Below are 72,089 nucleotides of genomic sequence, written 5' to 3' on the forward strand. Positions count from 1 at the left end.
ACAATATAATCAAAATTCTTAGTTATTTTGTGCCTATTTTCTCCAGAAAACTGAGATAGACTCAGAGGTTTGGAAAAGCAAATTCAAGCTGTGACAGTCCCTCCTTGGAAGAAGCCATATAGTGGCATTATTTGGGCTTTGATTGGACAAGACAAAAACGTACAAGTGCTATTTTATGGATAAGGACTCCAGACACTTGTCTGGACCAAAATGGGCAGTGGAGTCTATATGATGGACCCTATGCTTGTCCATCTTTCCCCCCAGTACTTAGTAAACATATTGTACCTGCAATGATCCTTTCCTCACCATTTTCTTAGATGTGATGTATGAGTGATATATGTTCCTCAACTGTGTATGTCAGCACTTCCACTTCATAAATATGTATGGTTTGCTTTGGAAATATTGTAAATGTGAATAGATGACTATGGTAATTTTGACTGTACTCTGTATAAAACCACAACCCTCATTAACCTTTGAAGCTTGCCACTGGACTACCCAATTCCAGACCAATAGCTTTCCGGACCAATAGCTTTTCTTTTTCTATACAGGGTTTCCCACCAATTATTTGATAATATTCATGTTAGGACAGAAAGTAGTGGAACATCTTGTTGAGTGTATACCTTATTATACCCAAGGACAGAGGTTCAAGTCCCCAGCCCCCACCTGCAGTAGAGAAGCTTCACAAATGGTGAAGCAGCACTGCAGATGACTCTTTTTCTCTCCCTCACTAAGTCTTCTTCCTATCTACATTTATCTCTGCATTGTTAAATAAAATAAATGAATTTTAAAAGAATAATCAATAATCATATTGATAATGCTTTTGTTAACTCAACAAATTGTCAAGAAATACTCTTTAGAACATAACCTTTAAATGCAGGTTAAAGAACACACGAAAACTGCTATTGCTTTATAATTATATACTGTTTGCCTCCTGAAACCTTGCTCTATTTTATTTTAGTTTATCCTTAGCTCTTCTATAACTAATATTTCCATATAGATATTCTGAGAATTACAATATTCTTTGTCCTTTCTGCACATAATTTATGTGTCTGTGTTACTTAAATTGAGGTCATAGAAGATGAGAGTAATGAATTAAGCTTCATAAATTCTAACCAGAAATAAAAAATATCACTTGTACTAAAAAATGCATGGTGTTTCTAAACAATAGTCATGGCTTTTTTGAAAAATGAAGAAAATCATCAGAAGCATATGCACTTTTCTTCCATTAGTTCATGATGTGACAAGGTTTTCTCTCTCCCCTCTTTTGCTTTTTCTAGCTCAGCTATTTTCTTACCCTGTTCTGATATTATACTAGCTTGTTTAGCTAGTTGTCTCTTAGCTCAGCTATTTTCATCTCTATAATTACCTCAATATAGTTAATGCTTTCTTTCAGAAACTCATTTGTTGTTTCTACATTTTTTATGACAATTCTTTCAAACTCTTTCCTCACTCCTGTGACTAACTCCTTAAATAGCATTTTGGTTGTTGATCTCATTCTTCTGTGTTTCTACCATTGGGGGACTTTTAGCTGGGCTTTTGTCCTGGTTCATTTGTCCAATGTTTCTCCTTGGTTTAACCATTATTATAGTGTGTTATGAGATCCCTCTCTCAGTACTTTTCAAATTACTGATCACTCTTTCCTGGATTGACTTGTGTCTAAGTAAGGTACTCAAAGAGTTCACATCTGTGGAAATTAACAGTTGTTCCAACATTATCTCAGTCCCTGAGTTGAAGCACAGTGGCTGTTAAAGCCTCTTTTGTTCTTTTTCTTCCCTGTAGGCTATGGTAGCCTGAGGGATTTCAAGAAATAGTGCAGAGTGGGTGAGAAATAGCACAGTGGTTATGCAAAGAGACTCCCACACCCCAAGGATCCAAAGCTCCAGGCCAATTCTACTTCTCTGCCAAGCCAGGCAGCACTTCTGGGCCCTGTGAGTTTCTAAACAAGTCTCATTTATAGTCTGTAGGTTTCAAGGTAATTATTCACCATGTTCTCATCAGGAAAGCAATGTGGAAAGACTCCCACTATCAGCCCCACCACTAGACCACCAGGGTATAGATCTTTTCCTGCTGCTCTAGCCTCTGAGAGCAGTTGCAAATCTATTCTCACAGTTGCATTTGGTGAGTCTTATGGGAATCCTCTCCTCCCTTTGGCAGTCTTTTCATTGGTAAAATAGACCGAAAGTGGCTCCTCAACTGGCAAACTGCCAGACTGTTACCAGCCACTTCGGAGTAGATATGGGCTTTAGCACCAGGAATCTGGTGAGTTGGTGGGTTCCCAAATTATTTCCAGTCAGGTGATCTTTTATATTCCTTGTTCTTTAGAGAAGTTTCTCAACTGGGTTGAGCTGGAAGTCTGGGCAGAGTTGTGGTCTCTGGATGCTCTGATGATTTGGTGGGTTCCCAAAGTAGTTCTAGTCCTGTCTTGTTGCAGTCCCAGATATTTTTCTTTCATCAGTGTATATGGCTTACATGAACTACAGTAAGCCTGAAAAATATTGTGTGAGAAAGAATAAATTCCATCAGCACATCAGCATTTTTCATTATCTGGTTCCAGTAGAGTGAGTGGTGAAAAATGATAAATACCAAATGAATCTTTCCCATAATAAGTAATTAAAGTTGAAATATTTAATTTCTGAGTCACAGACATGTCACATTTTTCTTAACAATTCACAGATTGATAGAGATGTTTTCTGATACAAAACCTTAACTTTAGACATACATAAATGTAAGAATAGATAAAATGAAATTCAACTTCACTTTACATCTACTAAGAAGAGTTTATGGCCTAGTATAATGAAGGTGTGGTATAAGATGGAGGGAAGATTACTTCTTGAAAGGGGAATATCTTTCCAATAAAATGACAGATACTTGTACTAGAATTCTTACTCTTTTCTGTTTCTTAATGCCACTAAACCTTGCTGGAGATTCAAATTTAGGGAGCTTTACTAGACACATCTCCAGAGAAACTTGTTTTTGCCTACATTTAAAAACATTTCTGAAGTCAAATATTACTGTATGATTAAGAAAGTTTACATTTTGGATTGCTAGAGATTTATCAGGGAGATCATTTTCAAGAAAATTTTATAATTCAGCCTATTTAGAATGCATTTTTTCTAGCAGTGGAATAGGGGGTCCTCTCTTATTTTTTCCTCACCTATAGAAACTTCCTCTGCTACTATCTACTACTACTTCCTTTGAAGTTTATGCAGCTCCTCAGTGCTGAGCTCTTCTCTGTGCTCCTCTATGTGTTCTTTGATGCCTTTATCACTGACCTCCAGACCCATAAACTTACCCAGAGACAAAATGTCCTACACTATCCTTCAAAGTCTCTTGGAGTTACAGTTTCTGGTCACAATTTCCTCCAGGCACAGTAGTTCATAGTCTTGTAAGAAACCACACTCATGGCCTTACCTATCAAAGTGGAGGATATTGAAATAGTCCTTCCAGAACTCTGTGTAAACTCAGTATCTGAGATCGTCTGAAAGCCCCTCCGTAAGAGATCATTGGTTTAAAGTTTTGTAAAGTCTGGGATGACCTGATGGTCCATAGGCTGGAACAGAAGAAGAGTTGTATTGGAGAACAAAAGCTTCACAGTTAAAAAAATCAAACTCTTACAACAATGTGTCTTCCAAGCCTAAAGGGTAAGCAGGAGCATTGTAATTACTACATGATCTGAATGTAGTGGTTCTTTTTCATTCATATATAAATACATAATCCCCAAGGTTAAACAATTCATTTGTTCATTCATTGAATATTAATTACCTGGTTATTCAAAATTTGCTACTGGCCCTCCATATTAAGCTGGACTCAACTTTTAACATGTTTTATATCTTGATAACTTGAGTGTTTCACTGAAGTAGACTACTAGCTGTTTAAGTTTTAAATACACACTAGCATTTTCATACATAAACACAGCCTGCCCATCAGTTTGTGACCTGGCAGTGTCTTCTCTTCTTGAGAGATGTAGGCTCCATCAGGAATTTTCTTTCAAACTAGTCCAGTCTTTCTTGTTTGGGCTAATAAGACCCTCCATTTCTACACAGTCCTTAAACTTACTAAGGAAGTTTTCAGCAGCTTCTTTGTTGTCACTAGCTGCATGTCCATGCCTAACTACACTATGGGTACTAGTTTTCTTCTTAATAATTTTTATATAGAGACAGATAAGATATATAAGAGACCACAGCACCAAAGCTTCCTTCAATGCACTGGGGTCCAGGTTTGAACCTAGATTGCACTCATAGCAAAGCAGCACACTATCTAAGTAAGCTACTTGTCAGTTCCTTTTCTTTTTAAATTTATCAAACAATTCATAACTGACTTTAAACAGTTCACTGCTTTCACAACCTGCTCCACGATTGTCTTTTAATAGATCAGTATGCAGGTGTTTTTGCTTTCTCAAAAAGTATTGCCTAAAATATTATTACCTGCTGCTTTTCATTAATTCAAATGGACAACAATTTCTCCACTTCTGATATTTGTGGCTTTTGCTTAGTCACAACCTGTGCACCATTAATTGTTTCTTATTTTTCACCATCAAAGTTATATGTGTTCTAGGTATTTTGTACTCATTAATGAGATAAGACACATAGCTAACATGCTCATACTTAGCTATTATCTGATTTTCTTTTCTGTTATTATTCTCTCTGATTTTCTTTTTTTTTTGCAGCATGGCATTACTAATCTTCTTCAAACTTATGATGACTTGTAAGAACAAAAAAATTTGAAATGAAAAAAATAAGACAATAAATTACATGGTTGGGTTCTGCACTGAATGTGAGCTACTGCAAGACTAACTTATCAGTCTTTGGTTCATCTGGTGAGATGGTATGCAGAGCTGTGTCTTGACTCATAGATTTTAGCAAGTGTTATTGAGTTCTGAGCACAAGTCAAGTGCTATGTACTTATTCCCATTTAAATGTGTTAATACTGAATTCAATGAGTTTAAAATTCAATGAGTGCTTAAATATGACTGTGTTTGTGTTTTTTTTTTTAATTTATAAAATGGAATCATTGACAAGACCATAGGATAAGAGGGGTACATTTCCACACATTTCCCACCCCGCCCAGAGCACCATATCCAATCCCTTCCCTTGATAGCTTCCCTATTTTTTATCCCTCTGGGAGTATGGACCAAGGATCAGTGTGGGGTGAAAAGGTGGAAGGACTGGCTTCTGTAACTGCTTTTCCGCTGAACATGGCCATTGACAGGTCGATTCATACTCCCAGCCTCTCTTTCCCTAGTGGGGCAGAGATCTGGGGGAAACGGGGTTCCAGGACACATGGTGGGGTCCTCTGTCCAGGGAAGTCAGATTGCCATCATGGTTATGATCCGGAACCCAGTGGCTGAAAAAGAGTTAAGATATAATGCAGAACAAATTGTTGATTAATCATAAACTTAAAGGCATAAATATTGCAGGGGAAAATTGGGGTCTCCGCTTTGGAAAAAGCTAGTAGGTCTGTTTTTGATATATTCCAGAGGGCCCATGACTTTACTAGTTTTTGCCTAAGCCTAATATCTAATATGCAGGAGGACCTAGGTTATTGTCTGGGGAGATATCATAGTTGGAAAAAGGGACTAGAAAGCTGGATCAAGGAAGAGAATAGTTCCCTAATATGGGGAAAGTACATAAATATTGTCAACTGCAAACCCCACTGGTTGGGTCTGGGTCCCATATTCATCACAGGAGCTTATGTAACCTCTGCACTATGTAGATATGAGTTTGCATTCTATGGTCACGGCTAGGAACATTCCAGGCTGCACTAATTTCAGGACTGATCTTCCTCTGGTAATAGGTAGAGTATGTTGTCCAACCTCCCTTTGGTGAATGGAACATTCTTTACCATTGTTGATCCACACTGAGGGCAAGGTCTTATGGGGGCCCACAAAAGGGGTCCATTATGTTCTTCCTGATGGAAATGACCAGTGACCGTGGCGAGAGGGATCTATTAGAGGTCTAGGCCCATCATGTCTGTGTGGAAACCCCAGGGCTTCCTGACTAGGGCCCCAGGTGATGGGGTGGCCTGGTTGTGACCTAAGAGTCATCATTAATTAATGCCAGTCTCTTGCCCCTATTCAGCTTTTGTAGCCCTTACTTTGTCTGACATGGTTAGTTTTGTGTTTGTGTTTCTTTTACCCCTAATTTTCATGATCCTATAGACTTGAACAGCAATAAAACAACCTATATATTATGTTATACTTTGCATTGTGAAGCTTGCCATACTACCATCCAAAGCTGCAGACTTTTCAGGTAATCTCTGGAATATCCTTCATTGTTTCACTTAATGAGCTTGGTATCATGTGATTTGTTTTATATTCAGGTCTTCCTATTCAAGTCAAATTTATTATTGATCAAGTAAAATTAACAACATATAAAGTGTTGGCTTTACATCTTCACTTCCAGTCTGTACCCTTTTAATTCCTTTCTCTTGCCTACTTGATATGGAAAGGACTTGAAGGCATCATCCTAAGTGAGATAATCCAAAAAGAGAAGGACAAATATCAAATTATTTCACTTGTAGGTGTAACTTAAGAAATAAGTATGGAGTAGGGAAATGCAGAGAGAAACTTGAACTGCCTGGAGTGTACTGCACTAAAGCAAAGATCTCTGGAGAAGGATGGAGAAGGGCGGGATGATGATAACATTGGGGACCTGATACATGATGATGGAAAAGGGCCTAAGTTGTGGGCCCTTTGAGAGTGTTCTGAAGTGAACTTTCATGGAGGAGATGAGAGATTGTACTCACGCGTCATCAACAGCACTGTAAATAATTAGCCACCCCCATAAAAAAAAGCAACATGCACACAAATAAACAGAAGAAGAGGCATATGTTGTATATATTGCATCAAGCATAGACCTACTACCCATTCCCAGAGAAAGATAAATCATTACATTGGTTTCCGAGAAAATGGTAAAAAGCTTTATTGCTATGTCACCTTGTGATTAGAGGCTAGAATATACTAAGCAAATTAATCTGCACACCTTCTAAATATTGTACTTACACAGCTTGCAACTTGGGGTGGACTAGAAAGCTAGGATATAAATTTGGGGGTCATCAGGGAAGAGTCCAAGGCCTTCAAATCTTTCCACCTCCTAGACCATACGTCATCAAATTCATTTCTATTATCATACCTGTAATTGGTCTTAACTATCCTTTATTATTGAAAAAGGGCAAGGTGAGTAGAATGGTGTGGAGTTGTAAGAACTTGATGTCCTTTGATCTTTTCCAAATTTAGTTTTAGCGTAATAACTTTTGTCAGAATACTAATAGTTAAGTTTAAGTGAATTTATCAATCTCAGTGTATCTCTCACCCACCCCCAGATCAATATCAGACAGCCTAGTTCTTCTGGGTCCTTGGTTTCCTGTTGGGAATATGTGGTGCCTATTAAAGCCAATAAAGAAAGAGGAAGGTGAGGCAACATGAATAGATATTTTAGCATTTTCATATGACATAACAATGAAGGATGAGAAAACTGTAATAACACAAATTCTAAAAACTATTTAATAGGATTGCTGCTAAAGCAGAATCATCTTTTGGAATCCAAGTGCTTGGGAAGTTGATTGCTGGAGAATGGATGATTAAAGATTTATGACAAAAGCTGACTCACACCACATGGCTGACGTTAGACCTCTCTTTCTTTTACTTATTCTCAGTGTAATATCATTTTATTTATTGGGCCTAAGACATGAACATCAAGCCAGGACCATAACTTCTAGGAACCTAATAAAACTACCATTTTTACTGTTCAAACCACTGCTTATCTAGGCAAAATTTTTGTTTTACACTGTTTATCACCAGCAAATTTGTTTCATTTGGTAATAGTAATTTAAATTTATATTTATTCATATGTGCTGAAAATGTACATAAATTTATTAGAAATGTCAGATAAGATATAATATGGGAAATGTAGAATAATGACAACCCCAAACACAGTAGACATTCAATATAGTCAATACTGAACTAATTCTCATGTCTTTAAATTAGTAATTAATCATGGTTCTGCGATATATGCACATACTGCCTCAATCTTTATATTTTCACCATGTCTTTATGCATTTTACATTAGAGAGAATAATTATTTTCAATCACTTTCACAAATAAATATCTTCATAAGAAAGAGATTTGTTGTTATTTTCTGGGGGAAATTGATGTTTTTATCATATCCTGCCAGCAATATCATAGTTACTGAAGAAATGTTTAAGAAAAGATATAGAATTTCTATTAGACTAAAACCATCTGTAAAAACTTTACCTAGAAATACAATTTGATCATAACTGGAACTTCATCACTACAGGTTAACTTTTTTTTTTTTTCAGATAGACAGAGACAGACCTAGAGAGACAGAAAGAAAGACATTAAAATAACAAAGCTTCCCTCAGTATGGTGGGAACCAGGCTCAAACATGAATAGTCCCCGTGACAAAGCAAGTCCATTATCCAAATGAGCTAACTTGTCGCCCCACAGGTATATAAAATGAAAAAGTGAGAGGCTGGGTGGTAGCGCAGCAGATTAAGCACACATGGTCTAAAGTGCAAGGACCAGCTTAAGGATCCGGGTTCGAGCCCCTGGCTCCCCACCTGCAGGGAGGTCGCTTCACAAGCAGTGAAGCAGGTCTGCGGGTGTCTTTCTCTATCCCTTTCTGTCTTCCCATCCTCTCTCGATTTCTCTCTGTCCTATCCAACAACGATAAACAACAAGGGCAACAAAAGGGAAAAAATAGCCTCCAGAAGCAGTGGATTCGTAGTGCAGGCACCAAGCCCTAGCAATAACCCTGGAGACAAAAAGAAAAAAAGAAAAAAGAAGTGCCTTCAATTTCATAGAGAACCAGGCCTACGTTATTTTCACACTTTGCTTCTACTAGCAGACCCTGATAACTTCAATTATCATGGAAGAAGACATTAATTTCTGTTGTTCCCAAAGTTAAATTAAATAACTATGAACTGGTCAGTAGTTTACCTGTAAGAGTGCAAACATTTCTATGTGCAAGGACCTGGGTTCAAGCCCCCAATACCCACATGCAAGGGGAAAGCTTCATGAAATATAGCATTGCAGGTATATTACAGGTATCTTACTTTATATCTTTCTCTATATACCCTTCCCTCTCAATTTCTCTCTGTGTCTATAAAAATGAAAGAGAGAGAGAGAGAGAGAGAGAGAGAGATCACAAGGATCAGTGAATTCATTGTGTAGGCACTGAGCCCCGGCAGTAACCCTGATGGCAAGAAATTTTAAAAAATATATAAAGAAACACTTAGACAAAGTTATAATTGAGTGGAAGAGAGTGTTTGTTTTAATTTTACTTTTAACCAAGCACTGATGAACCACTCTCCCTGCTCATGAGGCGGGAGCGGATCACAGAGCTGCCATGGCGGGACAGTTGGTCACGAAACTCTGAGGCCATGAAATAATATATAATTGGATCCAAAAGGCAACAGAGACTTGCAAGGCATAGAGAAAAAGGATGGAAATACTGTGTGCTTTGGACAATTGGACAACTCTTAATGATCTTTTCCTTTACCATGGTATAAAAAATAAAGTTAATATGATAGGGAGTGAAGCAGATAAAGAAGACAGCAGCACACATAAAAACCATCCGCAATGCTTTCTGCCTCTCACTGATTCCTTGGAAAGCCATTGGTGGATGCTTCAAGGACATTGTAGTTTTCCAGGTACACCATGCAATGATGAATACTGGGATCACAAATCCTGCCAGCTCAGCAAATGTAATCATTACAGCTAAAGTCACTACATTCATTTCTTTGTAATCAAGATCAGCAAAGCAGGACTCAGTTTTGTTATTTATATGACTTCTCATGATAGGAAATGGCAAACAGGCAGTACCCACGATGATCCAGATAGCAGCACTGATGCCCACATCATATCTACGCTTCCAATCTCTGGCCTTGAAGGGTTTGAGGAGGAAGAAATACCTCTGAAGACTGATGCAAGTCAGGAAGCAAATGCTGGCATACATGTTGAGATACTTCAGGTAGAAGCACAGTAGGCAAAGGGCCTTCTGGAAAGGCCAATGATGACTGATGTAGTAATATATCCGGAGTGGTAGGGACAGCACATGAGCAAGATCAGCCACAGAAAGGTTGATCATAAAAATGATGGCTTTATTTTTCTTGTTGATAAAGCGGAATAGAATCCACAAAGCTGCACTGTTGGCTAGAAGACCAGGAATGAATATGAGCATGTAGGTAGCTGCATAGAGGGAATACTGAAAAGTCACATCAGTAATATTGCAGTTAATCTCAGCATTGCTAGTACCGTTGCTACCCATCTTGAATTTTTCTGTATAGTCATCAAGGTAAGCCGAGGAATTAGGATCTCTGACCAACACAAAGAAAAAAAAAAGTATAGTGGTTAGTTAAAGAGTCTTTTAATCCACACTCAAATATATCTTATATTCTTACAAAGATTTGGAATATTGGAGTGAAAAAGGAATTGCCTAAATATGAAGAAAAGACTCAGTCAAAATTTCTAACTGAATCATTTAGGGAAGCATAAAATTGTCCTCCCAGATTGTCTAAGATATTTAATACAGTGTGTTGGTCTCAACACAACATTTGAGTCTCTTTTTATCCCCAAATTTTACTTGTCTCAAGTCTTGACATGTAGTGGATACTGCTTATTTCCAATTGCAATGATAGAAATTCAACCTCACCTTTCAAAGTTCTCTTACTTTTCCTCTGTCTGTAACCTTGCCTTGTCTTCTTACCTTTGAATGTCAACACTTGGAAATAGTCTTGCCTCACTAAACCTTCATTGTCTATGTACTGGATGATTTTTAGGACAAGAAATATTTCCTCATTATTCTGTGATAACAGCAGATTATTTTCCTATACTTTTTCTTTCCTTGTTGGCTTGAGTCTTTTTGCTAATTTATGTGAAATTTAATATACAATTTAGAAGATGAACAAGACTATTTCCCCTTTTATCATCTTGTAAAAAGAAGCCAATTCTCCCTCAAAAGGAAATTCTGTATGACAACATGAACATAGCAAATTATCCAAAAATCACAGTGAATATTAATGTTATTTACATAAATCATGGTAAGGTCTTGTATGGAACCTTTGGGGCTTTGCTCATTTTCTTCATGCTTCTTTTGATCCATACCATTTGATACTACCTTTGTTGATCTCAACCACATCAATGCAACCAGTGCCAACTCGACATTTTATACTTCAGACTATGTCCAGAGACACCGGGCCTGGATGTCAACCTTCCAGCTCTATTACTCTACCACGAAGTAGTAAATGCTACCATGGCAACATTTTATTTTAAATTTCTTTATTGAGGGATTGATGTTCTACAGTCGACATTAAATACAATAGTTTGTACATGCATAACATTTATTTCCATATTTTTGTTTTTGCCTCCAGGGTTATCGCTGGGGCTCAGTACCTGCACTACAAATCTACTGCTCCTGGAGACCATTTTTGTTGCCCTTATTATTGCTGTTATTGTTGTTGGATATGACAGAGAGAAATTGAGAGAGGAGGGGAAGACAAAGGGGGGAGAGAAAGATAGACACATGCAGATCTGCTTCATCACTTGCGAAGCAACCTCCCTGCAGGTGGGGAGCCGGAGGCTCAAACTGGAAACCTGAGGTGGTTCTTGAGCTTCACGCCATGTGAGCTTAACCAGCTGCACTACCACCCAACTTCCATTTCTGTATTTTTGAAATTAATACCCAGATGTGGAATAATTTCATGTACAGAATTTCTATTTTTAGGTTTTCTTTTTTTGTCCTCGGGGATCACCATGCTACTTTCCATAATGACTACATAAATTTACTTTCAGTGTATGTAGATTCATTTCTTTCCACATTCTCTCCATCATTTATTGCTTTTTGTCTTGTGAATAATGACCAATTTTACAGATATAAGATGAAATTTTATTTTTATTAATTTTGTTTCCCTATTATTAAGAAATAATGAGTATCTTTCATGTTCATTGGCCATTCCTTGTCTTCTTTTGAGAAGTATCTATAAAGGTTCATTGCCAAGTTTTTAACTGAGTTGTGTTTGTTGTTGTTATTTATTGGACTTATAATTTACAATACATACTCCCATATAGTAACATGACTTTTATAAATGTGCTAGCATTTCCTGGACGGGTGGCCATGGAGTAACAGGGAACAGAAATGATCACTGCCCCAAAACAACAAATAACTACAACTATCGCCCCTAACAAAGTCAACCAAATACAGGTAAAACATTCACAGTCTCAGTTGGGTGGTAGGACTGAAGCAAAACACAAGAATTTATCACTTTTGGCAGCATAGCATAGGGCCATTTGCCTCTATATACAGCAATCTGTGAAGGCAGCACACAGTGCTGGCAGTGAGACAAGGGAGTTTATGACCTTTCAATCTTTGACTCAGGAGTTTTAGCCTTCTGAATTTCAGGCAAGGACACACCAAAATAGCAGGGAGCATTCACTACCATAGGTAATTCATCCTGTTGCCCAAACATAAACCTAATTAATAGCAGCTGGTGGCAACTAACCAGCTAAACAGGAGTTTGTCCTGTTTCTATAAAGGCAGCTGCAGCACAGCAGTAAACCACTGAAGTTTGATTACAGACTGAATAAATATATACATGAGCCATAAGTAGCACAGAATATTAAAAAATAATAATGATTAAAAGGCCCATCCACAGCCCCCAACCCCTGCATCACAAAACAAATAAATGAACAGAAGCCTAGAGATCACAACGATAGCACCACCTTCTGGCCAGCAATAACCAGCAAAATAAATGTGTAAACAGACAAATAGAAGGACTAAACAATAAAGCATGCCATATCAGTCAGATAAAAACAAGGTAGAGGGACTCGTAGAAATTACAGGTGTAGAGAGACTATCAGAGAGAGACTACAGACTGCGTTTGAGCCCCCAGTTCCCACGTGCATGGGGAAAGATTTGTGAGTGGTGAAGCAGGGCTGCAGGTGTGTTTCTCTCGCCTTCTCTATCAACCCTTTCTTCTCGATTTTTGTCTGTCTCTATCCAATAACTAAATGAAGATAAAAAATATTTTTAGTGGTCCGGGAGGTGGCACAGTGGATAAAGTGCTTGACTCTCAAACATGAGGTCCTGAGTTCAAGCCCCGGCAGCACATGGACCAGAGTGATGTCTGGTTCTCTCTCTCCTCCTATCTTTCTCATCAATAAATGAATAAAATCTTTAAAAAAAAATTTTTTTTAAAGAGATAAAACTCATTATGAGGACTCTTCAAGGATCTAACCAGAGTAAAGAGAAACATATTCAAGAGTTGAAGAAATATTTCAACTAGGGATTAAGAAACACAAAAGGGCTCAAAACATAGTTCTTTAAGAAGAAAGAAGGCATGAAAAAAGAACTTCAATCAGAGTACACTAAGCAGTTAGAAAGCATGAAAGGAAGACTTCAAACAGAACTGCAGGGACTGAAAAGCACTGAGTGCAGTTCAAGCTCAGTTAGAAGGCTTAGGAAGTAGACTCACTCATGCAGAAGAGAACTTCCAATATAGAAGATATGGCTAGTCCACTCTCAATTTGAAGATCAGGAAAAGGAAAGGCTTACAAAGGATGAAGTGACTATATGAAATCTCAGATTCCATCAAAAAGTCAAATGTAAGAGTTGTAAGAAAATCTGAGGAGGACGATAGGGTCAAAGGACCATGCACTGGAAAAATTTTCAGGGAAATTTGAGCTGTAAAGTTTCCACTTAGGCAATTCTCAGAACATACATATTCAAAATGCAGAACCATGCCCAGGTACATGAATGCAAAACAAACACCAAGGTAAATTATTGTAAAACTATCAAAAGTCAATGAGATTGAAAAAAAAATTGCAGGCTTCTAGGTAAAGTGAAATAGTAGCATACAAAGATAGATTTATCAGGCTTTTGTCAGACTTCACAAACCCTAAGGCAAGGAGAATGTTGAATAATACATTCAAAGTGCTAAAAGAGAGGGAATTCCAGCTTTAAGTTCTGTATCCTGAAAAATTATCCTTCAGATAAATAAATGTCTTCTCAAATATACAAAAACTAAAGAAATTTGCTATAATTAACTAAACCTTACAAGAATTACTAAATAGAGGCCCACAAGAAGAGAGGAAGCAAAGGAATACATATTCTAAGCAACGTGAACAGCAGTAGACTAAGAACACAACAAAAATAGGAAATAACAACGAAACAGGAAAGGGGGGAGTTAAATGACAAAGAACTTATATCAAGGAAGTCAGGCTGTAGTGCAGCGGGTTAAGCGCAGGTGGCACAAAGCACAATGACCAGCATAAGAATCCCGGTTCGAGCCCTGGCTCCCCACCCGCAGGGGAGCCACTTCACAGGCGGTGAAGCAGGTCTGCAGGTGTCTATCTTTCTCTCCCTTTCTCTGTCTTCCCCTCCTCTCTCCATTTCTCTCTGTCCTATTCAACGGTGATGACAACAATAATAACTACAACAATAAAACAACAAGGGCAACAAAAGGGAATAAATAAATATTAAAAATAAAGAAAGAAAGAAGTTATATCAAACATTAGATAATCAAGATCAACTTAAATAAGACCTTTTCTAGATACACAATTTTATTTATTACACTTATTGTAACCACAATTCAAAACAAGGATCAGAGATTTATAGAAAGTACAAGAGAAATCAGTGAGGAACTCCTCACAAAAACTCATCCACACAAAGGGTGATAGAAACAAATGGGCAAATAATCAACAATTTAAAACAAATGCAAAGAAAAATCAGAAAGAACCTAAATAAACCAAATATATTAATAAACATCCTAAATGTGAATGGCCTAAATCAACCTGTCAAAAGATTCAGAGTAGCTAAATGGACTAAAGAACAGGATCCATTCATTAAATGTCTTCAGGAAACACACATCGAAAGAAAAGACAAATGGAAACTTAATGTAAGAGGCTGGAGCAAGATATTCCAAGCCTATAATTCAAGAAAAGATGGGGGGGCAGGGATAGCTTTTTTGTTCTCTAATAAAGTAGACTTTCAGGTAAAGAGAACAAGCAGAGACAAAGAGGGACATTACATAGTGGTCAAAGGACTAATCCAACAAAAAGATATAACCACTATAAATATATACATCCAAACTCAGATACTACCAAATATATATATATATATATATATATATAAAATGTCTCCCTTAAGTTTAGTATATATATACTAAACTTAAGGGAGACATTAACAGCAACACAGTAATAGTAGGATTTTTAAAATGCCACTTACAGCAAGAGATAATCTGGACAAAAAAATCAATAGAGAAATAATGATCTTAAATGTAACCATAGATAATATACATAGGGGAGTCCGGCGGTGGTGCAGCAGGTTAAGCGCACATGGTGCAAAGTGTAAGGACTGGTGGAAGGATCCATGTTTGAGCCCCTGGGAGGCAAACTCCTTGCAGGGGAGTCACTTCACAAGCAGTGAAGTAGATCTACAGGTGTCTGTCTTCTCTCTGTCTTCCCCTCCTCTCTCCATTTCTCTCTGTCCTATCCAACAACAATAACATCAATAACCACAACAATGTTAAACAACAAAGGCAACAAAAGGAAAAATAAATAAATATTTAAAAAATAAATAATAATAAATTTTAAAACTTTGAAAAAAGATAATATACATAGATAACATACATTCTCTATATAATAGCTATACACAGAAATTTCAATCCCAGAAGAAATGAATACACATTCTTCTCAAGTACACATGGAATAATCATAAAGATTGATTATATGTTGGGTAACGAAGACAACCTAAAAAATTGTAAAATTTAAAATTATAAAATTTATCTTCTCAAATCATTATGGCATAAAACAAGGAATGATCAAAAAAAAAAAAAGAAAGAAAGAAAATGCCCCAAAGTTTGGAGACTAAACAACACTTCTGAACAGTACATTGGTCATTGAAGAGATCAAAAAATAAATTAAGATTTATATCTTTATACCAAGGAAAATGAAGAAACCAGCTATAAGACCCTATGGGATGCAGCAAAAGCAGTCCTGAGAGGAAAGTTCATAGCAATGTAGGACCACATTAATAAAGTGGAGATAGCACTGGTAAACTATCTAACAACCCAACTAAAACAACTAGAAGTGGAGCAACAAAGAGACTCAACAGTCAGCAGAAGACAGGAAATGGTTAAGATCAAAGCATAAATCATTGAAATAGAAAACAAAAAGACCACTAGAGCTGGTTCTTTGAAAAGATAAATAAAATAGATAAACCACTAGCTACACTTACAAAGATAAAAAGATAGAGCTATGATAAAATCACTCAAAAACAGTAGAGGATACATTACAACTAACCATGTAGAGATGCAGAGGATCATACAAGACTATTACGGACATCTGTATGGAACTAAATTTGACAACTTAGAACTGCATACATTCTTAGAGTCATAACAACTGCCAACTGCCAACCCTGACACAAGAGGAAGTAGATAAACTTAATAGGCCAGTCATTAGTGCAGAAATTGAAACAGTAATCAAAAGCCTCCCCAACAACAAAAGGCCATGTCCAATGGCTATACTAATGAAGTTTATAAAACATTCAAAGAATTAACACCCATCCTCCTCAAACTCTTCCAGAAAATAGAGGAAGAGGGAACACTCTCAAACACATTCTAATAGGATAACACCTCCTTGATGCCCAAACCATGAAAAGACATTACCAAAAATGAAACTATAATCCTATATTTCTAATGAACATTGATGCAAAAATACTGAACAAATTTTGGCTAATCAAAATCTACAATATATTAAGGGAATAATCCACCAAGACCAAGAGTGATTTATCTTTGGGAAACAAGGATGGTTCAACATCCACAAGCCCTTTGACCATTATGTAGTGTCCCTCTTTGTCTCTGCTGTTCTCTTTACCTGAAAGTCTACTTTATTAGAGAACAAAAAAAGCTATCCCTGCCCCCCCCCCATCTTTTCTTGAATTATAGGCTTGGAATATCTTGCTCCAGCCTCTTACATTAAGTTTCCATTTGTCTTTTCTTTGGATGTGTGTTTCCTGAAGACATTTAATGAATGGATCCTGTTCTTTAGTCCATTTAGCTACTCTGAATCTTTTGACAGGTTGATTTAGCCCATTTGCACTTAGGGTGTTTACTGATATATATGGTTTACTTATGTCCTTTCTGATTTTTGTAAAAAATTACATGATTTTATCAACTGATGCAAAAAAACATTCAAGGACCAACACCAATATATGATAAAGGCCCTCAAGAAATTGAGACTCAAAAGAAAATCCCTCAACATAATAAAGTTATATATGATAAACCCATACCTTACATCAAACTCAAAGGGGAAAAATTAAAATGTTTCCCCTAAAATCAGGAACTAGACAAAGATGTTCACTCTCACCACTTTTATTCAACATAATCCTAGAAATTCTCATGATCACAATCAGGCAAGAAAGAGATATCAAAGGAATCTAAATCAGAAAATATGTAGTTAAGCTATCATTATTTGCAGATTATATGTTGACATATCCAAAGGACCCCAGAAACTCTGCCAATAAACTACTGGAAAGCATCAACAAATTCAATAAAGTAGCAGGTTACAAAATCAATACCCACAAATTCATGGCAATTCTCTACAAACAAAAAATGGGCCAGAGTTAATGAAAGTGAAGGAAGCAATTCTATTTGCAATCGAATCCAAAAAGATAAGATATCTATGAATAAATCTAACAAAGAATATGAAGGACCTTGTCAAGAAAAACTATAAGACACAGTGGAATACTACACACCCATTAAAAATTGCAATTTCACCGCTTTCAGCACATCTTGGATGGAGCTTGAAGAAATCATGTTAAGTGAAATAAGTAAGAAACAGAAGGATGAATATGGGATGATCTCATTCTCAGGCATAAGTTGAAAAACAAGATCAGAAAAGAAAACACAAGTAGAACCTAAACTGGAATTGGTGTATTGCACCAAAGTAAAAAACTCTGGGGTGGGTGAGTGGGGGAAAGAATACAGGTCCTGCAAAAGGATGACAGAGGACCTAGTGGAGGTTGTTTAGTTATGTGGAAAACTGAGAAATGTTATGCATGTACAGACTATTGTATTTACTGTTGAATGTAAAACATTAATTCCCCAATAAAGAAAAAAGAAAAAGAAATGGAGGGGGGATAGGGGGATGTGAATAGATTCACACAGAACAGAGGGAGAATACGAATGTAAGTCAATGGACAAAGTATGAGATGCCATTATTGGACACTAGCAGCCACAATACACTTGTTATCTGACTAAAAAACAAAGCAACAACAAAAAGAAATAGTGGATGACACAAAGTAATGGAAGGACATCCCCTATTCATGGATTGGACTAATAAACATCATTTAAAAGGCAATTCTGCCAAAAGCAAGCTATAGATTCAGTGAAATGGCTATTAAATGGCAATGATAGATTCAAGAAAACTGAACAACTTATTAAAAAGCTAACGTGGAGTTTAAAAAATTATTAATACAAAAAAAGTACTCCTGAGCTAAAAAATAAAAAATGAAGGAATTACAATAACTGACTTCAGGTTATACTACAAAGCAGTAGTAGTTAAAACAGTGTGGTATTTGAGCAAAAGTGGAAATATGGACCAATGAAATAGGATAGAAAGCCTTGAAAACCCATGTATATTTAGGCACCTCATATATGACAAAGGCGCCACATCTGCCCAATGAGGAAAATTTGGTTAACAAGTAGTGTTGGGAGAACTGGACAGCCATATGTAGAAAAACAAAAAATGAAACTAGACCACCAATTAACACCATCCACCAAAATTAACTCAAAATGGATAAAAGTTTTATCAATATGTCCTACTATGTATTTTATAAATAGATTAAAAATCTGGATATTAGACCTGAAAGTATAAAATACATAGAAGAACATATTGATTAAACATTTCAAGATTTGAACAAATGGTACTATGTCAAATTAAAAAGCTTTTGCACATGAAAAGATAACTCTATATGTTGGTATGCTTCTAATACCCCCTTCTGTTTCATTTGGTTTAATCCCCCCTGCTTAACACTGCATTTTATTTACATAACCACTGTATTCTATTTACATAACCACTGTTAACAAGCACCACCCTCCCTCCAGGGCATTGGTGGTTCAGTGGTAGAATTCTCACCTGCTCCGCCCCCTCTCCTTGTCATACCCTGATTTTTACTAGTCACTTTTCTCTCCACCCTCTCTGCATCACATCCTGTTCCCACCCTACTGGGCTAGTATATTTATAAGGACAAGATTGTTTGTAGTTTCAGTTTAGCTTAGCTTGGTATAGATTGCGCTGCATCTGCATGAATAAAGAGATACTGCGTACAACCCAGCCATGAGTCCCAGGTCATCTGTTACCCGCCCGTGAAGCCAGCCCGGCGAAAACAACATATGGCGCCTACAATGTGGGACCGGACCTGTGCAAATCCCAGATAAGTGAAGACTTTGCCTACCTATGCACTATGGTCTTCTCTTCTACTTATGAAGAGGTTTGCCAAAGCCTCTACTGTTTCATCATGAGACAGTTACTCTGTCTCTAGAACATTTTGCTCTGGGCCACACTTTGTTTCCCTGTCCGGGAACTTTGGTTTCTTGTGACCCTAATCATAGAGCTTGGGAGGTGCACTGAGATTTCTCCTTGGACTTTCTGGATTCCCTCTCCCATGATTCCTGAGGAAAAGGACTGCATTTTGCTCTGGGCCACAATTTGGTTCTTTATGACCGTGATTGTAGACCTTGGGATATGCATAGGGATTTCCACTGGGACTTTCTGGACTTCTCGCATGTTTCCCATGGAGAAGGACTACTCTAATTTGAGGAGCGTTCTCCAGTACCCTGGCAGTCCCCAAGAATGGAGACACGTGGTTAGTTCTACTCTCCTGATTGGATGCTTTCTTCGATGGGAAGATGCTTTTAAAAGTAGATTCCTGAAGCAATACAGCAGGAACAATCAGAAGCACCCCAATGGAATTTTGAGGAGCTTTTTGGACTAGGACACCCTCCGGGGACTCTTGATGATACATGGTGAGATCTGTTTCATAAGAGAGTGATTTGAATGATTGAATTTTTGTATGGCACTGACTTAAAAAAAAATGTTAGACGCAGCCATGATTTCTAGAGACATCCAGAAATAATCCAAAAAATTGTTTTTTCCCTCCTTTGATTTCTTTTTTACGTCTTGGCATAAATCTGAAATGTTTAATCCTGAAATGGTATGAGTTATGTGCGGGGCAGACAGTGCAATGATTATGTTAATTATTCTCATGCCTGAGGCTTCTACTGTGGTTCTTCTGTTTACCTTTCCACATTTTATTGAGTTTAAACTGTTTAAACAACCTTAAAATCATACTAGAAAGGACTTCCAATTATAATGGAGTTACCAATTATAGTAAACTTCTAATCTGCTACAAGTTTTGTTTGACAAGTAAGTGAATTTCAGCTGTCAAGTCTTCACATGAAAAATCATCTACTCAAATGGAATTCCTGGAAATCCAATTGGATCCTGTTCTCTGACATCGCCCACAAGATGGAATGACTACAACACACCCCCAGAAACCAGTGATATGACCTGGCACGACCTGAAGAAACAGATTCACAGACTCCAAAGATCATTCTCTACAGAAAAGCATAATTCTGGTGGCCGACATTCCCCATTGAGACAGACATGCAGCGTTTCATCCCTTGGCATTTTCTTCCATGGTCATCTACTTTGGACTGACACCTCCATCGGACTTACTGGTACACACTGCTGTGTTTCTCAAAGACTAACTTCAGCCAATTGCCTTGAGACTTTATAGACCATGTTCCCTCGCCTGCAGGCTCTGTCCCCAGAGACAGAAAACTTCCCCTCCTTATTAGGTCATGCCCACAGAGGCAGGAAGCGCCCTTTGAGGCAAGAGATGCCCCCAGAGGCATGAAGCGCTCCCAGAGGCAAGAAATGCCCTTTCGCCTGCTAGGCCTTGCCCTTTGAGGCAAGAAACGTTCCCCTTGGCATCACACTGGTTATTGCTGCTAGCCTATTTTATTTTCCATGTCTTATGCCAGTTCTTTTGAAAATGCCTGTCCGATATAGGTTTCTGTTCACCCCACAATCCTGATACTATGGCCATTAGTTAAAAAGAAAGGGGGAATTGTTGGTATGCTTCTAATACCCCCTTCTGTTTCATTTGGTTTAATCCCCCCTGCTTAACACTGCATTTTATTTACATAACCACTGTATTCTATTTACATAACCACTGTTAACAAGCACCACCCTCCCTCCAGGGCATTGGTGGTTCAGTGGTAGAATTCTCACCTGCTCCGCCCCCTCTCCTTGTCATACTGTGATTTTCACCAGTCACTTTTCTCTCCACCCTCTCTGTGTCACATCGTGTTCCCACCCTACTGGGCTAGTATATTTATAAGGACAAGATTGTTTGTAGTTTTAGTTTAGCTTAGCTTGGTAGATTGTGCTGCATCCTGCATGAATAAAGAGATACTGCATACAGCACAACCATGAGTCCCTGGTCGTCTGTTACCCACCCGTGAATCCAGCACGGTGAAAACAACATCTATAAGGATAAACAGCAAACCAAGCAGTGGGGGAACAGACTTATAGAGGATAATTCAGACAAGCAGCTGATATCAAACATCTACAAAGAATTCATATAGCTCAATGCAAACAAAAAGAACAAGCCAATAAAAAGTGGGCAGAAGATATTAGTAGTCAGTTCTTTAAAAAACAGATACACATAGCACACAAACATAGGTGGAAATTCTCCAATCCACTCATCACCAGAGTAATACAAACTAAAATTACATCTCTTGCCATCTCACACCTGTGATAATGGATTCATCAACAAAACAGGAGAGAATAAATATTGGAAAAGATGTGGAGAGATTGGAACTCTATTAGACTGCTTGTGGAAATGCAAAGTGGTTGGAGCTCCAGTAACAAAATCGGTTAGCACACTGTACTTATATGGAAATGCAAACGGGTACAACCACTATGAAGAACAGTATGAAGAATCCTTAGACAAATACAGATGGAAATACCATATGACCCAGCAATTCCACTCCTAGGCATTTATCCAAAAGAAAAAAATAACACTAATTTGAAGGGATATGTGTTCCTCCGTTCTCATAACTGCACTATTCACAATAGCCAAAATATGGAAACAGACTGGCAGAGGCAACATGGCGACTTTGGAGCCGCAGCTGCCATGAGCTCCAAGAGGCAGCAGCTTGCAACCCGGGATCCTCTGAATAGGGTAGGATACTGGGAAGTCTGTAGAAGGGAGAACATAGGCTGGTCAGAGTTACACAAAAATACAGTCCCATGACGCTCTCTAGGGCTGACAAACGGAGGTCAGGGGCATAACGGAAAATCCTTTGATAATTTCTGAGCTCACTGCTCCCAACCCCAGTACAAGCCCCCAGAGGCAGCAGGGCAGGATCTAGCAGTCTCCCTGCTGAGCTATTTTCTTTACCAAGATTCCTGTCTCACCAGGGGTGTCATTCCAAGCCTCTTCCTTTAACTTCTCTTTTTTTTTAAGTGGCTGGAGCTCTATCTGAGTGACAAAATACCTGACTGATCAGAGCCTCATCCCTGCCTGGGAAAGACTACCTGGAGGGTTTTCTGTTCCTTTGTTTGTTTGTTTGTTTGTTTGTTGGATACTCCTTACAACTGGCTGTCTTTGCTCAGGATGCCTGCAGCCAATCAAGTGGTCCAATCTGTAGACTGTTATGGGTTTTCTACTCTATTTTATTTAATTTTATTACTACTATTATTATATACAAGTGTCCCTTTAACATCCACCGTCTTCAGGTTGCCCAAAATTAACCATTGTTATTTTTTCCATTGCTAGGTGACTGGGTGTGGTGTCCTATCTACTGTGAGTGGAACTTGTTTCTCTCTACCTCTTCTCTCCACTCTTCTTTATCCCTCCTCCTAGATAATTAAAAAAAAAACTTTCCTTTCACTGCTCTTCCTTTCTTCTTCCTTCTTTCTTTCTTTATTTTCATTCTTTTCTTCCTATCTGCATCTTTTGTTTTCTGAATTCACTGATACTTGCTTGTGAGTTATTTTGGGGAAGAAATCTGATTCAGAGTGGACTCTATGTGTGTGTGTCTTCTCTACTTCCCTTTCTCCCCTTTTTATCCCTAGAATTTATAGTGGACAGTAGCTTTGCATAATTGTCTGTTCTTGATTTCCCTTTTTTCCTTTCTTTTTCTTTTTCCTTTGTTTGGTTGTTATTTTTTTCTTGGACTAAAGGTGTTGTTTAGCTAAATGGTATTGGTTGCACTGAATCAATCCTTGCCTCATTACTATTGTAATTTCTGAGGTTGGTGACTGCACTTGACATAAAGGTTTTTTTAGTATAGTGTGGCTTGTACTCTAAACACAAAAACTGAAGAACAACAGAACAGAAAAATAAAAACCACATCAATAAAAAATGGTTAAATCAAGAGCAAATAAAACTGCTACCACAATGATTCAAGACAGGAGCCCAGAAGAAACTCCAAATCAGTCAGAAGTAACCATAGATAATAAAAGTATGCAAGCAATAGTAAACATAATAATCACAGAAATGAAGACAACTATGAAGGAAAGAGCTATAAGAATTAGGGAAACAACGGAGGAGAACCTCAAAGAAAACACAAGCTACCTCAAGGTAATTAGAAAAATGAAAGCTGAAATAGCTGAGCTAAAAGGCCAACTAGCAGAACAAGCTAATGCTACAACTGAACTGAAGAAAGAAGCTGAGGGAAGGGAAAGCAGATTAACAGAAGCAGAAAACAGAATTAGCCAGACAGAGGATGAGCTAGAGAAAACAAAGAAAGAGGTAAAAGAGCTCAATAAGAGATTGAGAGACACTGAAAACAGCAACAGTGACATATGGGATGATCTCAAAAGAAGTAACATTCATATAATTGGCCTACCAGAGGAAGAAAGAGAGGAAGGGGAAGTAAATATTCTAGAAGAAATAATGGAAGAAAACTTCCAGACCTAAACAACAGAAAGGATATTAGGATTCAAGAGGGGCAGAGTCCCAAACTGAATCAACCCAGACCTGAAGACAGCTAGACACATCATAGACAAAATGAAAAGAAGCAAGGATAAAGAAAGGATCCTAAAGGCTGCAAGAGAAAAACAAAAAGTCACATACAAGGGAAAACCCATAAGACTATCAGCAGACTTCTCCACTCAAATTCTAAAAGCCAGAAGAGAATGGCAAGATACCTATCAAGCCCTGACTGAAAAAGGGTTTAAACCAAGTGTATTATATCCTGCTAGACTTTCATTCAATCTAGATAGAGGGATCAAAACCTTCTCAGACAGACAATAGTTAAATGAGGCAACGATCACCAAGCCTTCCCTAAAAGAGGTTCTAAAAGACCTCTTATAAACAAGAACATCACCATATATCAGAGCAAATAAAAATTGTTGAATAATGGCACTACAATACATTCAATACATAATGTCAATAAATGCCAATGGATTAAATTCACCCATTAAAATACACAGACTGGGAGGATGGATCAGAAAACACAACCCAATCATATACTGCTTGCAAGAATCCCACCTGACTCAACAACACAAACACAGATTTAAATTGAAAGGATGGAAAACTATCATACATGCTAATGGGCCACAAAAAAATACAGGAAGAGCCATTATCCTCCCTGGCACCATAGACTTTAAATTAAATAAAGTAATAAAAGAAAGGCAAGGCAGTTACACAAAGATTAGAGGATCAATCAACCAAGAAAATTTAACAATTATTAACATGTATGCACCTAATGAGGGACCATCTAAATACATCAAAAACCTACTGAAAGAATTACAAAACTACATCAATAGTAATACAATAATAGTGGGAGACTTCAACACCCCACTATCACACATAGGCAGATCAACGAAGCAGAGAATCAACAAAGAAACAAGAGAATTAAATGAAGAGATGGACAGAATAGACCTCCTGGACATTTTTAGAGTCCTTCACCCTCCTAAAATTGGAATACACATTCTTTTCAAATCCACACAACACATACTCAAGGATAGACCACATGTTAGGCCACAAAGACAGTATCAAAAAATTCAAGAGCATTGAAAACATCCCAAGTATCTTCTCAGACCACAGTGGAGTAAAGCTAACATTCAACAACAAACAGAAAATTACTAAAAGTCACAGAATTTGGAAGCTCAACAACATACTGCTTAAGAACCACTGGGTCACAAAGGCACTCAAGTAAGAATTTCAAATGTTCCTGGAAACAAATGAAAATGAAGACACAACCTATCAAAATATTTGGGATGCAGCTAAAACATTATTAAGAAGGAAACTCAGAGCCAAACAATCACATACTAGAGAACATGAAAAAGCTCAAATAAATTACCTTACTGCAGGCCTTAAGGACTTAGAGGAAGAACAAAGGGACCCTAAAACAACCAGGACAGAAATCACTAAAATTAGAGCAGAAATAAACAATATCGAAAATAAGAGAACCAAAAGATCAGTGAAGCCAAATGTTGGTTCTTTGAAATATTAAACAATATTGACAAACCCCTAGCCAGACTCACTAAAAAAAAACAGGGATAAGACCCAAATAAATATAATTGTAAATAATAGAGGAGATATCACAACTGACACCACAGAAATACAGAAAATCATGCAAGACTTCTATGAAGAACTATACGCCACCAAGCTAGAAAATCTGGAAGAAATGGAACAATTCCTAGAAACATATGCCCTTCCAAAACTGAACCAAGAAGAACTACAAAATCTAAGTGCACCAATCACAGACAAAGAAATCAAAACTGTTATTAAGAATCATCCCAACAACAAAAGTCCTGGACCAGATGGCTTCACAAACGAATTCTACAAAACTTTCGGGAAACAGCTAATATCTATACTTCTAAAGCTCTTCCACAAGATTGAAGAAACAAGAACACTCCCTTCCACTTTCTATGAAGTCAACATCACCCTGATACCAAAAGTAGATAGGGACAGAACAAAAAAGGAAAACTACAGACCAATATCTCTGATGAACATAGATCAAGAATATCAAACAAGATCCTGGCCAACCAGATATAGCAGTATATCAAAAAGACTGTTCATCACGACCAAGTGGAATTTATCCCAGGAATGCAAGGCTGGTTCAACATACTTAAGTCAAACAATGTCATTCACCACATCAATAAAAGCAAAACCAAACACCATATGATTATCTCAATAGATGCAGAGAAAGCCTTTGACAAAATCCAATACCCATTCATGCTCAAAACACTACAAAAATGGGAATAGATGGGAAATTCCTCAAGATAGTGGAGTCTATATATAGCAAACCTACAGCCAACATCATACTCAATGGACAGAAATTAAAGCATTCACCCTCAGATCAGGGACTAGACAGGGCTGTCCACTACCCTCATTACTCATCAACATAGTATTGGAAGTTCTTGCCATAGCAATCAGGCAATAGACAGACATCAAAGGAATACAGATTGGGAGAGAAGAAGTCAAGATCTCACTATTTGCAGATGATATGACAGTAAGCATAGAAAAACCTAAAGAATCCAGCAGAAAACTACTGGAAGTTATTAGGCAATATAGCAAGGTGTCAGGCTACAAAATCAATGTACAAAAATCAGTGGCATTTCTTCATCTGAAGAATAAGATATAAGGAATCACTCCCATTCACTGCTGCAGCAAAATCAATAAAATACCTAGGAATAAAGCTGACCAAAGAAGTAAAAGACTTTTATGCTGAAAACTATGAGTCACTATTCAAGGAAACAGAAACTGATACCAAGAAATGGAAATGGAAAGACTTCCCATGCTCAAGGATTAATATCATCAAAATGAATATTCTCCCCAGAGACATATACAAAGTTAACGCAGTAGCCATCAAAGTTCCACCAAGCTTCTTTCAGAATATAGAACATAAACTGCAGTCATTTTTCTGGAATAAGAAAACACCCAGAATTGCCAAAACAATCTTGAGGAAAAGAAACATAAGTAGAGGCATCACACTCCCAGGTCTCAAACTATATTATAAGGCCATCATAGTATTCTCTAATTGCATTCCAGGAGGTTCACTTCCTAACAAAGTCTCAAAACCTAGGTATAGACTATAGGAGTTGTACCCCTCTTATCCTATGGTTTTGTTAATGTCTCCTTTTTTAAATAAATTAATAAAATGTAAAAAAAATATGGAAACAACATAGTGCCCTTTGACAGATGACTAGATAAAAAATTTATGGGGCATAGACTCAATGGAGTATTAATCAGCAATATAAAAGATGATTTTACATCCTCTGGAATAAAATGGATGGAACTAGAGAAGATTTTTCTTAAGTAAGTAAGGAGGGAAAGGAAATCTACAGGGTGGTTTTCATTCATTTGTGGAATTTAGAAAACTGAGCACATGAACTTGAAACAAACCAACAAGCAAAAAGCCAACCAATATCCAGACTGTAAAAGATATGGTGATTATTTATTTAAGGGAGTTTGGTAGGAGGAGCATAGAACTTTGGTGGTAGAAAATTATAATCCTATTAATTAATAATCTCATAAAGTACTATAAATGTAATATACCAGGGGAAATACATTTAATATTTCACTTCTCTAACTGCCTAGACCATAGCTCTAAGTGTAGATATTCTCTTTGGCCTAAGTATTTAATATTTCAGATTTGTGAGATGTTCAAACTCAAACTGGGCTTAAATTGTTCAAGGAGATGTGTGTGTGTGTGTGTGTGTGTGTGTGTGTGTGTGTGTGTGTGTAGTTTTTTTTTTAATCTAAGTTAGCTACAACTTTAGGCCAGAGAGTTCAAAACCATATGGCCCTGTCAGTAACTAAGATATGGTGACATCCAGCTACCCCTAAAGGGCACAAAGCACAGTGAGGTTAAGTATATTACTGTAGATTCTAGCCATTGGATTTTCATATTAATCAAACTTGCAACTAACTTGATTATAATACTAATTGACTATTGCTCTTTTATACTCTTTCTAAGACTACATGAAACCCTTCAAATTCTTTTTAAGATCTTCATTTCTCTTAGTCCTAGAACCCTAGGATTAACACCATACTTCTTGATATTTCTTCTCTCTGATTCCTTACCATGATACTACCTCTATTGACCTCAACCAAATAAACTCATAAACATTTAATGTCATTATAAAATGACATTAAAATGTCCTAAATTTGTGAGCCATGTGGTGGCACACCTGGTAGAATTCACATGTTAGCTCCTGATCCCCACCTTCAGGTGAGATGATTCAAAAATGGCAATGCAGCTGCAGTTCTCTCTCTTTCTTCCTCTCTATCATCTCTTATCTCTCAATTTCTCTATGTCTGCATCAAAAATAAATTAATTAAACTTAAAAATCTTAAATCTTTAACTTCACTGAATGTTAATGCACTGAACTAATGCATCAAAAGCCATTGAATAGGAATGTGGACCAAAAAATGCAGTCCAACCACATGCTGTCTGTAGGAGACCCACTTGACATGACAGGACAGAAATAATCGCAAAGTGAAAGAACAGAAAACTATCGTACAAGCTAATGGACCTCAAAAAATGCAGGGACAACCATAATCATATGTTATAAAATTGTCCTAAAAACAATTAAAGCAATAAAAGATAGGAAGATATACTACATAATGCTCAAGGGCTCAGTCAACCAAGAGGAGCTCACAATAGTTAACATATGTTCTCCAAAGCAAGGAACAACAAAATATGTAAAGCATTTACTGATAGAGTTGAGAAGGTACAATAGCAAATAAAAAATAGTAGCAGATTTTAACTCCTCATGTTCACAAGCAGAGGGATCAAGTAGGCACAAAATTAATAAATGAATATTTGTACTGCAGGAAACCAGGTCAAGCCTACTTTAGGAGAGAAATGGTGGAAAACCTCTTAAAACAGCTTTCAGAGGCAAACCTCTGTAGTACATGCTGTACAGCTTTCAGGGGAAACCCTCCGTGTGCTACATGCTGTGCGTCAGCTTTCAGAGGCAAACCTCTGTGATGAATATATGCTGTGAAACAGGTCTCTGAGGAAAATCTCAGTTTGCTATATGTTGTAAAAACCACCAGTAGTTGCTCCTGACCTTCTCCCAGACTAGATTAGAAGAGACTGTCTCAGACCAAAAGGACAAAAATAATTACATAATAATTTGGTGACAACCCAGATTCATGGAGAAATGGGACAAAAACTGCCATCTAAAAACACCCCAGTAAACATGCTCCGTATTCCATTCCCTGAATAGTTTCGAGGTTCTTTGCCTGAGTGTTTCATTTCCCTTTCCTCCTTTAGACCCCATAGAACTGGACTCTGCGATGTACAAGTTAGATCTATTAGACATCTTCAGAATTTTTCACCCCCCAAAAGCATAATATGGATTCTTCTTGAGTTCACATGGAACATTCTCACAGATATACCACATGATAGGTAACAAAGACAACTTCAATAAATTCTAGAGCATTAAATCATTCAAAGCATCTTTTCAGACCACTGTGGAATTAAACAAAAATTCAGCAACAAATAGAAAGTTAAAGAAAATCCACACACATAAAAAATCTATAGTATATTACTTAGTATGTATTAGTTCAGAAAGGAAATTAATATGTTCCTGGAAACAAATGAAAATAAACAAATTATCATAATATTTGGGACATAGGCAAGAAGTACTAAGAGAAGAATCCACTGGCACACAGGCACACATTGGGAAACAAGATGAAAATATAACTACTTAACTTCTGAACCAAATAATTTAGTAAAAGAATAAAAAGAACAAGGGTAAATCCAAAGCAAGTAGAAGGAGTGAATAATAAAAATTAGAGCAGAAATAAAGAACATTTAAAACAAAAATAATACAAAGGATTGATGAATCTAAGAGTTGGTTCTTTGAAAGAGTAAATAAAATTGTCAAATTCCTGGGGCAGAGTAACTAAAAAGAGGAGAAGATCCAAATAAATTGTATTATAAATATAAAGGAAGATATCACAACACAAAGGGAAGAGACACAGTAAAAATCCATAATATCATGTGAGGTTTATATGAACAACTATAAACCATCAAACTAGAGAACCTGAAGGGAGTGGATACATCCTAAAATTTATACAATCTCTCAAGACTAAACCAAGAGGAACTGGATATCATGAACAGACCAAATGAATCTGAAGAAATTAAAACTAATAAAAAAAAATTTCCCCAACAACAAAAGTACAGGTTAAGTTTTTTTTACATATGGATTATATAAAACCTTTAAGGAAGAACTACTACCTATACCTTGTAAGCTCCTCCAAAACATTGAAGACACAAAAATACTCCCTAAGTCCTCAGATTCCCAAATAGACATGATGGGCCTAGACCTCAAAAAAAATCCCTCTCTCCATTGTTACTGGTCATTTCTATCAGGAACAACAAAATAGACCCCTTTGTGGGCCACAATAGGACCTTGCCCTCAACGTGATCAACAACGGTAGATAGAGAATGTTCCATCCTCCAAAGGGTGGCTGGACAACATACTCTATGCTAAACCTGAGGAAGATGGGTCCTGATATTGCGGAAGCTTGGAACATTCCTACTCATGACCACAGAATGTGAGCTCAGATCTACAGGGATGCAGAGGTCACATAGGATCCTAAGCAGAATATGGGCCTCAGATCAAATCCATAGGGTTTAGAGTCAACAATATTTATATACCTTTCCCATATTTGGGGAACTACTCTGTTCCCTGATTCAGCTTTCTGGTCCTTTTGCCAGCCATGACATCACCTCCCCATACAATAAGTTGGATTCGCCTGCATATCAGATTTCAGGCTCAGGGAAAAAAAAAACTAGTATAGCCACAGGACTTTTGAAATATAACTAAAATAGGCCTACTAGCTATCAACAAAAAGGAGACACCCCCCCCACACACACACACAACTCATTATCTGCACTATTCCAGCCTTTAGGTTCATTATAGTTCAACAGTTTGTTTGGCTTTGTATGTTAACTCTCTTTTCAGCCACCATGTTCCAGATACTAGCATAATGCCACCCAGACTTCCCTGAACAGACAACCCCACCAATGTGTCCTGGAGCTCTGATTCCAGACTGGTAGTATAGATCAAACTGTCAACTCCCACGTTCAGCAGGGAAATAATTACAGAAGCCAGACCTTCCACCTTCTGCATCCCTCAATGACCTTGGGTCCATACTCCCAGAAAGTTAAAGAATAGGACAGCTATCAAGGGAGGGGATGGGATATGGAGTTCTGATGGTGGGAATTGTGTGGAGTTCTACCCCTCTTATCCTATGGCTTTGTCAGTGTTTCCTTTTTATAAATAAAAAAATAGAAGAAGAAGAAGAAGAAGAAGAAGAAGAAGAAGAAGAAGAAGAAGAAGAAGGAGAAGGAGAAGGAGAAGGAGAAGGAGAAGGAGAAGGAGAAGGAGAAGGAGAAGGAGAAGGAGAAGAAGAAGAAAGCTATCAATGGAGGACATCGGATATGGAGTTCTAGTGGTGGGAATTGTGTGGAAATGTACCCCTCATGTCTTATGATTTTGTCAGTATTCTCATTTTATAAATAAAAACTTAGACAAACCACTTGGTGAAACTTGAAAAAAAGAAAGAAAGAAAGAAAGAAAGAAAGAAAGAAAGAAAGAAAGAAAGAAAGAGAAAGAAAGACACCCTAACACCTGCTATGAAGCCAATGTCACCATGGTAACAAGGACAAACAGGGACACAACAAAAAAGAAAACTACAGATCATGACCAAGTAGGATTTATTCCATAAATTCAAGATTTGTTCTATAGATATAAATCAATACATGTTATCTACCATATTACAAAAGAAAGCCTAAATTCACACAATTATTTCAATATATTCAGAGAAAGCCTTTGATAAATTCAACATATTTTCATGATATAAAGATTATAATTAATGGGTATAGATGCTAAACTCCTCAAAAAACCTCCAGTAAACATTATACTCAATGGTGATACTGAAAGCTTTCTCTTTTTGATCATGTACAAGACACAGTTGTCCACTATAATCATTAATATTTTTCATCTTTAAAAAATATTTATTTATTTATTTATTCCCTTTTGTTGCCCTTGTTTTTTATTGTTGTAGTCATTGTTGGATAGGACAGAGAGAAATGGAGAGAGGAGGGGAAGACAGAGAGGGGAAGAGAAAGACAGACACCTGCAGAACTGCTTCACTGCTTGTAAAGTGACTTCCCTGCAGGTGGGGAGTCAGGGGCTAGAACAAGGATCCTTAAGCTGGTCCTTGTGCTTTGCTCTACGTGTAGTTAACCCGCTGCACTACCGCCCAACTCCTTATTCTTCATCATTTTGGAATTCCTTGCTACAGCAATTAGGCAAGAGAAAGAAATTAAACTGATAAGAGAAAAAATAAAACTGTCTCTATATGCAGGTGGCATGCTGGTATATATAGAAAATTCTAGAGAATCCAATAGAAAATTCCTTGTATTATTGAACAACGTAGTAAGGTATCAAGCCAAAATATCAATATGGAAAACTCAATGGCATTCCTCTATGCAAGCACTAAACTAGAAGAAGAAATTAAGAAATGAAAGTCATTTACTATAGTAATACAAACACTCAAATACCTAGCAATAAGCTTAACACCCATATTCATAGTAACACAATTCATAATATCTCAAACTTGGGAGTATTCAAGTGATAGCTTCTTCCTCCCACTCTATCTCCCCCTTCTCTCTCAATTTCTGGCTGTTTCTATCCAATAAATAAATACAGACAATAAAAATTTTTAAAAAGACTTTATAATTTCTTTTGGAATGGCAAAACTAGAAAGTTGTGTTCAACAATTTAAGATTACTTCATTCTGTAGCTTCTTTTTATACATTTATTTTTGAATATGTTTAATTTTTTCTTTTAACTTTATTTATTTGATTTAATATAACAGAGAGAAATTGAGAGGCGGAATACAGAGGGAGAGGAAAAGAGACACCAGTAGTCTTGTGTTATCACTCATGAAGCATTCTCCTTGCAAGTGGAGACCAGGGGCTTGAACACAGGTGCTGGTACATAATAATATGTGCACTTAACCAGAAATGAAACCACCCTGTCCACTTTTTATACATTTCTGATTAATATTTTTCTACTATTCCTGTGGAAATAATTCAATACCCCCCTATAATCAGGAGGATTTCTTCCTATTTCTTCCTCTATTACCTCAGTAAAGATATCTCTTTTGTCACCAAAAAGCCCAACTTCTCAGAGAAGGAAAAATTGAGGTTATTGTACACAAGACAACTTATTTCACAGAAGTAAATGACACTAGGGGAGGAAGGCTTGAATGGACTGGAGGAGGTTTTAGAGAACCGGTTCATGGTGGTGGAAAAGATTGCAGTTGGGGGTGACAGTGTTTTGCAGACATCTATCACAAGTATATTAAAGATTGTACACATGTGTCAACAACTGTAATGTAAACTGTTAATCCCCCATAAAATGATAAAAAGAAAATGCTGATCAACTGGGAAAAGCAAAGATCACCTGAGAATGCAACAAGATAAAGCCAGGATCACTTCATGAACTCACCAAGCCATGGGTGAGTGCAAACACATATGGCTCATGGACAGAGAGGAGCTGAAGGAGAGAGTCCTGGAGCTAAAAGCCTATACTCAGGAGCAGCTGGTACCAGTCTAGCAGTTTGCCAATTGATGCACCACCTCCAGTCTGTGTTTTACCAACAAAAATGTTTTTGAAGGGAGGAGAAAATCATCTAATACTCACCAATTTACAGCTCTGAGTCTCCATTGCTGTTGCCCCTCAAAGTCTGGAAGAGAAGCACGAAAACCCTATACTGACATAAGGGGTGGAGGTGGTACAGAAATGGCTGGGTGACTAAGGAGAGAATCTACCCTCCTGGTGGTCCAGCAATGTGGCTCTGTAGTTGGAGCCTTTGCACATTGTTCTAATAATCTAGGGAAAACAGAACACACTCAGCAAATACAGCCAGGATTTATTCATAAACTAACAGGACCACAGAGTGCTACTCAGCTCTGGCTGACGGTGGAGTTTGGAACTGGACCTGGGACTTTTGAAACCTCAGGCATAGAAGACTCTTTGCATAACCACTGTCCTATCTATCTTCCACCCTATTTTATTTCTTGGTCATGAGTGAGTGATTAAGCTAAAAAAAATCTATTTGTACTTAAAAGCCCTCAGGCTCCCAAGCATGCAGGGAAGATAACATATAAACCACCAATAATATAAAAAGGGTTTAAGAGCCACTGTGCTTCACCTCAGGGGTTGAGATAAAATGGAAACAACTGTTAAGATTTGCAACCGTGAACTCTTAAGTACCTTAGACAAAAGTCAATCCAGACTAATGTGATCAGGGATTGAAAAGTATTGAGGGAGGAACCCTTCAAGACTGTGGAAGCTGTATTCAGCCTTATGCTGAATACAGGTGCCATCTTGCTGTTCCAATCGTCCATTTCTCTTTTCAATTTGAACAAAAGACCCCTACAAAAGGCAGCTGTCTCAACATTAGACTAGCAGATCCACCCATTCCTGAAACAAAGGCCAAAGGCAACCAGCTTCAGGAATCCAGAAACCAACTGGTCAGAAACCACTTCATATGATATATAAACAGCAATATCCAAGAAATTTGTGTAAATTTCATAACACACCAAACATAATGGCAAAACTGAAAAAGAAACATTGGAGAAATGAACCATAACAAAAGCCTAGCAAGAAATCCCCAAAAGTTAGAAACACATAAGAACGAGGACATTAAAACACTAGTCAATGAAATAATTACATATGTGAGGAAAGTTTTTAAAGGTATTATCAGAAATGGGGAAAGAAAAAATGAGAATCTGAAAGAAAAAACTAATTATCTCAAGGTAATTAGAGAGCTGAAAGCTGAAATAGCTGAGTTAAGACCATAAGTAACTGAACAAAATAATACAATATCAGAACAGGGTAGCAAAATAGTTGAACTACAGAATGCCGCTGAGAAGAGCAAGAAAAGAATTACTGAGGCAGAAAGCAGAATTAGCAAGATGGAGGATGAATGAGAGAAAACTAAGAAAGAAATACAGGAACTAAAGAAGAGATTAAGAGATAGTGAAGACAACAGAGACATATGGGATGACTTCAAAAGAAGTAATATATGGGGATTTGGGTGGTAGTGCAGTGTGTTAAGCGCATGTGGCGCCAAGCACAAGAACCAGCATAAGAATCCCAGTTCTAGCTCCCGACTCCCCACCTGCAGGGGAGTCACTTCACAAGTGGTGAAGCAGGTCTGCAGGTGTCTTTCTTTCTCTCCGCCTCTCTGTCTTCCCCTCCTGTCTCCATTTCTCTCTGTCTTATCCAACAATGATAACATCAATAACAACAACAATAATAATTACAATAATAAAACAAGAAGGGAATAAATGAATAAATATTTTTAAATCTTTTTAAAAAAAGAAGTAATATATGTATCACTCTGATACCAAAAGCAGACAGGGACACACACACACAACATTACAAACCAACATCTCTGGTGAACATAGATGCTAAAATGTTGAACAAAACTCTAGCCAACTGGATACAGTAGTATATTAAAAAGATTGTTTATCATAACCAACTGAGTTATGCCAGGGATGCAAGGTTGGTTTAGTATACTCAAAACAACCAATGTGATCCATCACATCAATAAAAGCAAGACCAAAAGCCACATGATTATCAATAGATGCAGAGAAAGTCTTTGACAAAACCCAATAAATGGGTATAGATAGAAAATTACTCAAGATAGGGGTGTCCATATAAAACAAACTAACAGCCATCATAGTCAATGGTGAAAGCTGGAAGCTTTTGCACCTCAGATCAGGTACTAGTCAGGGATGCCCACTATCAACCTTACTATTCAACATAGTGTTGAATGTGCTTGTCATAGCAATCAGGCAGTAGCAAGGAATTAAAGGGATACAGATTGGAAGAGAAAAAGTCCAACTCTCAGTATTTGCAGATGATATAATAGTATACATAAAAAAACTAAAAAAATCCATCCAGAAGCTCTTGGAAATTATCAGGGAATATAATAAGGTGTCAGGCTGTAAAATTAGCATGAAAAAGTCAGTGGCATTCATCTATGCAATAATCAAATTACAAAAAGAAAAAGAAAAAAAACAGGAATCAATGCCTTTTACTATAGCAACAAAAACAATAAAATATCTAGGAATAACCTTAACAAAAGAAGTGAAAGATTTGTATATTGAAAATTATGAAAGGAAATAGAACAAAGACACAAAGAAGTAGAAATATATTCCATTTTCATGTGTTAGAAGAATTAAGATAATCAAAATGAATATTCTTCCCAGAGCCATATACAAATTTAATGCAGTCCCCATCATGATCCCACCCAAGATTTTTAGGAGAATAGAGGAAAAGCTACAAATGTTTATCTGGAACCAGAAAAGACCTAGAATTGCCAAAACTACCTTGAGAAGAAAGAACGGAACTGGAGGTATCACACTCTCAGATCTCAAATTGTATTATAGGGCCATTGTAATCAACAATGCTTGGTAGTGGAACATAAACAGGCACATTGACCAGTGGAATAGAATTGAGAGCCCAGAAGTATGCCCCTACACCTATGGACATCTAAGCTTTGGCAAAGATGCCCAGAGCATTAAATGGGGAAATGGAGTGTGTTCAACAAATGGTGTTGGAAAAATTGGGTTGATAAATGCAGAAGAATGAAACTGTGTCACTATATTTCACCAAATACAAAAGTAAATTCTAAATGTATCAAGGACTTGAATATTAGGCCAGAAACTATTAAATACTTAGAGAAAAATACTGGTACAACTCTTACCCATCTAAAGTTTAAAGGCATCTTCAATGATACCAATCCAATTAAAAAGAAAACTAAAATAAAAATAAACCAGTGGGACTACACCAAATTAAAAAGCTTCTACAAATTAAAAAACAAATTAAAAATTTAAAAGCTTCTACAAATTAAAAACTTCTTCAAATCAAAAAGCTTCTGTACACAAAAAGAGACCACCAATCACCCCTTACAGAATAAGAGATCTTAAATGTCATACATATGACAAGATGTTAATAAGCAAAATATATACAGAGCTTACCGAACTCAGCAACAAGAAAACAAATAACCCCATCCTAAAATGGGCAGTGGATATGAACAGAATATTCACTACAAAAGCATCCAAAAGGCCATCAAACATTTGAAAAAAATGCTCCAAGTCAGAGAAAGGCAAATAGACAACACTGAGATACCACTTCACCCCTCTGAGATTGTCATACGTCAGAAAAAAAAAAGTAGCAGTGACAAATGCTGGCAAGGCTGTGGGAAAAAAGAGAACCCTCCTTCAAAGCTAGTGGGAATGTCAATTGGTCAAACCCCTATGGAGAGCATCTGGAGAACTCTCAGAAGGCTAGAAGTGGACCTACCCAATGACCCTGCAATTCCTCTCCTGGGGATATATCCTAAGGACCCAAACATTCCCCTCCAAAAAGACTTGTGTATACCTATGCTCATAGCAGCACAATTTGTAATAGCCAAAAACTGAAAGCAACCCAGGTGTTCAACAACAGATGAGTGGCTGAGTAAGTTGTGATATGTATACACAATAGAATACTACTTAGCTACTAAAGAGGGTTATTTCACTTTCGTCACCTCATCTTGGATGGAACTTGAATGAAATATGTTAACTGAGATAATTTAGAAAGAAAAGGATGGATAGGGGATTATCTCACTCATAGAAGATGAAAAATACTGCCATTGGACTGTAAATCATTAATCACCCCAAAAGGACATAAAAAATTAAAAATAAATAAAACATGTCCTAGATCCAAATATTAGGATGCAAGGGAAAGTTGCATTTTCATGTCCCTTTGTACTGTTCTACTTTGTACTGCTGGAAACAATAAATAACTTCCAAAAACAAAAAAACTACTATGATGTGCCAACCTGACTTCTCTGGGTAGAAGAACTCACCAATGTGTCACCTGGAATCTTACCTCCCCAGAGTCCTACCCCTCTAGGAAAAGGTAGAGATGGGCTGGGCTTATGCATGACATATCAATGCCCATATCCTGTGGAAAAGCAATTACAGAAGCCAGACCTCCCACCTTCTGCATCCCATAGAGATCTTTGGTCCATATTCCCAGAAGGAAAGTAATGAAATGGTGAGGTTTTCTAGGGGTATGTAAGAAGTCATCAGTTTGATACCAGAAGCTTAGGTTCTACCCTCCTCCCAGGTAAATAAAGTCACTTCTTTGAGCCTCAAATTCCTGCTCTACAAAATAAACATGAATATGCCTTTAATGATTACTATTTTAAAAAATTACAGAAATAATACTTTGGTCAGCATCTTGGATAAAAGTGCCAGTGTTGGGAGTAACAATTAGATTGAGTTTCCAGGATCCCAGTTTCAATCACTGACCCCAGCACAAGTTACAGATGAACAGAGGTCCAGTAAAAATAAACTATAAATAAGTAAATAAAATTGTAAATAGAGCATACATTAGAAAATTAAATATCTCAGATGGTCAATTCTGATGAAGTTATTTCAGTCATTTCAGAGGTGTTTATCATTGAAAAGGTGCTTTCTTCTATTTACATTACTTTCCTTTTTGTTTCTAATATAATTTCATCAGTGATTTAAAATGGTTTACAGTACTATAAGGTTCCAGGAGTATAATTCCACACTGCACTTACAGCAAAGGTCCTTTCTCCCCACAGCCATGATAACCACCATTGCTCTCACAAGTGTTGGAAGTAGCTTTGTTTGTTTTTGAAAGTTCTTGTGTTTAAATTCTTCCTCCTCCTCCTCCTCCTCCTCCTCCTCCTCCTCCTCCTTCTTCTTCTCTCTCTCTCCCTCTCTCTCTCTCTCTCTCTCTCTCTCTCTCTCCTCTTTTTTCATCAGAGCCCTGTTCAGCTCTGGTTTATGGTGCGGGGGGAGGGGGAGAAGACTGAACCTGGGACTTTGGAGTCTCAGGCTAGAGTTCCTTTGCATAACCATTATGCTATCTACCCCTGCTGTTTCAATTCTCTAATGATTCAGACATGAGTTCAATCATCCAGTTTCTGTCCTTTACCTCATTATTTACTTCATTAAGCACAATCATCTCCAGTTCCATGCATTTTATCCAAAATGACACAAAATCATCTTTTGAAATTATAGAATAAAGCATTTATATTCTAATAGCTATTCAAATGTGAACTCTTTAACATTGGTGGTATGATAATGAATATAACTGCCTTCCTTACACTAACCCTTTGTGCAGCCTGCTAAGCCACATCCTTTCAGTGAGTTTCATTTTAATTATTACTAAAACAAGACAATTGAATCGGATGAACTTTAACTCCCTTCTAATCCCAGCTTGTGGTGGCTTTAGGGTGTGGTTTCTTCCAACCAACAACCTAATACTACCAACACTGGGACTATTATCTTATCCAAGATGCTGACCAAAGTATTATTTCTCTAATTTTAATAATAATTATTAAAATCCCATTCATGTTTGTTTTATAGAGCAGGACTTTGAGGCTCAAAGAAGTGACTGTATCTAAACATGGGAAGTCACCTTATTGGGAATGGAGGAGGGTAGAACCTAAGTTTCTGGCATCCTACAGACCTCTAGAAACCCTCACACTCTTTCTTACCTCATCATTAAGTCACTAATACCACTAAATGAAGATCTTTATCAAATTTTCATCTCCTATTTTATCTTATGATAAGACCAGTATGTGGGATTGTTATCTTGGTCAAGAAAGAGAAATTAAGTAGGGAAAAAATGCTAGCTAATGGGAGCCCCTCCCACTCTCTAAGGGACATCTGCAGAACTTTTTGGAATAGAGCTTACTTTGCTATATTACCTTTGTCTTCTCTAGGCTACCAAAGTCTCCTGTGAATTACTCAAACCATTGTGACCCTTATGACCAAAAATGTCCTTCATTCAACCATTGACAACTACAGCCAAAAAAGAGCAAATAGAATTGAGATCTCTGGTGTTTTCTGAGTTAACTCAAGTTAACTCTAACTTGGACTTTATATCACAAAGATAAATATTTGGATATATTCTATTTTGCAATTTTAAATGTATTTCTAAAAATAGAGGAAATGAAAAATTCTTACATAAAGTGAATTAAAGCAACCAGATAATTACAAAATTGTATGGTATGCTGACATGTATCATGCGATGTGAATTTATGCACTAATCACAAGTCTTGCAGATTAATAGTTCCCAATAAAGTGATACACTAAATAAAATTAACATATTAGATTTGAATTTAAATTTTGTGCATAAATATGTATTGAACATTTAATTATTTAGGAAGGAGGATTAATTATCTCTCTTTTTTGCAGATGGGACAATATTTTTAAAAATGGAAATAATGATTGTCCGGGAAGACCTGAAGTTGTATCTTGACTCAGTTATTACTTGTCCAGCATGAAATAACTCCTTATCTTTGTATTTAAGTCTTCTTGATAAAAATAAGGTCATAGTGCCTGAAGATTATTGAGAAGATTAAATAAAAATGTAGACGAGGAGATAGCTTATGCAACAGAATACACTTTATAGTCTGTAAGGCCCTGGTTTCAAGCCCCAGCACCACACAGAAGCACCATGGATGATGCTAGGGAAGCTGTGCAGGTGTATACACGGTATTGTGAAGTATCTTTTCCGTCTGTCTCTCCCATTCACTACTTCTCTCTCTCTCTCTCATAAAGAGTAAAAAGTTAAACTGAGAAGACAGCTCAGTGACATTATATAGGGTCTTGGTTTTTTTTTTCCAAATATCACATTAAAAGATAAATATAGGGGGCAGGGTGGTAGCACATCAGATTAAGCACACATAGAATGAAGTGCAAGGACCTGCGCAAGTCACTTCACAAGTGGGGAAGCAGGTCCGCAGGTGTCTTTCTCTCCCCCTCTCAGTCTTTCCCTCCTCTCTCAATTTCTCTCTGTCCTATCCAACAACAACAACAACAGTGGGGAGGGGGGAAGGCCACCAGGAACAGTGGATTTATAGTGCTGGCACCAAGCCCCGGTAAAAACTCCGGAGGAAAAAAATTATATATATAGATATATATCCACAAAAGTGCCTATTATGAGGGCTGGGCAGTGGTTCACTTAGTTGAGTGCACACTTTACTGTGTACAAGGACCTAGTTCAAGTCCCCAGTCCTCACCTGCAGGGGTGAAGTTTCAATAGTGGTGAAGCAGTGATGCAGGCATTTTCTTTCTATCTTTCCTTTCCTTTTCTTTATCTATCTCCTTTTCCCCTTCTCAATTTCTCTCTGTTCTATCAAATAAATAAACATTAGATATAGGTATAAAATAAACATTAAAACTACCTATTTTCATTTATCGTACACAGCAGGCATTTAATAAATGCTAAAAGCAATACCCTTTACTTGTACAAAATGTAATATCCATGAAATTTTGTTTGGATTATTTCCTGGATTTAGAAAATTTCCCCCAAAATGTATAGTGCTGAGAGATGTTTCATACCTCTGAAACAATAATACTTAAAGTATAAGGATAATAAATGTGCTAACTGGATGAAATAATATTCTTTATTATAGAACATACATTTGGAAATTAAAATCATTGTTTGTATAGTACAAATTGCTGAAAGTGTGAATTTGCATATCGACTTTGACTACTGAACAAACAGTACTTGGAAAATGTTAACATAATAGGGTAGACTTCTCTAGAAATTCAGAGCTTGTAACTAGGGATGTAATTTCACAAGAACTTTGCAGTGTCATTTTTGTTGTTGTTTATCAAAGGGAATACTGGCTTTTGTTTTATTTTTTATTTGTATGTTATATTTTTTGGTAATTTCTGGGACTTCACGACTCCAAGCTGACTCATAGGGATAGAGAGGAAGAGAGGCAGAGGCAGAGAGAGAGAGAAGCATTACAACACTAAAGCTTTCTCAGTGCAGTGAGGGCTAAGCTTAAATCTGGGTAACACACATGACAAACCTATCACTGTCCAAGTGAACTATTTTGCCAGCAGGGGAACCTATCTTTTAAAAGATTGGGAAATACCAACCAAACAACATTTGTCATTGTGGAAATCAGATTTCAGATCTCTTTCTCTTGTTTATTGTTTATGCTTTATCACTAGAAAAAAAGGGGGGAAATTACAACACACTTGCCTGTGGTATGAAAGATGAAGCTTGCATGACAATATTATTCTGAAATATATATAGCTGTTGGGAAATGCCACTGAATTCCCTTGAGATTTAGGACTATATTTCCAGAAGGTCCCTTTTAATTAGGTTCCCCTATTAAGACCTACTGTTTCCAAGGCAATTTATGATGTAGAAATCTTCTCAGGCACTGAAAAGTATAGAGTCAAAGTACTGTATTTCCAGGAAGAAAATTATAAACTATCTAGTCTAAGCTATTCTCCTTCATTACAGGTGAAGATATTAAGACCCAGAGGAATAAAATAAATTGCAACACAACTAGCCATTGTCAGAAAACCACACAGTGAGTCATTGGCAGAACATGAGCTAGAGCCAAGACTTGTAGAATCTGTCTATAAACCCACCTACTTTGTCTCTCTGTAATGCACATAAACCAATACTAAATGAAAATGTTTTTGTAACATATTTCTATCTGGAAAGTAAGTAGACTTTTTGATCAAAGGGTTTTAATAAAGGGGCGACTTCTAGGTAGCCCTTGCCCTGATTATTGAAACTCTTTGCAGAGTGGTTTCACTGCATACAGCTCTTTCCTCTTTGCTAGAGCTGTGGTAAAGGGCTGTTTCTTACACTGACTTATCTTAAACATAACTGGCACAAAGAATAACCCCCCAAACCATGCAGAAATATAACCATTAATTTCATCCTCGATAGTTACCAGAATTTGAACAGTCTCTACTACTTGAACTCAACAATTTTACCCAAAGGGAACGTCTTTTGACCAGAGAAGGAGCCGTGTTTAACAGGAACTACTGCATAATTAGCCTGAATGCATGACTTGATTCTCAGTATAGCTCAGACCATTTCCTGTTTAAGTATAACTGAAGTATAATGCCTATCTTTCAACAGTTAATAATTTTTATGGTGTTGCAATGTTAAGAGATAAACTCTTTGTTAGTCGAAATGACAGAAACTCCTTGCATTCTTTTGAACAACCAGCATTAAAATATTCCCGCTGTGGAATCAATGGAAACGAGACTACTGATCCACAAAATAAATGCAAAAAAATTGTTATTCTATCCAGAAGGATCCTTACATCAACTGATATGCAGTCCTTCACAGACTCAGTCATCTTGGTTTAGAACCAGAGAGGTTCTAGCATTCAGGATGATAAGAACAACAATTAATGAAATGCTAGTTACTACTCTTTTGGGCACTGCTGACCAATTTTGTTAAATTTGTGTCAGAAATCAGTTTTGACATATGGACTTTCTAATAAACAAAATGATTAGCCAAAATGTTTCTCAGATTTTATGAGAACTAGGGTGATTTGGGAGAGGGGCAGAGAACTTTGGTAGTGGATGTAGTGTGGAACTGCATTCATACGATCTTATCGCATAATCAATTACTAAATCAAGAGTTAAAACTATATTTTAAAAAGAATACACACAGAAAATCACCTTTATAATGATGAAGAAACATCTGAAAAAATGAAATAATTTCACCAAATTTGTCATATGAGATAATTTGTTTCCTAATATATGGTTCCAAAGGGTCATAAATACATTTATTATATTATCTGAATATAAAAACTGCTGCTGGGTAAAGGAAAATGATATAGAAGATATATATCTGTTGTTGTTGTTCTAGCTCCACCAGTAACTAGTTGTGTTTATTTTACTGGCTCTCAATTACCCTTTCTGCATTGTGAAAAAAAATGTAATCTCTAGAGATCTTTTCAGCTCCAAAATCTATAATCTGACTTTCTTCTCTCTAGAGAAAAGATCTATTCCTGCATACTAGAGAGCTATACTTACTAAAGCAAAAATGTCCCTTTTATTATGCAGCCAGATGAATTACACAGGGCAGAAATTCAAAATATCCTTTTTTTTCTGAATACAGAAAGATTTTTTGATCACTTTCAGTGAAAACACCATTTCTTTACCATGTTGATCCATCTTTCCAAAGCCTATAAAGTATCCCAGTATAAAGTATCCCAGAAAAGAGTGAGCTATATTGCAGACTACATACCCCTGTGTGAGAAATTGTTCCAATGACCCTAATTTAAGACTCTAGTCAGACTGAAGGACATTCATTATTACTCTTGCTGTAATATTTTTTAAAAATGAGAAACTAGGGATTATTTTTGAATTGGTAACTGGCCTCACACTTGGTTCCATCCATACCCTCCACCAATCTTCCCACATAGAACCACTGATTCCCCTATGCAAGCTTTTGACTTACCCTGAATTTCAGCTAGGATTAATTCTCTTGCTTCTTTGCACGAAGTTGGGGTAAGAAAGCTCTAACTCTGGGTGGCAAGGATCTTGTTGATAACTGACAAATATGTTGTTCAAAGAGGAAGTTGAGTGCATTTGGTGTCTCACCACAGAAACCTTATTTGTACTGAGAGAAGGTAAGTCCCTTGCACAGATGATGTTCTCAAGTTTTATTTTTATCTTATTGCTGCAGAAAAATAAAAAATGGGGAGTTAGATGTTATATAATATCAATCAATTAGTGGACACTGGCCTTCTTCAGTGTTTCTCATTTTTTTTCTTTTCCCATAACTCATACTAGTCTCAAATTCCAGCAGTCTCCATGTTAAATTAGAATTTTGAGGTCACATCTGAGGAGAGTTTATCTAAGAGCAAGCAAGCTGCATCTTCGTCAACCCTGAAGCCCCCAAACTGAGGAAATATCAAGAATATAAATCAGAATTGACAGCAGTAGTATTACTTTTGCTTAAACTATTTCCCTCTGTCTTCTCAACTATTCATTTCAAGGTTCATAATTCAATGTCAATAATTCAATTACATTTGTACACTTCTTATCCCTTACATATAACTGTTTAGTGGCAAAATTCATTTAAAACTTGGTTTTGTATTCTCAATTACCAGAAAATAAGTCACTTTCATAAATATTTACTAAAAGAGTGAGGGAATGGATGAAAAACTCTAAATAATTACTGAGTGGATAAATAAACAATGTTTATACATAAATCTCTCTCTAGTGTACCACAATTTTGACCTTTACTTACAATGTCTCTAGGGATTTATAACTATACAAATAAGGAAATAAAATATATCTGTAGAGAGCTGTATTAGTCAAGTCTGAGAAACAAAGCTTGAAAAATAGTACAAATCTCTGTGAGCATTTAAGTCTACTATATTCAGAGCCCCGAATATAGAGCTTCATATAGTCTTCTGAGAAATAATTGCAAAAAAATAAGAACATACTATGTGTTAGGTTAAACTGCAATTAAATTTGTGAATAAATCTGATTAAATAAGTAGATGACAACATCTCTGTAGAAAGGCACAATAGGTTCATAACAAATCATTTTTTAATTTTTTAATTTTTATTAATAATTTAATAATGGTTTGCAAGGTTATGACTACACAGGGTATAGCTACATACTGCACCTAAAACCAAAGTTCTGTGACTACCCTTCCCAAGTAAACTACCATAGTTCTCACAAAGTCTTAGAGAAATTTTGCTTCCTTCTTTTTGGGGGCAAGTTCTTGCATTTCAATCCCTATAATCTATACATGAGCAAAATAATCCAATAGTTGTCTTTCACTTTATTGTACTTATTTATTTATAAAAAGGAAACACTGACAAAAACCATAGGATATAGGGGAAAACTCCACAATTTTTACTTACTTCACTAAGCATAATTGTGTCCAGTTCCATTCATTTTGTCCCGAAGGACACACTACACATTCTTTTTTAAATTTCAGAGTAGTATTCCACTGAATATGTCCCATAACTTCTTTATCTAGTCCTCAGTCAGTAAGCATTTGGGCTCATTCTATTGCTTGCCAATTGTGAATCATGCAGCTATTATCACAGGATGCATATGTCCCTTCAAATTTATATTTCTTCTTTTCATTTTTTTATTTAAGAAAGGAGACATTAACAAAACCATAGAATGAGAGGGGGTACAATTCCGCATAATTCCCATAACCCGATCTCCACATCCTACCCCTTCCCCGAAAGCCTTCCCATTCTCTATCTCTCTGGGAGTATGGATCCAGGGTTGTTGTGGGTTGCAGAGGGTGGAAGGTCTGGCTTCTGTAATTGCTTCCCCGCTGAACATGGGCGTTGACTGGTCAATCCATAATCCCAGTATGTCTCTCTCTTTCCCTAGTAGGGTGGGGCTCTGAGGAAGTGGCGCTCCAGTACACATTGATGGGGTCGTCTGTCCAGGGAAGTCTCCTCAGCATCTGGAACCTGGTGGCTGAAAAGAGAGTTAACATACAAAGCCAAACAAATTGTTGAACAATCATGGACCTAAAAACTGTAATAGTGCAGATGAAGTGTTGGGGGGTATTCCCTGCATGCTCTTGTGTACTTCTGCTTTCAGGTATATATTTTTCCCCTAGTTTATGGGCACGTGTGAACCTATGCTCTATCTCAGGGGACCTGGACTATTTCTAGGTTTGGGGACTTTATTGGGGAATGGAACGGCTGGAATGGAATTAGAGAATACTATGAAAGGAAAGGTCTCACCCGAGTGATGAAGCTGAAGGGTTGTCATTCCACACCTGAAGTCTCTGGTCATAGTCTGAAGTGAAGCATGCTGGGGTGGCACTCGTTGTGTTGATTAGGTTGCCATCCGCGGATACAATATTATTTGATTTGAATTGAGAGCAGCTTGCAGAAAAGTGGGCCCCACCCTAAGGTTCCAGGACTGGGGGAAATATAGGCTCTATAGTGGAAATGTGAGGTTCCTGTTGTCTTAGGGTTCAAGAAGACAATGTATAGTTATTGTTATCATCACATTATTTGGTTATAGGGTTAACTTTGGAAAGTCCCTTTGATAGGGTTTGGGGTATAGTACCCAGCATCTTGTATATAGCTGTGCTACCAGTTGCTTCTGTTCTCCCTGGTCTAGGCTTTTTTTTTTTTGGGAGAGAACATATCAAAGACAGCCTATGTATTAAAAAGACTCAGTCTGTGTTTTAAGAAGTTCTAGACATATCATCAGTTTTTCGCCTCTCATATTAATTAAATAGTGGTTTATATAATGTTTACACTTTAATAGGATTGTACATAAACACCACTCCCACCACCAAAAGACTATGTCCCATCCCCACCACCCACCCCCACCCCACACACCCTCCATCATACCGGGAAGCCCAATGGCCACAGTGTTTTAACATTGGTGCCCTGCTCTCAATTTAATCAGATCCTGCTTTTAGTTTCCCTTTCTGTTCTTCTTTCTCAACTTCTGTTTATGAGTGGGGACATCCCATACTCATCTTTATCATTCTGACTTAGCTCACTTAACATAATTCCTTCTAGCTCTGTCCAAGATGGGTCAGATAAGGTGGGCTCATTGTTCTTAATAGGTGCATAGTATTCCACTGTGTGTATGTACCACAGATTTCTCAGCCACTCATCTGCTGTTGGGCACCTGGGTTCCTTCCAGGTTTTAGCTATTATGAATTGTGCTGCTATGAACATAGATGTACACATATCTTTTTGTTTGGGCATTATGGAATCCTTGGGGTATATCCCCAGGAGAGGAATTACTGGGTCATATAGAAGATCTATGTCTAGCCTTTTAAGATTTCTCCAGACTGCTGTCCAGAGAGGCTGGACCAATTTACATTCCCACCAGCAGTGTAGAAGGGTTCCTCTGTCCCTACAGCCTCTCCAACATTTGTTGCTGCTGTCCTTTTTGATGTATGACATTCCCACAGTAGTGAGGTGGTATCGCAATGTTGTCTTTATTTGCATCTCTCTGACAATCAGCAACCTGGAACAGTTTTTCATGTTTGTTAGCCTTTTGGATCTCCTCTGAAGTGAATGTCTTGTTCATATCCTCTGCCCATTTTTGGATGGGGTCATTTGCTTTTTTGTTGCTAAGTTTGCTGAGTTCTCTGTATATTTTGGTGATTAGTCTCTTGTCTGATGTTTGGCATGTGAAGATCTTCTCCCATTCTGTGAGGGGTCTCTTTGTTTGTGTGATAGTTTCTTTGGCTGTGCAGAAGCTTTTCGATTTGATGTAGTCCCATTGATTTGTTTCTGCTTTTGTCTTCCTTGCAATTGGGTTTGTTTCATCAAAGATCTCCTTGAGGTGTATGTGGGGAAGTGTTTTACCAATGTTTTCATCTAAGTATTTGATAGTTTCTGGTCTGACATCCAGGTCTTTGATCCATTTGGAGTTGATTTTTGTTTCTGGTGAGATAAGGTGGCTCAATTTCATTATTCTGCATGTTATAACCCAGTTTTCCCAGCACCATTTATTGAAGAGAGCCTCCTTCTTCCATTTAATACTTTGGGCTCCCTTATCAAAGATTAGATGTCCATAGGTGTGGGGGTTTAGATCTGGGCTTTCAATTCTATTCCACTGGTTTGTGTGCCTATTTTTGTTCCAGTACGATGCTATTTTGATGATGATGGCATTATAATATATTTTAAGGTCTGGGAGTGTGATGCCTCTGTTTCTGTTTCTTTTCCTCAAGATGGTTTTGGCAATTCTAGGTGTTTTCTGGTTCCAGATAAATGAATGTAGTGTTTGTTCTATTTTCTTAAAGAATCTTGGTGGAACTTTGATGGGTATCGCATTAAATTTGTATATGGCTCTGGGGAGAAAATTCATTTTGATGATATTTATTCTTTCAATCCATGAGCATGGGATGTCTTTCCATTTCTTGGTATCAGTTTCTATTTCCTTGAAGACTGACTCATAGTTTTCAGTATACAAGTCTTTCACTTCTTTGGTCAGCTTTACTCCTAGGTATTTGATTGATTTTGTTGCAACAGTGAATGGGAGTGATTTCTGGATGTCTTCTTCTTCAGTTTTAGTGTTTGCATAGAGAAATGCCACTGATTGTTGTACACTGATTTTGTAGCCTGATACCTTGCTATATTACCTAATAACTTCCAGTAGTCTTCTACTGGATTCTTTAGGTTTTTCTATGTATACTATCATGTCATCTGCAAATAGTGAGAGTTTGACTTCTTCCCTTCCAATCTGAATTCCTTTGATTCCTTTCTCTTGCCTGATTGCTATGGCAAGAACTTCCAAAACTATGTTGAAGAGTAATGGTGATAGTGGGCAGGCCTGTCTCGTCCCTGATCTGAGGGGAAATGCTTTCAACTTCTGTCCATTGAGTATGATGCTGGCTGTTGGTTTGCTATATATGGATTTCACTATCTTTAGGGATTTCCCATCTATTCCCATTTTTGTAGAGTTTTGAGCATGAATTGGGTGTTGGATTTTGTCAAAGGCTTTCTATGCATCTATTGAGATAATCATGTGGTTTTTGGCTTTGCTTTTATTGATTTGGTGAATGACATTGATTGACTTGCAGATGTTGAACCAGCCTTGCATTCCTGGGATGAATCCCACTTGGTCATGATGAACAATCTTTTTGACGTGCTGTTGTATCCAGTTGGCCAAGATATTGTTTAATATTTTGGCATCTATGTTCATCAGAGATATTCGTCTGTAGTTTTCCTTTTTTGTTGTGTCTCTATCTGCTTTGGGTATCAGAGTGATGTTGGCTTCATAGAAAGTGGAAGGGGGTGTCCCTGTTTCTTCGATCTTATGGAAAAGCTTTAGGAGTATGGGTATTAACTGTTTCCTGAAGGTTTTGTAGAATTCATTTGTGAAGCCTTCTGGTCCAGGACTTTTGTTGTTGGGGAGATTCTTAATAACAGTTTAGATTTCTTTGTCTGTGATTGGTGCATTTAGGTTTTGTAGTTCTTCTTGGTTCAGTTTTGGAAGGGCATATGCTTCTAGGAATTCTTCCACTTCTTCCAGTTTTTCTAGCTTGGTGGCGTATAGTTCTTCATAGAAGTCTCACATGATTTTCTGGATTTCTGTGGTGTCAGTAATGATATCTCCTCTATCATTTACAATTCTTTTTTTTCCTCCAGGGTTATTGCTGGGCTCAGTGCCTGCACCATGAATCCACCGCTCCTGGAGGCCATTTTCCCCCCTTTTGTTGCCCCAGTTGTTGAAGCCTCGTTGCGGTTATTATTGCCATTGTTGACGTTGCTTTGTTGTTGGATAGGACAGAGAGAAATGGAGAGAGGAGGGGAAGACAGAGAGAGAGGGGAGAGAAAGATAGACACCTGCAGACCTGCTTCACCACCCGTGAAGCGACTCCCCTGCAGGTGGGGAGCCGGGGGCTCGAACCGGGATCCTTACGCCAGTCCCTGTGCTTTGCGCCACATGCGCTTAACCCACTGCACCACCGCCCAACTCCCTATCATTTACAATTCTATGAATTTAAGTCTTCTCCCTTTTTTGTTTAGTGAGTCTGGCTAGGGGTTTGTCAATCTTGTTTAATTTTTCAAAGAACCAACATTTGGCTTCATTGATCTTCTGTAGTGTTCTCTTATTTTCGATGTTGTTTATTTCTGCTCTAATTTTAATGATTTCTGTCCTTCTGGTTGCTTTAGGGTTCCTTTTTTCCTCTTCCTAAAAGTCCTTAAGGTGTGCAGTAAGGTTGTTTATTTGGGTTTTTTCTTGTTGTTTAATATGTGATTGTATGGCTATGAGTTTCCCTCTCAGTACTGCTTTCGCTGTGTCCCAAATATTTTGATAGGTTGTGTCTTTATTTTCATTTGTTTCCAGGAACATATGTATTTCCTGCTTGAGTGTCTGTCTAACCCAGTGGTTCTTAAGCAGTATATTGTGTCAGAGATGAGAATGGCTGTTCCTGCTTTTCTTTGTGGTCCATTAGCCTATAAGATAGTTTTCCATCCTTTCACTTTAAGTCTATGTTTATCTTGTTGGGTCAAGTGGGATTCTTGCAAGCAGCATATGGTTGGGTTATGTTTTCTGATCCATCCCCCCACTCTGTGCCTTTTGATGGGTGAGTTTAAGTCATTGACATTTACTGATATTATGAATTTAATGTGTTGTAGTGCCATTGTTCAACAAGTTTTCATCTGATATGTTGCAAGTATTATAGTGATGTTCTTGTTTATAAGAGGTCTTTTAGAACCTCTTTCAGGGCCGGCTTGGTGATAGCTGCTTCCTTTAACTGTTGTTTGTCTGAGAAGGTTTTGATAACTCCATCTAGTTTGAATGAAAGTCTAGAGGGATATATTATCCTTGGTTGAAACCGTTTTTCATTCAGGGCTTGATAGATATCTTGCCATTCTCTTCTGGCTTTTAGAGTTTGGGTAGAGAAGTCTGCTGATAGTCTTATAGTTTTTCCCCTGTATGTGATTTTTTGTTTTTCTCTTGCAGCCTTTAGGATCCTTTCTTTATCCTTACTCCTTCTCATTGTGACTATGATGCGTCTTGGTGTCTTCAGGTCTGGGTTGATGCTGTTTGGGACTTTCTGAGCCTCTTGGATCTTAATGTCCTTTCTGTTGTTCAGGTCTGGGAAGTTTTCTTCTATAATTCTCTCTAGAATGCTTGCTTCCCCTTCTTCTCTTTCTTCCTCTGGCAGGCCAATTATACGAATGTTTCTTCTTTTGAGACCATCCCATATGTCTCTGTTGTTGTTTTCAGTGTCTCTCAATCTCTTTTTGAGCTCTTTCACCTCTTTCTTAGTTTTCTCTAGCTCATCCTCTGTCTGGCTAATTCTGTTTTCTGCTTCTGCTAGTCTGCTTTCCCTTCCTTCGGCTGCTTTCTTCATTACAGCTATTTCAGCTTTCAGTTCTCTAATTTCCTCAAGGTAGTTAGTATTTTCCTTGAGGGTCTCATCTGTTGTTTCCCTAATAGTGCTATTCCTTTCCTCCAAAGTTGTTTTCATTTCTGTGATTAATCAATTTACCATTGCTTGCATGCTTTTCTTATCTATTGTTACTTCTGGCTGATTTGTGGTTTCTTCTAGGCTATTGTCTTCATTCACTGTATTAGCAGTTTTATTTGCTCTTGATCTACCAATTTTTAATGTGTTTTTTATTTTTATGTTCTGTTGTTCCTCAGTTGCTTTGTTTTATGTACAAGCCACACTATATTAAATACCTTTATGACAAATGCAATCACCACCCTCAGAAACTACAATAGTAACTAAAGCAATGACTGAAGCAGTTTAACCAATACCAGTTAGTCCCACAATGTCTCCAGTTCAAGAAACAATAGCAACCAAATCTAAATTAAAAAGAAAGAGAAAGGAAAAAAGGGATAGCAGGAATAGACAATTATGCAAATCTACTGTCCACTGTAGATTCTAAGGGTAGCAAGAGGGGAAGGGGAAGTAGAGCAGAGACACACACAAAAAGAGTCCACTCTGAGTCAGACTTCTTCCCTGAAATAGCTCACAAATAAGTATCAGTGAATTCAGAAGGCAGAGGGAGGAGGAAGGGAGAAAGGAAGACAGGGGAAGAAAATAGAGAAAAGAAAAAATATGGAAACAGAAAAAAAAGCAGTGAAAGGAGAGTTTTATATATATATATATATTTTTTTTTTTAATTGGCTTGGAGGTGGGAGAAGGTCGATAGTGTATAGAGGAGGTATGAAAAATGAGACAAGTATCTCTCACAGTGGGTGATAACTCTTGTTGTCTAGCAATGGAAAGTATACTAAGAGTTAATTTTGGTCACCTGAAGGGGGGAAGGGATATGCGTGTATATATAATAGTATTTGTAAAATAGAACAGAGTAAAAAGCCCAATCAGTGGGTCTACAGCTTGGACAGCTCCCTGTGAGCCTATGTACATTTAGTCTAGACAACTGATTGAGAAAGAAAACACAATACAAAACAAACGTGAAAAAAGGAAAAAAAAACTTTCAAGCAGGCTGGGTGAGGCTTGCTTGATTGCTAATTGTCACTTGAATGGGTCTAAGTCCCTTACTCAGAGGAACAACAGAAATAGCCTAGAGATTTGGAAGTAGGGTTTAATGGCACCCTGGTGGGCCAGGAATCTTGGTAAAGAAAGGAGCTCCATGGGGAGCCTGCTAGCAGCAGCTCCCTAACCCCAGTGTCTGGTTATGGGGAGAGGGGAGCTGAGAGAAATAATCAAGATATTTCCTTTCTTTTTGCTCTAATTTTTAACCCAAATTGAATTATAATCACCTCCCTGGTCTACCTTTAGGATGCCTCCTTGCTTGTCCCTCTGAAGGCCAGGATTTCAAGGCTTTCTAGCAGTTGATGTCAGAGCCCACAGGGGCTGCTACATTCCAGTCGCCATCTTGACTCTGCCCCCCTCTTCTTTTCATTTTCATTTGTGATTAATAGTAGGTTACATGATTGTAAGAGTGCAGTGCATAGTTCTATACCATATCTAAAACCAGAGTTTTGTAGCCCACCCTCTCACCTCCCAAAGATAACCACTTTAATTCTCACAAATTTTATTGTTACAGAGCGAGAATTAACCACCATCCACTGCAAGGAAGCAAAGATGTTTATTCACGAATTCGAATCTGGGCCACGATGGTGACTGGCAGCAGTCCACCAAGCTCGATCCCGAACAGGGCTCAAACCAAACTATTTATAGGCTTTCTGAATACATTCAGGGAGGGGGAACACATCACCTTATCAACCTACATCCAATAACAGGCTATAGAGAACACAAAAACCCAATCATTTCAAACTTAACGAAAGCATGATCCATTCAAAGCAAAGCGCGGGCTAGTTTCAAACACTGCAAAGTCACACAACCAATAGAATCTAGCCAGGTAGGGTCACCACATCCTCCCGCCATCTGCTGTAACCATCCGGCCTTCTGCTGCACCCCCCCCCTGGAAAAAGCATTCCTCAAACCCTGTGCAAAGGCCCTGATACGGCTTGCCCTATGCAGGGTCCTTCAAGCAACCTGCAAAGCAACTGATGGCCTTTACTGATTAGGTCCTGTTTTCCAAGGGGGAAAGGGCAAGGGATTTTCCATCTCACACCACAAACAACTTATACTAAAAGCACTTAACAAATAACTGCATGAAAGAGAACTTTTAAAACTATTTCTAATATTCCTTAAAACTACTGCTTCTAACATTCTCCACGAGTCTTAGCTAAGAATCAAATCTTTGATTCATCTTCCTCTTCTTTTCCTTCTGTTGAAGCCTCAGCATACCGGTTCTAAGAACCATTATCTTAAGAGTCTTCTGTTTTAGTGGACTCAGCAACTGTCTTCTTCAAACGAGTGTGATGAATCTAGTGGCGCTTACCGGCAACCTTTGCAGCAGTTGGTGTACTCAGGATCACAATATAAGGTCTTTCTCAAAGGCTTGTAGCACAGCATTCTAATTTGTCCTGCAATATAGGCTGGAGATCTGTAAGAACTTGGTAACAGTTGTGGGGTGGATCAGAGACAAAAAGCATCACAGATCATGACAGCATCAGTCTGCCATTTCAAAGGGAGACAGTTTGTTTACAAATGGGAAACAGTACACTCTCAGAAGGGCCAGGAGCAGCAGTGGTACCCATCCCCCACCAGTTTCAAGGGTTAATTTAGTTAAAGTCTCCTTCAGGGTCTAATCTATCTCTCTCTCTGCCCAGAGCTATGGGGTCCATTGGCACAATGAAATTTCCAATTTGTTCCCATTACTTGGACCACTAACTGAGGCACAAAAACAGTGAATATCTGCTTACCAGAACCAATGGTGAGAGGGAACTCTCCACTTGGGCACTGTTTTATCTAAAATTTTCTTGCTCACCATCTATGCCCCCTTAGACTTTATTGGGTAAACCTCTACCCAACCTGAAAATGTGTCTATAAATATCAGCAAGTACTTAAACCCAAAAGTCTCTGACTTTACTTCTGTAAAATCTATTTAGTCTCTAGTCCTAATCTCTTGCCCATCTTATATTTCTCCTTACTGTATGCAGGGTCCTTTGAAAGCAGGGAGTCTAGTGGAATCAATGCCAAGCCTGGCCCTGTTTGTTGTGTAGCTACACAAGTGGCTTCATCTGCCCTCCAGTTTCTTTTCTGATGTCCGGAACAATGGATCACAGCTGCTTCTTGCAGGGTCCATGTGGCCTCCAGTAGCTTTGTGCTGGATCTTCTTCCCAGTGGAGGTCAGGAATTTTTCTTCTCCATGTGCTTCATGCACATGTCATGTAGCCAAGGCATACCTCTTAGTAGTCATGCTTTTGCGGGGAGCTTCAGGATCCGTCTCCAACATCAGGGTGGCAGAGTTCAGGCTGGTGGCAGCACTGAATTTCACTCATGGCTGGTCTAGGAACAGAACTAGGTAGCAGGTTAGGTGGGCATTGGACTTGCTCCAGTGATGGCTTGTCTGCTTTCCTTACCAGTTGTGCCACAGGTGCTACTGTTCTCAGGCATTTTTGTTCATCCAGCAGCCACTGGGCCCAATATTTGACAAATAGGCAACGGGTCTGTGCCATGGCCCAAGTTTTTGGGTCAGCACTCCCCGGCTTATGCCTTTAAGTTCATCCACAAGCAGTCTAAATGGCTTGTTGATAAAACAGCCCTTCTTCCAGTGTCCTTTTTTCTTTGCAGTAACATCACTGATCTTTCTCTACCCTTAGCCCCATCTTTCTGACTTTTCTTTTCCCTCTGGGCACTGCCCCAACTTTCTCTTTCTTTCTTTTTAAAATCTAATGTCAAAACATTTACCAACTTCTTAAAAACCCTCTGAGCAATCTCTCAGCTTTTCTTTAAATCTTTCTGTCTTCTGTAACTTTTTTCTAACAAAGGGGGCAGATTCGAGCAACAAAAGACCAAATTTAGTGCCATTTTATTTACCTTAGAGAAATTTGTGGGCCATTTTACTGGCCCTTGGAGACCCCCTAATATAACCTTGCGGTATGATTGAAGGGGTATCACTGCTGCAGTCATACATTTGTAACCAGTAAGACATACACAAAACCAAATTAGGAGTTTACCAAAATTGACAATCTATTGACCAGAATTGGCCTATACATCTCTATATAATTTTAGAAGGTCTTTTTAACAAACAGATATACCAGTATAATATATGAAGTCAATACCCAATGTGTTGACATGATAAAATGATTACCATTTTTAGCATTATTTTAAACTGCTTAGACAGTTTAAGCACACTATAACTTAGTTTATTAAGATCTTTACTCATCACAAAGTTATCATGAGTAAGCATAGACATAAAACCCTTAATATATTTTGCCCCTTAGAACTCTAATATGGCAACTTAAAAGGCTAAAATAAACCTCATAACTTAAATATTCAAAATAATAATTTTGTTAAATCAGGATTTGCCAAAACAAATCTTCTATCAGACCAAAAACACCATTTGCCAAGAATAAATCTCTGACAGAGTCTTAAAACAAACCAGATAATTTTTAAAAGCAGAAAGATATAAAGAGGAAAACCAGAGCAAAAGCCTCAGGCTAGAAAATCATTAATATAACCACTGTGTTATTTTTCACTCACCTAAGCCAGTTCTACTTCTTTAGTTGAGAAGGTATTTTTTTAAAACTTTTACATGTCAATAACCTTTCTGCCTTTTTCCACACAGGAGATAGAGACACATCTTCAGTGTGTGATACCTAACTTGAGAGGCACTGTTTGAATTTTAAAGAGCATACATTTAAAAGTTATCTTTTTAACCTCCTGTAGCAAGCCCCATAACCAGGATCTCTAAACCAAATTCAGTTTAACTAATTTTTTTAAAACTTTAAACAAACTCTAATTACTTAGAGAGTTAACACATACTAGTGACTTCTCAAACCATCTCCAGTGTCAGACAAATGCCAAATTTGCTGTGGAAATACATAGATAATTTGCATATCAATTTGGATAAGATGAATTGTCACATTAAATATTTAAGACTTTAAACCTTTAGCTGCCTTAGCAAATTAATTTTTACCTTTATATTACCAGATAAGAACTGTATTGAAAACTCTTTATTTAAAGAACTTTGATAAGAATGCAGCTTTAAAGTCACTTACACTTTTAACCTTAAGATTAATGTTTCTCAGGCCACAAAAACAAACCTAAAACACACATATAAACATGTAAGACATATCATAGTCACCTTTTTATCATTTATATATCTGGGCTGATTGCTTAAGGGAAAAGAGCAACTTTTAACTTTTAACTGTTAAAGACACATCTTAGCAACGTATCTGGTCAAACACAAATTTAGATCTGCACTCACACAGTTTTTCAAGATGAAACAGCTCACATTTATACACTAAGATTTTTTTTTAACCAGCAGCTCTTAGGATGACCTTAACTAGACCTAGAAAAAACAAGGAGGAATAAACAAATTCTTTCAGCTTCTCTCCATGAGAAGCCCAAGAGGACCAAGGACTGTTTCCAGACATCTCCAGTCTCCCATGGAGGCGTGGGTAAAGCCACACGCACACCAGCACTAGCGCCCGTCCGTACTCACAGGCCCATCTTGGGTGACAGTTATGCTGAGGCAGGGCAGGGTGTCAACCCTGCACTAGAGCTGCTGCCTGGCCAGGCTCCAGGCCCCTGCTGCGACCAGCCCGCCTGACTCCTGTGCGGGTGGGCTGGCGCCCTCAGGGTCCTGCCTGGGCCAGCCTGAGGACATGGTTCTGCTACTCAGGCTTAAAAGAGAGACAAAGACAAGGCAAAATTCATCTGGCAACTTCAGGCTGGAACCAAATCTGGGCCCGTCGCTCTGAGATGATTTTCTAATGTTGACCAAAAAGACACAGGGACACACACAAAAAAAACACAGAAACACATCTTACATTGAAGGTGGGCCACTTTGAGGAACAAAAAGTCATGAGTTTATATTTATGCACTCCTACCCCCAAACTATGAGCTTGGGCCTTAACCTTACCCATGTGTCCAGTCACCAGGTCCAGTGGGGTAGATGCCGCCTGGCTCATTCCTGCAAAGTGAAAGTAAGTGAACACGAAACACAGACTGCCAAACAGACAAGACACACTCACAGACAGACAAGAGCGTTTAATCAATCTGATATTAACAAATATCTAGACAATACCTAACACCCCGGATTCCACATCGAGGTCCTCAGGGCCCTCAGTTCACCCCGGATTCCATGTCTGGGTGGCCCGGATTCCATGGGCTCCTTTCACACTTCCTCTTACAGCTGGCCGGCACACCATTCTCTCACTCTCACACACTTTCACAATCTCCTTCACTCTCCTGCACTTCCCCAACTAACCCAACGGGTGTCCACCTAGGACCTTCTCCTCCACTGGGGTTACACAGAGCCTCGGTTGATGAGGACTCCAGTTTGCTTGTCGCTTGACCACATGGACACACAGACACAGGTTCAAAATTGTTTATTAGAGACTGGAAAAAGAACTGTCCCTTCTACGGGGGACAGGCAATCAACTGTACTCGCCTGGCCGGGCCCCTCGCAGAGCCTTAAGGGGTATTAGCTTAGCGGTAGCCGTATGATCCCCGGCCTCGGTCTCAACAAGGTTGAGAATCCCCACTGAGCTGAAACGACTCCACGGACATGCAGGTTAGAACCCAATCAAGCCCCGTAGTCTATCGACCGTGAGGCACACAACATGCACACAAACGTTCACAACAGACCATTCATTCAGTCAAGAGTGGGTGATTACATGACCAGCCACCGCTACTAGGACATCACAAGCCAGGCCTTCGGGAATCACCAGAGAGTAGCTCCGGCCAGACTCCTCCGTCAGTTGCGCTGGCAAGATCAATCTCTTCGCGAATCACCAAAGTGTAGAGAAGAGCAGTAGCCACAAACAGACAGTAGAGAGAGACAGTGACAACCACAGAGAAGGAGAGCCAGTCCTGCCACAACAGCTCCCCCCTGGGGCTGCTGCCGGTAGCGGGGCCAGACAATAGGAGCTAATCCTGCCATGAAAAGCCCCTAGACCCCCTGGGCGGTGCAGTTCCCCGTTGCAGCCCTTGTTGGCGGCTGCAATACCATCGAACCAGCACCTGACCTCAGTCCCCTGACTGAGCGAGGGCCTCAGTCCTCCCGCCTGACCTTTTTATGTGCTGGTGCCTGACTTGTCAGTCCATGGCCCTACAGTCCGTCAAACTTCAGTCCTGGGCCTCACCCAGCTATAGTGCGGCATGGTATACACCCACACTCTTCAGGACCCTATTTCAGACCCTGGCTTTCAACCCTGTTTCAGATCCTCATCAGGACCCTGTTTCAGATCCTGGACCCAAGCAGCCTGGAAGTCGTCACTTCCCAATGCTGCGGTCTGGGATTTCAACGGAGTCCCGCAATCCACAGACCCCCAGGCCCCACGGGGACACACAAACGGTACTGTGCACAAAAATCAGGCCTTACTTACCAGCGCCAGGCAGAGCCTCCAAGGCCTCCTAGGGTCCAGACCCGGGATGGGGTGTCCTCAGGAATCCCCTTCTGAGGATATCTCGCTGGAGCCTCCAAATGTTACAGAGCGAGAATTAACCACCATCCACTGCAAGGAAGCAAAGATGTTTATTCACGAATTCGAATCTGGGCCACGATGGTGACTGGCAGCAGTCCACCAAGCTCGATCCCGAACAGGGCTCAAACCATACTATTTATAGGCTTTCTGAATACATTCAGGGAGGGGGAACACATCACCTTATCAACCTACATCCAATAACAGGCTATAGAGAACACAAAAACCCAATCATTTCAAACTTAACGAAAGCATGATCCATTCAAAGCAAAGCGCGGGCTAGTTTCAAACATTGCAAAGTCACACAACCAATAGAATCTAGCCAGGTAGGGTCACCACATCCTCCCGCCATCTGCTGTAACCATCCGGCCTTCTGCTGCACCCCCCCCCCCCGGAAAAAGCATTCCTCAAACCCTGTGCAAAGGTCCTGATACGGCTTGCCCTATGCAGGGTCCTTCAAGCAACCTGCAAAGCAACTGATGGCCTTTACTAATTAGGTCCTGTTTTCCAAGGGGGAAAGGGCAAGGGATTTTCCATCTCACACCACAAACAACTTATACTAAAAGCACTTAACAAATAACTGCATGAAAGAGAACTTTTAAAACTACTTCTAACATTCCTTAAAACTACTGCTTCTAACATTTATAAACAGTTTTCTTGCTTCTGAATGTTTTGTTTTGTTTTGTTCACAAGTTCATATGTATCAATCCTCTTGATTCTACATATGAGAGAAATCATTTGGTAGTTGTCTTTTAATTTATATATTTATATATTTATTTAAATAAGCATGATGACCTCCAATTCCATTCATTTTATCCCAATGAATACATTATCATGTTTCTTCTTTTTTAATTTCTTTATTGGGGTATTAATGTTTTACATTCGACAGTAAATACAATAGTTTGTACATGCACAACACTTCCCAGTTTTCCATATAACAATACAAACCCCACCAGGTCCTCTGGCATCCTTTTTCGGATTTGTATTCTTCCCCCCACATCCAACCTTTTGCTTTGTCTTTTACTTTGGTGCAATAAGACAATTCCAGTTCAGGTTCGACTTGTGTTTTCTCTTCTGATCTTGTTTTTCAGCTTCTGCCTGAGAGTGAGATCATCCCATATTCATCCTTCTGTTTCTGACTTATTTCACTTAACAAGATTCTTTCAAGGTCCATCCAAGATTGGCTGAAAACGGTGAAGTCACAGTTTTTAATAGCTGAGTAGTATTCCATTGTGTATATATACCACAACTTGCTCAGCCACTCATCTGTTGTTGGACACCTGGGTTGCTTCCAAGTTTTGGCTATGACAAATTGTGCTGCTAAGAACATATGTGTACACGTATCTTTTTGATTGGGTGTGTTGGGTTCCTTGGGATATATCCTCAGGAGAGGAATTGCAGGATCATAGGGTAGGTCCATTTCTAGCCTTCTGAGAGTTCTCCAGACTGCTCTCCTCAAGGGTTGAACCAATTGACATTCCCGCCAGCTGTGCAGGAGGGTTCTTTGTCCTCACAACCTCACCAGCATTTGTTACTGCTACTTTTCCTAATGTATGATATTCTCACAGGAGTGAAGTGGTATCTCACTGTTGTCAATATTCTTTTTTTTACTTGATTTAATTATGAATGTCAAGTCCATTGGATAAGAGGGGTAAAATTCCACACAATTCCCATGAACAGAATTCTCCATTCCACCCTCTCCATTGGAAGCTTTCCTATTCTTTATCCCTCTGGGAGTTTGGACCCAGGATCATTATGGGGTACAGAATATAATAGGTCTGGCTTCTATAATTGCCTCTCGGCAGGACATGAGTGTTGGCAGGTCGATCCACAATCCCAGCCTGTTTCTGTGCAGAGTAGTTTTTTATATAATATATATGACATAACTTCTCTAGCCAGACATCTGTTACTGGGCATCAGGCTGTTTCCATTCTTTGGCTATTGTGAATAATGCAGCTTTGAACACAGGGGTGCATATGGCTCTTTAAATTGCTGTTTACATCCTTTGAATAAATACCTAAAAGTGGTATTTCTGGATCATAAGGTAATTTCATTTTTATTTGTTTAAAGACTCTCCATACAGTCCTAGTTCTAAAGGAGCTATGCAAGGTCACATTGCCTCCAGCAGTGTAGCAGAGTTCCTTTTCTCCACAACCTTGCAAACACCTGTTATTACCTGATTTGTTGATGGAAGACATTCTCTCTGGTGTGAGATGCAGTTTAATTTTCATTTCACTAACGATAAATGAAGTGGAGTATATCTTTATGTGACTGGGGTCCATGTGTATCTCTTCTTTAGAAAACTACCTGTTTAGTTCTATGGCCCACTTTTTATTAGGCTATCTTTTACTTCTTTTATAGATCTGTACCATTTCTGTATAGATTATTTTTATATCGGTCTCCTACTGAATGTTTGGTGTGCAAACATCTCCAGTTTATTGGGTTGCCTGGTTATCCTTACATAGTTTGCTTTCAATGTGTAGAAGCCATTTAGTTTCTTTTTTTAAAAAAAATTATTTATGGGGGTCGGGCGGTGGCACAGTGGGTTAAGCACACGTGGCGCAAAGTGCAGGGACCGGTGTAAGGATCCCGGTTCGAGCCTCCGGCTCCCCACACGGGCAGTGAAGCAGGTCTGCAGGTGTCTATCTTTCTCTCCCCCTCTCTCTCTTTCTTCGCCCCCTTCTCTCCATTTCTCTCTGTCCTATCCAACAACAAAGCAACGTCAACAATAGCAATAATAACCGCAACGAGGCTGCAACAACTAGGGCAACAAAAAGGGGGGAAAATGGCCTCCAGGAGCGGTGGATTCATGGTGCAGGCACTGAGCCCAGCAATAACCCTGGAGGAAAAAAAAATTATTTATAAAAAGGAAACACTGACAAAAACCATAGGATAAGAGGGGTACAACTCCACACATTTCCCACCACCAGAAATCCGTATTTCATCCCCTCCCCTGATAGCTTCTCTATTCTTCATCCCTCTGGGAGTATGGAGCTAGGTGCAGAAGGTGGAAGGTCTGGTTTCTGTACTTTCTTCCCCAATGGACATGGGCGTTGACAGGTAGATCCATACTCCCAGCCTGTCTCTCTCTTTCCCTAGTGGGGCAGGGCTCTGGGGAAGCTGGGGTCCAGGACACATTGGTGGGGTTGTCTTCCCAGGGAAGTCCGGTTGGCATTATGGTAGCATCTGGAACCTGGTGGCTGAAAGAAGTGTTAACATATAAGGTCAAACAAATTGTTGACTAATCATGAACCTAAAGTATGGAATAGTTCAGATGAAGAGTTGGGGGTCTCCATTTTGTAGATAGTAGGCCTATTTTAGTTATATTTCAAGGGTCCATGACTATACTAGTTTTGTTGGGATTTTTTGTTTTGTTTTGAGCCAGACAACTGAGATGCAGGTGGATCCAATTTATTGTTTGGGGAGATGATGATGTTATGGCTGGAAAAAGGACCAGAAAATTGGATCAGGGAAGAGAGTAGCTCCCAAATATGGAAAAAATATATAAACCCCATTGATTTGATGTGATCTGGGGCCCATATTCAGCTTAGAAGCCTATGTGACCTCTGTATCCCTACAGATCTGAGCTCACATTCTGTGGTCATGAGTAGGAACATTCCAAGCTGTCCCAATTTCAGAACCCATTTTCCTCAAGTGGAAGATAGAATGTTTTCCAGCCTCCCTTTGGAGGAACATTCTCTACAGTTGTTTATCCACACTGAGGGCAAGATCCTATGGGGGCCCACAAAGGGGTTTATTGTGTTGTTTCTGATAGAGATGACAGATGCCTTTCAGTTTCATGTAGTCTGCTTTCATTTATCAAGTCCATTGAGCTTAGTCTTCAAATACATCTTTGACTTGAAGATCCTGCAAAGTTTCACCATTCTTAACAACTTTAAATTTTAGGTTGTGGTTTAATATCCAAACATTTTAATCCATTTTAATTTTATTTTGGTGTATGGTGTTAGGTGGTGTCTAGTTTCACTTTTCTACATGGGGCTGCATGATTTCCCCAGCAATATTTGTTGGAAGAGACCTTCTTAACCACACTGAATGGTTTTGGCTCCTTTCATTGTTGTATGTGTGTGGGATCATTTCTGGGCTCTCAATTCTGTTCCATTGATCTAAGCTTTTTTTTTTTATTCAGTACCATGCCTGTTTGATTACTATTGCTTTGTAATATAAACTGGAGTTGGGGAGTGTGATGCCTCCATATTTTTCCTTTTTTTCTCACAAGTGTGTTGGTGATTCAAATTTATTGATGGTTCCACAGAAATCTTTGGACAAGTTGTTCAAATTGCTTGAAAAATAGCATTAGTTTCTTGATATGGATTGTATTAAAATAGTAGATTGCCTTTAGTATAATGTCCATTTTAATATATATATATATATATATCCAGAACAAAGAATGTTCTTTCATTTCTCCATGTCCTTTATTTCTTTTAACAATGTAGTATAGTTTTCATTGTAAAGGTTGTTCACCCTCTTTGTAAGATTCACACCAATGTATTTTTTCTTTTTGGGTTAAATTGTAAATGACATTGAGTCTGTTTTTCCCTTTCATCTGATTCCTTGTTTGTATAAAGGAATCCCACAGATGTATGTGTATTGATTTTGTACCCTGCTACTTTACTGAATTAATTATTTTCAGTAGTTTTTTGTGGAGTCTTTGGGGTTCTCTAGGTATATTATCAAGTCATCAGCAAATAGTGATCATTTGATTTCTTCTTTTCAATATGTATACATTTTATATTCCTTTATTTTCTGTTTGCAGTGATGAGAACCTCAAGATCTATGTTGAGTAATAGTGGAGATAGTAGATATACTTGTCTCATTACCAATCTTAGGGTATAAGCTTTCTGTTTTTCCCACTAAGAATATACAGGGATGCAGAGGTCACATAGGCTCCTAGGCTGATTATGGGACCAAGATCAGGTCACATCAAATCAATGGGGTCTGCAGTCAACATATTTATACCTCTTTCCCATACTCTCTTCCCTGATCCAGCTTTCTGGTCCCTTTTCCAGCCATGACAGCATCTCCCCAGACAATAACTTGGATCCACTTGCATATCAGATTTCAGGCTCAGGGGAAAAAAGAAAAAGAAAAAAATTAGTATAGCCACAGGTCTTCTGGAATATAACTAAAATAGACCTACTAGATGTCTACAGAATGGAAGACCTCCTAACTCTTCATCTGCACTATTCCAGCCTTTAGGTCCATGATTGATCAACAATTTGTTTGGCTTTTTGTTTTAACTCTCTTTTCAACCACCAGGTTCCAGATGCTAGCATGATTCTGACCAGACTTCCCTGGAGAGACAACCTCACCAATGTGTACTGGAGCTCCACTTCCCCAGAGCCCCACCCCACTGGGGAAAGAGAAAGATAGGCTGGGAGTATGGATCAACCTGTCAGTGCTCATGGTCAGTGGGGAAGCAATTATAGAAGCCAGACCTTCCACAATGACTTTGGGTCCGTACTCCCAGAGGGTTAAAGAATAGGAAAGCTATCAGGGGAGAGGATGGGACACAGAGTTCTGGTGGTGGGAATTGTGTGGAGTTGTACCCCTCTTATCCTATGGTTTAGTCAATGTTTCCAACTAATACTCTGCTGCTGTTGATATCTGCCCCAAGGTCGTTAAGATGTATATATGTTATATATATATGATAAATATATATAGATAGATAGATATAGATATAGATACTGGGGATGTATATATTGACGAAGGTTATGTCTTCCTGTTGGACTGATATTATGACTAATATGTAGTACCCATGTCTGTCACTTTTGACCTTCTTTTCCTGAAAGTCTAATTGAAATGATATTAGAATAGCTGTTCCTGCCCTTTTGTTTGCCTTATTGACTTGGAATACCTTTTTACATCCTGGAACCTGGAGTTTCTGTTTTCTTTCTTTTGGATGTGTGTTTCCTAGAGACACAGAATATAAGGGTCTAGCTTTTTAATCCACTCAGTCTCAATCTTTTGACAGAAGAACTTAAGCCATTCACATTTAGTGTGACTATTGATAAAAGTTGTTTGCTTATAGCCATTCTGAATTTTGTTTTGAGATTTTTCTTTTTTTTTTTTTTTGCTGTTTTCTTGTTTGTTATTTTATGTGGATGGCTTTCTATAGTGGCTTTGCATACTGTATATATGTTTCCTATTTGTCTTTGTGCTATGTTTTGTTTTGTCATTATCATGAATGTTGTGTCTAACTTAAAATATCTACAAGAGTCTTTTATAAGTTGGTCTTCGTTCCCCAATATTGGACTGTGTCACTCTCGGCTTTCCCATGTCTGGTCTTCCCTGCTATTGTTGTGTTCTGGGTTTAATTCTAATACTATCATCTCATTAAAAGTTGAAATTCCTTTGCCTCTTCATGTTGAACTTCCTCTCAAAATTACTTGCAAGTCAGGGTTGGTAATGGCAAATTCCCTCAGTTTCTGAATGTTTAAAAATGTCTTTATTTCTCCCTTATATTTTAAGGATAATTTAGCAGGATTCAGAATTCATGGCTAGCAATTCTTTTTTTTTAAGAAAGGATTAATTAAGAAAACCATAGGGTAGGAGGGGTACAACTCCAAACAATTCCCACCACCCAATATCCATATCCCACCCCCTCCCCTGATAGCTTTCCCACTCTCTATCCCTCTGGGAGCATGGACCCAGGGTCATTGTGGGTTGTAGAAGGTGGAAGGTCTGGCTTCTGTAATTGCTTCCCCACTGAACATGGGCGTTGACTGGTCAGTCCATACTCCCAGTCTGCCTCTCTCTTTCCCTAGTAGGGTGGGTCTCTGGGGAAGCGGAGCTCCAGGACATCTTGGTGGGGTCTTCAGTCCAAGGAAGCCTGGCCGGCATCCTGATGACATCTGGAACCTGGTGACTGAAAAGAGAGTTAACATACAAAGCCAAACAAATTGTTGAACAATCATGGACCCAAAGCTTGGAATAGTGGAGAGTAAGTGTTAGGGGGATACTCACTGCAACTCTAGTGTACTTCTGATTTCAGGTATATATTCTGCAGTAGTTTATGGATACGTGTGAACTCTCACAGAAACTGGTGTATATCTAGGTTTTGGGACTTTTGTTAGAAAATGAACAACCTGAGATGGAATTAGAGTATACTATGAAAGGAAAGGTCTCACCTGAGTAATGAAGCTGAAGGGTTTTAATTCCACACGGGAAGTCTCTGGACACAGTATAAAGTAAAGCATGTTGAGGTGGCAATTGTTGCATTGATTAGGTTGTGATTGGCAGATGCAATATTATTTGATATGGATTGGGAGAGGCATACGGGAAAGTGGCCCTATCCAAGGGTTCCAGGACTGGGGGAAGTAGAGGCTCTATAGTGGAGATGTGAGGTTCCTGCTGTCTAAGGGTTCCAAAAGACAATCGATAGTTAATGTTATCATCACATTATTTGGTAATTGGGTAAACTTTGAAAAGTCCTTTTGTTAGGGTTTTCTGTACAGTACCCAGTATCTTGTATATAGTTGTGCTATTGGTTGCTTCTGATCTACTTGGTCTAGGCTTTTGAGAGAGTCCGCCTATCAAATACACAGCCTATATATTAAAAAGTTTCAGTCTGTGTTTTAAAAAACTTCGAGACATACAATTAATTTTCCCCCTCTCATATTAACTAGTGATTTATATGACTACAGTTTCCTAGAAGTGTACATAAACACTATTCCCACTACCAAAAGACTGTTACCCATCCCTCCAGCCCACTCCCACCCCCCACTGGCCCAGGAAGCTGCATGTCTACTCCTCACCACAGGGTTTTTACTTTGGTGCCCTACTTACAATTTGGTCAGGTCCTGCTTTTAGTTTCCCTTTCAGATCTTCTTCCTCAACTTCTGTTGATGAGTGGGATCATCCCATACTCATCTTTATCTTTCTGACTTAGCTCACTTAACATAATTCCTTCTAGCTCTGTCCAAGATGGGTCAGAGAAGGTGAGTTCATTTTTCGTGATAACTGCATAGTATTCCGTTGTGTATATATACCACAGCATTCTCAGCCACTCATCTGTTGTTGGGCACCTGGGTTGCTTCCAGGTTTTAGCTATTATGAATTGTGCTGCTATGAACATAGGAGTACACACCTCTTTTTGGTTGGGTGTTATGGAGTCCTTGGAGTATAACCCCAGGAGAGGAATTACTGGATCATATGGAAGGTCCACGTCTAGCCTTGTGAGAATTTTCTAGACTGCTCACCATAGAGGCTGTACCAATTTACATTCCCACCAACAATGTAAAAGGGTTCCTCTGTCCCCACATCCTCTCCAGCATTTGTTGCTGCTGTCCTTTTTGATGTATGCCATTCTTACAGGAGTGAGGTGGTATCTGAGTGTTGTCTTAATTTGCATTTCTCTGACAATCAGTGACCTAGAGCAGTTTTTCATATGTTTGTTAGCCTTTTGGATCTCCTCTGAGGTGAATGTTTTGTTCATATCCTCTGCCCATTTTTGGATGGGGTCATTTGCTTTTTTGGTGCTAAGTTTGCTGAGTTCTTTATATATTTTGGTGATTAGTTTCTTGTCTGATATATGGCATGTGAAGATCTTCTCCCATTCTGTGAGGGGTCTCTTTGTTTGTGTGATAGGTTCTTTGGCTGTGAAGAAGTTTTTAAATTTGATGTAGTCCCATTGGTTTGTTTCTGCTTTAATCTTCCTTGCAGTTGGGTTTGATTCATCAAAGATGTCCTTGAGGTGTAGGTGGGAAAGTGTTTTACTAATGTTTTCCTCTAAGTATTTGATTGTTTCTGGTCTGATATCCAGGTCTTTGATCAAGTTGGAGTTGATTTTTGTTTCTGGTGAGATAAAGTGGTTCAATTTCATTCTTCTACATGTTACAACTCGGTTTTCCTAGCACCATTTATTGAAGAGAGCCTCCTTCTTCTATTTAATTCTTTCAGCCCCCTTATCAAAGATTAGATGTCCATAGGTGTGGGGATTTATTTCTGGGCTTTGAATTCTGTTCCACTGGTCTGTGTGCCTATTTTTGTTCCAGTACCATGCTGTTTTGATGATGATGGCTTTATAATATATTTTAAGGTCTGGGAGTGTGATGCCTCCATTTCTGTTTCTTTTCCTCAAGATGGTTTTGGCAATTCTAGGTGTTTTCAGGTTCCAGATAAATGATTGCAGTGTTTGTTCTATTTTCTTAAAGAAGTTTGGTGGAACTTTGAGGGGTATTGCATTAAATTTGTATATGGCTCTGGGGAAAATATTCATTTTGATGATATTTATTCTTCCAATCCATGAGCATGGGATATCTTTCCATTTCTTGGTATCACTTTCTATTTCCTAGAGTAGCGAGTCATATTTTTCAGTATACAAGTCTTTCACTTCTTTGGTCAACTTTATTCCTAGATATTTTATTGATTTTGCTGAAACAGTAAATGGGAGTTATTTCTGGATTTCTTCTTCTTCAGTTTTAGTGTTTGCATAAAGAAATGCCACTGACTTTTATACATTGATTTTGTAGCCTGATACCTTGCTATATTGCCTAATAACTTCCAGTACTTTTCTGCTGGGTTCTTTAGGTTTTTCTATGTATACTATCATATCATCTGCAAAGAGTGAGAGCTTGACTTCTTCCCTTCCAATCTGTATTCCTTTGATTCCTTTCTCTTGCCTGATTGCTATGGCAAGAACTTCCAATACTATGTTGAAGAGTAATGGTGACAGTGGACTGCCCTGTCTAGTCCCCGATCTGAGGGGGAATTCTTTCAGCTTCCGTCCATTGAGTATGATGTTGGCTGTAGGTTTGCTATATGGATTCCACTATCTTGAGGAATTTCCTATCTATTCCCATTTTTTGTAGAGTTTTGAGCATGAATGGGTGTTGGATTTTGTCAAAGGCTTTCTCTGCATCTATTGAGATAATCATGTGGTTTTTGGCTTTGCTTTTATTGATTTGGTGAATGACATTGATTGACTTGCAGATGTTGAACCAGCCTTGCATTCCTGGGATGAATCCCACTTGGTCGTGATGAACAATCTTTTTGATATGTTGCTGTATCTGGTTGGCCAAGATCTTGTTTAATATTTTGGCATCTATGTTGATCAGAGATATTGGTCTGTAGTTTTCCTTTTTTGTTCTGTCCCTATCAGCTTTTGGTATCAGGGTGATGTTGGCTTCATAGAAGGTGGAAGGGAGTATTCCTTTTTCTTCAATCTTATGGAAAAGCTTAAGAAGTATGGGTACTAACTGTTTCCTGAAAGTTTTGTTGAATTTGTTTGTGAAACCATCTGGTCCAGGACTTTTGTTGTTGTGGAGATTCTTAATAATGGTTTCAATTTATTTGTCTGTGATTGTTGCATTTAGATTTTATAGTTCTTCTTGGTTCAGTTTTGGAAGGGCATATGCTTCTAGGAATTCTTCCACTTCTTCCAGATTCTCTAGCTTGGTGGCATATAGTTCTTCATAGAAGTTTCGCAGGATTCTCTGGATTTCTTTGGTGTCAGTTGTGATATCTCCTCCATCATTTACAATTCTATTAATTTGAGTCTTCTCTCTTTTTTGTTTGGTGAATCTGGCTAGGGATTTGTCAATTTTGTTTAATCTTTCAAAGAACCTACGTTTGGCTTCACTGATCTTTTGTATGGTTCTTTTATTTTCGATGTTGTTTATTTCTGCTCTAATTTTAGTGATTTCTTTCCTTCTGGTTGCTTTATGGTTCCTTTTTTCCTCTTCCTCTAAGTCCTTGAGGTGTGCAGTAAGGTCGTTCATTTGAGCTTTTTCTTGGTGTTTAATATGTGATTGTATGGCTATAAGTTTCCCTCTCAGTATTGCTTTAGCTGTGTCCCAAATATTTTGATAGGTTGTGTCTTCATTTTCATTTGTTTCCAGGAACATTTGAATTTCCTGCTTGAGTGACTCTCTGACCAAGTGGTCCTTAAGGAGTATGTTCTTTAGTTTCCAAATTCTGTGCCTTTTAATAATTTTGTGTTTGTTGTTAAATGTTAGTTTTACTCCACTGTGGTCTGAGAAGATACTTGGGATGATTTCGATGCTCTTGAATTTATTGATGCTGTCTTTGTGGCCTAACATGTGGTCTGTCCTTGAGTATGTGTTATATGGATTTGCAAAGAAGGTGTATTCCAGTTTTTTGGGGTGAAGGACTCTGAAAATGTCCAAGAGGTCTAGTCTGTCAATCTCTTCATTAAATTATCTTGTATCTTTGTTGGTTCTCTGCTTTGTTGATCTGTCTAAGTGTGAGAGTGGGGTGTTAAAGTCTCCCACTATTATTGTATTACTATTGATGTATTTTTGAAATTCTTTCAGTAAGTGCTTGATGTGTTTAGATAGTCCCTCATTGGGTGCATAGATGTTAATAATTGTTAAGTCTTCTTGGCTGATTGATCCTCTAATCATTATGTAATGTCCTTGCCTATCTTTTATTACTTTATTTAATTGAAAATCTATTGTGTCTGAGATGAGAATGGCTGTTCCTGCCCTTTTTGTGGTCCGTTAGCCTGTATGATAGTTTTCCATCCTTTCACTTTAAGTCTGTGTTTATCTTGTTGTGATAGATGGGATTCTTGCAAGCAGCATATGGTTGGGTTATGTTTTCTGATCCATCCCCCCACTCTGTGCCTTTTGATGGGTGAGTTTAAGCCATTGACATTTATTGATATTATGGATTTAATGTATTGTAGTGCCATTGTTCAAAAAAAAATTTTTTTTTTGCTCTGATATATTGCAAGTATTATAGTGATGTTCTTGTTTATAAGAGGTCTTTTAGAACCTCTTTCAGGGCCGGTTTGGTGATGGTTGCCTCCTTTAACTGTTGTTTGTCTAAGAAGGTTTTGATAACTCCATCTAGTTTGAATGAAAGTCTAGTAGGATACATTATCCTTGGTTGAAACCCTTTTTCATTCAGATAGATATCTTGATAGATGTCTTGCCATTCTCTTCCAGCTTTTAGAGTTTGAGTGGAGAAGTCTGCATATTATCTTATGGGTTTTCACTTGTATGTGACTTTTTGTTTCTCTTTTTCAGCCTTTAGGATCCTTTCTTTATCCTTACTCCTTCTCACTGTGACTATGATGTGTCTTGGTGTCTTCAGGACTGGGTTGATTCTGTTTGGTACTCTCTGGGCCTCTTGAATCTCGATGTCCTTTCTGTTATTCAGGTCTGGGAAGTTTTCTTCTATTATTTCCTCTAGAATGTTTGCTTCCCCTTCCTCTCTTTCTTCCTCTGGCAGGCCAATTATACGAATGTTTATTCTTTTGAGATCATCAGGCCCACAAGAGGGCTTATGATGTCGTTCCTGATGGAAGTGACCAGTGGTAGAGCAGAGAGGGTAGTGCATTGGAGGTAGTGCATTGGAGGTCTTGGCCTATCATATTTGTGTGGAAATCCAAAGATTCCCTGGCTAGGACCCCAGTTGATGAGGTGGTGGGATATTGATCAAAAAGGTCATTATTAAGTGAGCCCAGTTGCTTGTCCTTATCCAATTTTTATAGCCCCCTCTTTATCTGATGACCTTACACTTTCTCCCAGTTGTTTAAGCATTGAGTGTCATTTGTTGAACCCAACCAGAATTAGATTTTTGGTATCTATCTCCTTTGGGACTTTCTGCTAGATTGCCAAACTAATTTAGTCTAGGTCTAATGATTAGAAAACTTATGATGTTTTCTTTAGGCACTTCAACTAGAATTCCAGGTCTATTAGGTCTAA

General features: G+C 38.3%; 1 protein-coding gene across 1 annotated transcript; it reads right to left on the reverse strand.

Moving 5' to 3' along the window:
- Window positions 1-7,487: 7,487 nt before the first annotated feature.
- P2RY10 (P2Y receptor family member 10) lies at window positions 7,488-58,546 on the reverse strand. The gene is made up of 3 exons (XM_060183683.1): window positions 57,999-58,546; window positions 44,405-44,626; window positions 7,488-10,335 (listed from the first exon to the last, which is right to left on the reverse strand). The coding sequence occupies exon 3, from the start codon at window positions 10,284-10,286 to the stop codon at window positions 9,303-9,305; it is 984 nt and encodes a 327-aa protein (XP_060039666.1). The 5' UTR covers window positions 10,287-10,335; window positions 44,405-44,626; window positions 57,999-58,546; the 3' UTR covers window positions 7,488-9,302.
- Between the last annotated feature and the right edge of the window lie 13,543 nt (window positions 58,547-72,089).

Source organism: Erinaceus europaeus, chromosome X (genome assembly GCF_950295315.1).
Source record: "Erinaceus europaeus chromosome X, mEriEur2.1, whole genome shotgun sequence".
Classification (NCBI taxonomy): domain Eukaryota; kingdom Metazoa; phylum Chordata; class Mammalia; order Eulipotyphla; family Erinaceidae; genus Erinaceus; species Erinaceus europaeus.

Excerpts from the sequence above, each read along its gene's own strand:
- P2RY10 (XM_060183683.1), bottom strand. The coding sequence starts at position 10,286 with ATGGGTAGCAACGGTACTAGCAATGCTGAGATTAACTGCAATATTACT.